Source organism: Malus domestica, chromosome 04 (assembly GCF_042453785.1).
Source record: "Malus domestica chromosome 04, GDT2T_hap1".
Taxonomy (NCBI): Eukaryota; Viridiplantae; Streptophyta; class Magnoliopsida; order Rosales; family Rosaceae; genus Malus; species Malus domestica.
The window spans coordinates 11,966,604-12,038,692 of NC_091664.1; the positions used below are offsets into that span (position 1 = coordinate 11,966,604).

General features: G+C 36.0%; 1 protein-coding gene, 2 long non-coding RNA genes and 1 other non-coding gene across 5 annotated transcripts; 2 read left to right on the forward strand and 2 right to left on the reverse strand.

The window, feature by feature from the left end:
• Positions 1-7,398: 7,398 nt before the first annotated feature.
• LOC108174075 (uncharacterized) lies at positions 7,399-8,802 on the forward strand. Its single transcript, XM_017334389.1, has 2 exons — positions 7,399-7,682; positions 7,914-8,802. Exons 1-2 carry the CDS (start codon positions 7,399-7,401, stop codon positions 8,800-8,802), a joined length of 1,173 nt encoding a protein of 390 aa, XP_017189878.1.
• Positions 8,803-29,833: 21,031 nt separating this feature from the next.
• Positions 29,834-33,369, reverse strand: LOC103444028 (uncharacterized). 2 transcript variants are annotated; one of them, XR_530578.4, is made up of 3 exons: positions 33,112-33,369; positions 31,564-31,659; positions 29,834-30,269 (listed from the first exon to the last, which is right to left on the reverse strand). It is a non-coding gene; the product is annotated as an uncharacterized lncRNA (long non-coding RNA). The 2 variants fall into 2 exon arrangements; XR_011579987.1 differs by lacking the exon at positions 31,564-31,659 and having other exon boundaries at positions 33,112-33,368.
• Positions 30,353-30,742, reverse strand: LOC139195268 (uncharacterized). Its single transcript, XR_011579988.1, has 2 exons — positions 30,683-30,742; positions 30,353-30,499 (listed from the first exon to the last, which is right to left on the reverse strand). It is a non-coding gene; the product is annotated as an uncharacterized lncRNA (long non-coding RNA).
• A 26,596-nt stretch (positions 33,370-59,965) lies between the features above and the next one.
• On the forward strand, positions 59,966-60,071 carry LOC114824674 (small nucleolar RNA R71). Its single transcript, XR_003772946.1, has one exon. It is a non-coding gene; the product is annotated as a small nucleolar RNA R71 (small nucleolar RNA).
• Positions 60,072-72,089: the final 12,018 nt, after the last annotated feature.

The window sequence follows — 72,089 nt, forward strand, 5'->3', positions numbered from 1 at the left end:
ATCTCGTCGAGAACTATGATTTCTGTTTTTGAATCACTTATTTTCGTTAAGTATTGACAAAGTTATGGACGTTGAAATGTTGCCCAAAAATTCTGGCAAGTTACCAATTTTCCCGCTGACAGCCGTCTTTCAGACCATTTTTCGGCCACCGGCGGCCACCATTTGGACTCCAAGCTGGTATACTTTTGTTCTACATTTCTCTAGCTTCGATTTGGTATATTATGGGTTGAGTTCAATTGAGAAACAAGTGAGATACGGAGTTCCAAAGATTGCCCAGGAAATCTGCAAAATCTGCAGAATCCGGTGAAGTTCCATTAAAGTCCACCACTTGATTAGAATAGTAATCGATAATCCGACCATTGGATCGTCACCAAACTTTAATACATTATAGTAAGTAATATTTGAGGACTATAGAAACTTACGGATCGGGAATCCGACGTATGGATCTTCCTAAATTGGAATTGTAAGTTCATAAAATAAAATGTTGACTACCACTTGGTTTTGGCAATTGGCGGAGATCCAACCGTTGGATCATAATGAAACTTTAGAATGTTGTTCTAGAAGTATAATGTGGATCTTTGGAAGCAACGAATCAGAAATCCATGATGCGGATCTTCCAAATTGAATTACATAGTGATGTGTTTTATGAAAATTATGTATTCTATCGGTAAGAACTCTGAAATGTGAATTGATAATTGGTCATAGGCGATGATGGTTCATGATGTCTCAATATGCGTGCTAGGGAGTCATAACGTGGACATCAGGTAAGTGGGTCTTTTCCTTTTTACCATACATTATATATATATATATATATGTGTGTGTGTGTGTGTGTGTGTGTGTGTGTGTGTGTGTGTGTGTGTGTGATTGACAATTCCACAACGTTTATAAAATTGCTTATTGCGTATAATTATTGTGAATGTTTTGAAGTACTATTGTGAACTACGAATGGCTTGATCCCTGTTTAGATGCAGCCATATAATAAATGAGACTAAATAATTGGGACAATAGCCTTGTTTGGGGAATTGAACAATGTGAGGGACATTGGTGGAAAACGTGAGAATTAACCTTATGATTTGGTAGTTAATTGTTGTTCATAAATCAATGTGTGAAGAATCAAGGAATTGAAGTAAGGAAACGTAAGTAATGTTAGTTAATTAAACTAGTGTCTAATTGGGCTTATCACCAATAATTATTCCCAAAAATAAATAGTTTGGAAATGGGACGTTACAGATTATGCATTTCTCGCCATGTTATATATATACTTGAAAATACTATGTTATAGTTGAATTTTAGTTGCATCATGACATATTCATATGTGTATTACCTAAACCTAATTATTGTGAATGCTTCAAAGTGCCAAATGATGCTGCAGACGCCTAGGTAAGCTTCCGATGAGTACATGTTGATGATAGTGATGGTAGTGAGTATGTTGATGAGATATTAATTCAGCCGTACAGGTCACGTGAAGTGACTCCGACTTATATGAGATAGGTGATGAGATGTGGATAAGTCGTACAGGTCACTATAGGCGACTCCGACTTATATGCTAACCATGATTGATGAGATATGTGATGAGATATGAATAAGTCGTACAGGTCACTAGAGGTGACTCCGACTTATGAGTTAGCATATATGTGATGATATATGATGAGATGCTAGCATATATTTATGATGAGATATGTAATGAGATGCTAGCCTATATGTGATGAGATGCTAGCATATATGTGATGAAATGCTAGCATATATTTATGATGAGATATGTGATGAGATGCTAGCATATATGTGATGATATGTGATGAAATGCTAGCATATATTTATGATGAGATATGTGATGAAATGCTCGCATATATTTATAATGAGATATGTGATGAGATGCTAGCATATATATGATGATATATGATGAGATGCTAGTATATATTTATGATGAGATGTGTGATGAGATGCTAGCATATATGAGATGAGATATTGATTCAACCGTACATGATGGGTGGATCCGGCTAACATGCCCTTTCCTATTGGTTTATTTCACCTAGGTTACTCATTCCTGTTAAGATATTTGACATAGCATAATCGTAAGACTATCATTTTGGTTATGGTTTTGATTTATAGTCAAGCCTGTTATTTTCTGGGAAATTAAAAAGGTATTGCGAGGGGCTACTATCTTTGGTAGTTGGAATTGGTTTGAAGAGTTTTGTTTCACTCACTCATATTTTCTGTTTTTGTACCCCTCCAGGTTCTAGCAGCAGAGTAGGTGGCTTCTTTTGATGGTATAATCATTATCTTACCTTACTGTACTTTACTTATGCTCTGTATCATGCGTGAAATGGGTCCAGACCCGCTCACCGCACACTCTTGTACATACAATATTTAGATTTTAATTTATTCACATTTTATACATTATCACACTTTATGGCTTCGTCACCTTCCAGGTGTCGACCAGTACGGCTCGATTCGGGGTCCTAGTGGACATTTCGGGTCGGGGTGTGTCAACTCATCATCGTACAAGAATTAGATTTAAGCATTGCTCGAATCTAATAACAATTACTAACACATTATGGGTGCGTTTGTTGCACCGGACTATCTCAGACTGGACTAGCTTCAGGGACTAAGCTGGACTGGCTTAGACTAGACTAAGCTGGACTAACTTAGTGAAGCGTTTGGTGCAGTGTCGGACTAAAAAGAAGGATAATAGCAAACTATAATATTATATTTTTTAATTCATATCTAATAATATTATATTAATTAATTCTACCTTTTTTATTCTAATAAAACTCTCCCTCTCTCTGTGGAAGCCTCATCCTTTTCTCCCTCTTTATCTCCCTCGTTCTCTCCGTCCCACTATCTCCTTCCTGCCCTCTTTTTTTCCGATTAATTGCCAAATTTTTTTTCTACAAAACGAAGAATCGAGCTTGGTTTTTCAGGTTTTTGTTCGGTGCAAGATTACAACTGGAGAGAGCTTTCCAAGTCCGTGGATTCAATCGGAGCCACAAGCCTGTGGAGCGGCGGAACCAGCCTGCAACAATGCCTGGCAAGCTGTCCGGCAACGAGTCGGGGTTTGTGGAGTCGGGGAAGTGAGAGAAGGCGATGGCTTGGATTTCTTGGATTCGTTTCCGTCAAACCCAAAATTGCAGATTTGGAGATCTTCTGAGATGAAGAAGAGGGAGGAGGAGAGAGAGAGAGTCAGAGAAAGGGACCGCAAGTTGTCGTTCAAGCCTGGGGTGAAGCGAAGCAACATGAGGTGAAGAGAAGAACAGAAGCGGGACTACAAATCCCCTCGTTTTTGGTGGCTCTCGCTAAGCCCACCTAGCGAAGGATTTAGTCAGCACGAGTCCGGCTTAATCCCATTAAACACAATCCCAATTTACACCAAACACAGGACTACTGATTCTAGCTTAGTAGTCCAGTCCAGTGAAACTTAAGCCGGCCAAACAAACGTGCCCTATATAAACTACTATAGGCCAAAAAATTTATGTTGTCGTGTAATATATATCAAGCTAACAAACAAAAGTTCAATTTTTAGAACTTCATTTAAAAAAGAATGAAAGAAATTAGCAGAACAAAAGTTATATTTTCGGCTTGTTTGGAAGTAATTTTAAAATAGCTGAAAACGCTTTTTGTGAAAATGTTTTTTAGTTCCAAAACAGACATGGCATTCGTGTCGTGTTTTCTGTGTTTGTATTGTTTTTGTGACATACACGATATCTTCACGGACTGTGTTGTGTAACACTCGTTAAAGTAAACAGGTAATATAACCGAATCCGAAATCGACCCGTTAATATTATCAGATAATATGACCCGATCCATTACCCATTAAAGAAAATATATTTTAAATCAATGAATAATGAAAATGAAAAATATAATTTGACCCAAAAAATGGAAAACATAATACTAAATTAGTATATGTATACCACATTATCACATAAATATTCAAAAAAAATATTTGTCTTTAAAGTGTTCCATACTCCAAAATAAGAGTCTAATGAAAAAACATTAGTACATTACTACAAAATATCAAATGGTCAAAGACATGCAAACTGAAGGGATGTATTTCAAGGTTGAGGAACCTTGCACATTATTTTACAATAAAACCTTTCGATTTTCATCAATCACTATGGGAAATGGCATTGGAACTTTGGCTTGATATGTTGCCTTCAATAGTTTATTATTAATTTTGTTAATTTTGCACTCAAATAAAAAACACTACTCATGAGATTTGAAGGGTTTTAAAAATCTAAAGACCATGTAATTATAGTCTAAGCGCAAAGAAAGCAATCACAAGTGTTTATATATGCTTTCATATCTTTCAGACTTGTACATTAATGGTTATGAATTTTATTCATTTTGAACTCCCTTAAAAATACTATTCATGAGGGTTTGTATGGTTTTAAAAATTTAAACGATGATATACCCATCCTCAAAGCGTAGAGGGTGGTGCGATCATGAAAGTTTGCATATTTTTTTTCACATTTTTCACAATTGTAAATTAATTATTATAATTTTTTTAATGTGTTTGGTATTTTAAATTACTTGATATTTTTATTTTTAAAGTGTTCTATAATTTTTAATCTCACTTTTTGCCTATGGCATGCTATAAAAATAAATAAATAATTAAAACTTAATTTTTTTAAATTTATATAGAATAATAATACAATAATACATATTTAATATACAATATATACATATACCATTACGGCTATTGTATTCTTATAATAAGTTTTTTAGTAGTTTAAAAAATTAAAATCATCAAAATAACTTTTTTCTTATTGTGTAGAAACGGGTTACCCGCGTGTCACCCTCCTGTAAACCTGTTAAGAACCCGTTGTTAATGGGTGCTTGTAGTATGATCCGATTAGTTATCGTGTTGACCCGAAACCCGTTATTTTCGTGTCGTTTACCTGTCATGTTAACAGGTCATGTCAGGTCTATTCCAAAAGCACTTGAAGTGCATTTTGAAAGAAGTATAATTTATGTGCGTCTTCTAGGAAGCACTACAAATGCTGATCCAAGATTCACTTCTAAAAGTACCTTCAAAAAAATTGTTTTCAATTAGTTTACAATCACTTGTCATTTGAACTAACCCAACAATCTCTCGCTATCTCTCACAAGGTCTCGCCTCGTTTTTTTTTTTTTGTTTTTCTCATTTCTGAATTTTTGGTTTTATAAAAAGAAAATATTTAAGAATTTTTCAAAAAATATTTTACGATATTTTGTTGTATATTAGGAAGTTCTATTGCATGAAATTTGAAAATCTTGTTTCTTTAAGAATTAAATATACTAGAGGTATGATTTTCTAGGGGATAGGTAATTCTCTTCGAGTCATGTATCTCAAGTTCAAAGCCTCATTCCTTTCTTTAATGTATCTTAGAGTAGTATTATTGTTTGTAATAATGGACAATTAGGTTAATATCGTTCCTTGTAACTGTTGACCCTAGAAATTATAAAGCCTACGTGGAACGCATGTCAACTGACTATAAACTATGTCCTCTTGTGAAAGTGGTCGTGCCAACTCGTAACCGAGCTTAGTGGGGGAGTAAAATGGAGGTGTTGATGGTGTCAATTGCGCTGCTGACTTCTGTACTAAAGTGATTACAACCGAGGAAGGAACACATGTCGGCTTTGGGTTCTAAAACCTGAATACAAGGTTACTAGATTACTGTAAAGTTCAATAATTAATTTGGCTTTTGTGGTGTTGAACAAGGGGTAATCTGGAAATATCTCACTTCCCCGAAGCTAATGAGATGACCTTTTGAGATGAAAAAATGGAAAAAAATTTTGTCCTTAAGACTTGGATAGATAACGAACCAACTCGTTATAGTGCTGTTAATCCAAACCAAAGGTGTTCCTGCATTGCTTGGTTTTAAGGCTCTGGTGTCGTCAAGCTAAAGAAGTGTTGTTAGCCAAGCTAAAGATGTGTTGAAGGAAGGGTTAGGATAATTAGTATCTTTCTCAAGGATGTGAGAAGAGTTTCGCATAGAGAGAGGGTTATCACGTAGAGCCTTTTAATTTGTTTGTTGAGTTGAATGGGCCGTCTTCAGTTGCAGAACCTTCTTTATTTATAGATGAATAGATGAAGCCCCTGCGATACAGAAACCTGCCAAGGCAGAGTTTTGATGGGATTGTACCCACTCCGCATCTCCTTGAATATTCTTCTTATATCCTCTTGTGGCCAAAACTTCATCTGCAACTAGTTTGGGTATTTCTACTCCAACTAGGATTATGAATTTGATCTCGTTATAGGACTAATTCATCTTTATTCAATTACGTGGGGATTCTAATCCTTGGGATAATTCATATTTATCCAAGGCTTAATCTCTGGCAATTTTAATTCATGTAGGACTTGATCGAGCCGTCTAACAGATCTCTTCAAAAGTCATTTTTTTCATAAGGACTCGGTCGTGACAGCCCTATTTGTGGGCCGAAAGCCCATTGGCCTAAAGGATGTCTATTGGGTCAAGGTTCATGATTCTCGGGTCGGCCATTCTCGGTCCAAACTGTCATTTCAAGCCCAAATAGTAACATAAAGGTCTGTTTGATAAACACCAATTAATAAGAAGGGCGCAAAACAATACCATGGGAAAAATCCAACACAAAAGACATAATATATATAGTAGATGAGTTGTGGGTGGGCATTGGAACTGGAAACTAAAACCGAACATGTACCGTTCGTCAACCTGGTCAGTTCGGTATTTTCTATTGTTCTCACGGTATCAGTACGAAACCGAACAATATGAGGATTGAATGGAACGGTATCAGTTTCGAATTTTCAAAACCGAGGAATACCAATAAGGCAAAGGGATGGAGGAAAAGAGAGGAAGCAGCATGCGAATGGGCGAGTTCACCCCTTCCAGTCTCAACCCCAGCGTCTCCTAATCTAAACTCGTTCCTCTCGATCAATCTCTTATCTCTATGTAAGTATGTAAGTTGTTGAGTTGATTAGAAAACATTACAAGGTTGTTATATGTGTTATGTCTCAGCTCATAGGCTGAGCTATTGTGTAAAAATGTGATGTGTTGATTAAGTCTCATAGGGCTTATCAATTGACAAGTGTCTTGATCTTAAGATAGGTTGTAATGGTTGGTTGAGATTGAATTGAGGTTATGTCTCTCTCTCTCTCTCATCTCCATCAGTTAAGTGTCTCTTTGAGCTCATATGCTCTGTATGGAATACAATGATAGAAGTTCAATAGTTATGCTCTGTGTGTGTTCTTCCTCCGAATTCATCTTCTAAATCTTTTCGAATATCTATCTCAAATACTGTTAGACTTATTGTGTAGTTATGTTGCTTTATTCTAACATGGCCTCAGAGCCAGGTTGGATCTAAAATTCTGGGCGTTGTTTCTACGAGTGGGTGAGCTCGGATTCACAAAAAAAGCTTACTGCAGTGATTCGAGTGTCTAACATGGCTGGATCTGGAGGAGGAGAACTCCGAGCGCCAATCTTCAATGGCGAGAATTTTGATTTCTGGCAAATCAAAATGAAGACCATCTTTCGCTCGTACGAACTGTGGAATATGGTTGAGAGTGGGTACAGAGCTCCGGTGAAGAAGGAGGAACTCACAGAGGCAGAGAGGAAGCTGCTGCGAGAGAATGTGGTTAAGGATGCTAGAGCACTGGGTATTATTCAAGGTGCCGTTTCAGATCAAATTTTTCTGAGGATTGTAACTCAGGAAAGTGTGAAGGCTGCGTGAGACATCCTGAAACAAGAGTTTGTTGGTGATAAGCAAGTAAGATTTGTGAAACTTTAAGGTTTTATGCAAGATTTTGAATATACTTGCATGAATGATAGTGAATCTCTTTCTGTGTATATTGCTAAATTGTTTGATCTGATTAATTAAATGAAGAGCTATGGTGAAGATCTGAGTAATCAAAGAATTGTTTAGAAATTGTTAATTAGTTTACCTAAGTCCTATGATAGTATTGCAGCTGTGATAGAGAATACTAAGGATTTAGACACCATAGATGCACAGGATGTTGTAGCTATTTTGAAGGGGTATGAACAAAGGTTGGATAGACATGAAGAGAGTAGTATGGAGAAAGCATTTGCTAGTTTGAAATTTCCCCGAAGTTTAATAAGTTCAATGGCCAGCCAAACAGTAACAAAATACCACAAGAATTTTAAGCCAAAAGAGAAACAATGGAGTAAAAAGGGTGATTGGAGTAATAAGGTTGGATTCACTGTGAAGAATGAGGCAAACAATACTGGGGATAAGTGTAAATTCTGTGATAGACTTCACTATGGAGAGTGTTGGGTTAAAAACAAGGTCAAGTGTCACAAGTGCAACAAAATTGGGCATATTGCAAGGTACTGTAATGCGAACAAGACTGTGCAACAGGTGAACTTTGCTAATCAGGTTGATGAAACTGGAAATCTATTTTATACAAATCATTCTGGAGAAGTGAAGAAGATAAGTGATAAATGGTACATAGATAGTGGTTGTAGTAACCATATGACATCCAGAAAAGACTTACTTGTTGATATTGACAAAGGAGTGAAAGCCAAGGTCCAAGTTGGCACTGGAGTCTTGGTTGAAGTTGAAGGGAAGGGAACACTGATCATTGAAACAATAAAGGGTCGAAGATATATAAAGGAAGTTATGCTTGTACCTGGTCTTGCAGAAAATTTGCTAAGTGTGGGACAGATGACTGAGCACGGTTACTTTCTTTTATTTGGAGATTATAAAGTGGATGTGTTCAATGATAAATCTTTACAGAACTTGGTGGTCAGTGTGAAGCAGAAAGGAAATAGATGTTTTCCTTTAATTCTTAACACAAACAAGGAGCTTGCATTGAGGACAAATGTGTAGGAGTGTGTTAGGATATGGCACAAGAGGTTTGGTCATCTTAATTTCAACAGTCTCAAATTATTACAAAGTCAAGGGATGGCTTTGGGACTGCCTGAAATCCAAGACAATGAAACTGTGTGTCAAAGTTGTGCACTGGGGAAGAATCACAAGGAACCATTTCCCAAAGAATCAATGTGGAGAGCAAAGGAACCACTTGAATTAATACACTCAGATGTGTGTGGTCCCATGCAAACATCAAGTCTAAGTGTAAATCGATACTTTATTACCTTCATAGATGATTATTCAAGAATGTGTTGGGTATATTTCTTGAGAAACAAATCAGAGGCCTTCTATGTGTTTAAGAAATTTAAAGCCATGGTTGAGCTTCAAAGTGGATACCATGTAAAGAAACTGAGAACAGATAAAGGAGGAGAGTTCAACTCAAATGATTTTGGAAAGTTTTGTGAAGATTTGGGGATAGAAAGACAGCTCACAATTGCATACTCTCCACAGCAAAATGGAGTAGCAGAAAGGAAAAACAGGATAATTGTGGAGATGGCAAAATGCATGATTCATGAGAAAGAACTTCCATACAATCTCTGGTGTGAAGCAGTAAACACATCTGTGTATCTGCTAAACAGAAGTCCTACAAAGGCAGTGAAGAACACTACACCTTTTGAGAAATTCAGTGGAAGAAAACCTGGGGTTAAACACTTGAAAGTGTTTGGTTCAGTATGTTATTCTCTTATTCCAGGGAATCTAAGGCACAAATTGGAAAAAACAAGTGTCATGGGTGTTTTTATTGGATATGGTACTTGTGAAAAGGGGTATAGGGTACTGAATCCTTTAACTCAAAAGGTCTTGTTATCCAGAGATGTAATTTTTGATGAGAATGGTAGATGGGACTGGGAGAAACACAAAGTCAAGGAAGTTTGTATTCCTTTATCTGCAGTTGAATCTTCAGATTTTGATAAAATTGATGAGATGTCTGGATCTCATGAACAAGGAGGATTTGATGGGTCTCAAATTCAAGCTGGAAGTTCTCCAGTCATTGTCTTTGGTGAATCAAGTAGTTCACTAGTCTCACTTCAGTATGATAATACTCCACTGAGGTATAGGAATCTGAGTGAGATCTATGAGAGATGCCATCTATGCATTGTTGAACCTGAGTTCTTTGATGAAGCTGCACCGGATGAAGCATGGAAAAAGGCAATGAAGGATGAAATGAATATGATTGAGAAAAATCAGACATGGGAGTTGGTGAGAAGACCTTCAAATAAGCTTGTGATTGGGGTAAAATGGGTGTATAAAACAAAGCTGAATTTGGATGGGACAGTTCAAAAGAACAAGGCTAGACTTGTTGCAAAAGGCTATGCACAAAAGCCCGGAATTGATTTTAATGAGACTTTTGCACCTGTTGCAAGATTAGACACAGTTAGAACTCTAATTGCACTGGCAGCAAAGAATAATGGAAGTTATTTCAACTAGATGTGAAATCAATTTTTTTTTAATGGTGTATTAGAAGATGAGGTATATGTTGAACAGCCAGATGGGTTTGTGGTGCAAGGAGAGGAAGAAAAGGTTTACAGACTACATAAAGCTTTGTATGGTCTAAAACAGGCACCTAGGGCCTGGTATGGTGAAATAGACTCATACCTTATGCTTTGTGGGTTTAAGAAAAGCATCAGTGAGGCAACTTTGTACACTAAGTGCAAGGGAGACACAGAATTGATCATAGTATCCATTTATGTTGATGATATTATATATACTGGAAATTGTCAAGAGTTAATGAATGTTTTCAAAACTGAGATGATGCATAAGTATGAGATGACAGATCTTGGTCTTTTACACCATTTTCTTGGTATGGGAGTGATACAAACTGAGGAGTGTATTTTCATTCATCAGAGAAACTATGCTTTATCTCTACCGAAGAAATTTGGACTCCAGAATTGCAAATCTGTGAGTACTCCTTTGGTTCCAAGTGATAAACTGAGAAAAGAAGATGGAAGTGGAGCTGCAGATGAAGCTCAATATAGACAGACTGTAGGTAGTTTGTTGTATCTCACAGCAACTAGACCTGATATAATGTATGCTGCCTGTCTATTATCTCGGTTTATGCATTGCCCCACTAACAAGCACTATGGAACAACAAAGAAAGTATTGAGATATGTTCAAGGAACTCTTGATTTTGGTTTGGAATACAAGAAAGGTGAAGGAACACTCTTAATGGGATACTGTGATAGTGATTGGAGTGGCTCAGAGGATGATATGAAAAGTACATCCGGGTATGCTTTTACTTTTGGAAATGGGATTTTCTCTTGGTCTTTAGTCAAGCAACAATGTGTTGCATTATCCACAGCCGAAGCAGAGTATATCAGTGCTTCTGAAGCAACAACACAGGCTACTTGATTGAGATTTGTTCTAGAGGATTTTGGTGAAATGCAAACAGTTGCAACACCAATGAATTGTGACAATACATCAGCCATAACGATCACTAAGAATCCCATCTTTCATCAGAAGACCAAGCATATAAATAGAAGATATCACTTCATAAAGGAAGCATTGCAGCAAGGAGTAATTGATTTGATTCACTGTCCTACGAAGGAGCAAATAGCAGATATCTTTACAAAAGCATTAACAAGAGAGTAGTTCACTTACTTGAGAGATCTTCTCGGAGTGAAATCAGTTCACAACTTAAAGGGGAGTGTTAGTATGTAAGTTGTTGAGCTGATTATAAAACATTACAAGGTTGTTATGTGTGTTATGTCTCAGCTCATAGGCTGAGCTATTGTGTAAAAATGTGATGTGTTGATTAAGTCTCATAGGGCTTATCAATTGACAAGTGTCTTGATCTTAAGATAGGTTGTAATGGTTGGTTGAGATTGAATTGAGGTTATGTCTCTCTCTCTCTCTCTCTCTCATCTCCATCAGTTAAGTGTCTCTTCGAGCTCATATGCTCTGTATGGAATACAATGATAGAAGTTCAATAGTTATGTTGTGTGCGTGTTCTTCCTCCGAATTCATCTTCTAAATCTTTTCGAATATCTCTCTCAAATACTGTTAGACTTATTGTGTAGTTGTGTTGCTTTATTCTAACACTCTCTCTACAAATGTTTGCAGTTTCGATGATCTCCTAGGCTTTGATCGAAGCACTTCTATTGCATTCCCTTAGAAGGAAAACAAAGATAAACTGCCGTCTCAGATCGACGAACTCGAGTTTTTAAACCAACGAGAAAGAGGTAGAAGGAAGAGAGAGGAATGTGTTTTGCACATCTTGTTTTTGAAAAGAACGAAAGAGAGAGGTACTAGGGATTTGGAATGGGAGAAAAGAAAGCCAACTATGCAAGTATTGGCTTTTGTAACTTATTAGGTTGATGTGGACTTGATATCAACCTTTGGATTCATCGAATGGCCAGCCATTATGAAAGCCAAAAAATAGATCGTCTTCCTCGCGAAGTTTAAACGCCATTGCCGTCGCCGTGGTCAGCCTGTGAGGTTCTCATGCGTGCATGCTTCAAGCATGAACAGAGAAACACATCCAGAGAAGAAGGGCAAAGTAATTTTATCATCAATTCTTTCTAAATATAAAAACGAGAAGAAAACGATTGATGATTCGATTTCGATTATATAATTATAAATATAGAAAATTTGCTTATGTGTTTAAATTAAGACAGGAAACCGTTCGCTTGGAAGTTGGAGGAATTCAACTTGTATAAGAAATGTAATTAATTATTTTAATACGTTCTTGTAGGGTATGTTGTCTTTCGTCACGTATATAATTTAATCTACAGCCATGTTGCTCTTGCATGCACGCTATGTGGCTACTACTACTAGTAGTAGAGAAATATATTTTCAGTAGGTGTTCGTGCATACGTGTTTTGCAAGAAATGAAGATTGGTTTCTACAATTTAAATGCTTTGATTAAATGTGAGCCCTTGGATCATAGTCCAAATGTGCATTTCAAATTCATTTAATTAAGTGATTAATTTTTCATCATGTAACTATCTCATAGGATAGATGAATGAATGGTTAGATTTTCTTTGATGTAAGAGAGAGAAACTCTCATTCTCTTTCCTATCTATTTGTAACGGTACGTAACATGCTCATCACACTTAGTGTGTGAACTGTGAATGGAATCCAAAAATTGTTAGCACCTTCCTTCTCTTCTGCCATTTTCGAGCAACCTGCAAATCTTCAGGAGTCATTCACACTGCCTCCATTGATAAACACTCAAGCTAAATATACTCTAACATGGCCTCAAAGCCAAATTCCTTCATAATCTGGGCGTGAATCTGTGAATCAAGGTAGCGGAGATACGCGAGGTGAATCAAGCTCTATTACAAAGAAATTTGAAGCTTCTGAAATTTCACTACTACAAAATTATCTATAACTGGCGGTTCAAAAACTGACAAAAAACGTATATTACTGTCGGATTTTAAGCAAAATCCGACAGAAAATGGATGCAGTGGCGGATATAATAAGCGACAGAATTGCCAGCGTCAGGAAATGAATTTTCCGACAGAAAATACTCTAAACCGACAAAACTGGTGTCGGATAAAACCGACAGAGAATATATTAATAATAAATAAATAAGAGCATTTCTGTAGGCTAAAACCGACAGAAAATACTAAAACCGCCAGAACTTCTGTCGAATATAACCGACAGAGAATTTATTAATAAGATTAAATAAAAACATTATGTCGGAGAAATCAACAGAAAATATATTAATAATAAAAAAAATATAAACCACTTTCTGCATCACAAGAACCCTTCGAAGAACATTGGAGAGGGAGAGAGACGACAGATTCAGAACAGCCCATATTCCAAAAGCCATGGATTTCTTCTACAGCTAGACAACCCTGTTTCAAAAGCCATCTACCAATAAGTGAAACTTCACACTCGAACTTTTTTTTTTTCCGCCATTTGTGTAATAATTTCGAGCTTCATTTTCCATATCAACACAGAGTTTTGCATTCAATTCATAGCTAGAGAGAGAAAGACAGAAATTGCTCAACAAATTTGTAAGATTATTAGAACCGAAATTCCCAAATCAGCAGCACTCACAAGTCTCGTAGCAGCAACAACAGCAGATCTAGAACCTGCTCAACAAATTTGTAAGAAATGGCCCTGCAAAACACAAATTCCCAAATTAGATACCTCACAACCGAAACCAAAGATTCCGACTTTACAAAAATTGCTCAACAAATTTGCAAGATTATTAGAACAAAACCCAGATGATTCATCTCGAGATATGGAATGCACAAGATTGAGCTCGAGTTTGGGGAATGAGGCCTTATACCTTTTCTTGCAGATCTAGAACCTCGATTTTTCTGCTTGTATTAGGCGGATTTGAAATCCTGCAGTCGCTCTATTCGTGTTCTTGACCATTCCGCTGATTGTTGAACCTACATTGAAAGCACACATGCACGAGGGTTTCGTCTATTTTCTAATAAAAAATGAAACTGGAAACAGAGATGTCTAAGAAAAGGAGGTTGTTTACCTTTGTGCATGTGTATCGGTTTAGATCCGTTTGTGGGTTGCTTGACTCTCTGATCTCTGAGCATATTTATGCTCAAACGCGGCGCAGACGATATTGTGGGCTTGCATCGGTGATGGTTGAGCTGGGTTTTGGATTTAAGAACCGCAGGTACAAAGAGTACTTTCTCTCGGTTTCAAGACATGTTCAACGAAGCGAGAGGCTGAGATTTGCAAAAATGAGGGTGTGGTTTGTTTTGGTTTTGGGTTGCAAGCTGAGAAGATTAGAGATGATGGATGACATATGAGGCTGAAGATTATAGAGAGAAATGAAGAGAGAGGAAGAGAGCTCTCATGGCTTTCGGCTCGAGGCTAGAGAGAAAAGGGGATAAGAGCTCAACGGCAGAAATGGGAAATGAAGGAAGGGGGAAGGGAGAAAGGCATTTATTTTGGAATCTTTTCATTATTGTCGGTTAAAACCGACAGAAACATTTTTTTAAATTAAAACCGACAGAAACATTACAAAATGGCGGCAAAAATCCCACCAAAATTTTGTCCCAAAATTTTAAATTCCCTTCCAAAATTTTAAATTATGTATTTAAATTAAATACGTTTTAAAAAATTAAATAAATAATTGTTTGGTTTAATAGATAATAACCCATGTAAAATATGCGATAAGGAAACAAAAAGATAATTGTACAATGAAAATGTCATTACACAAACTAAATATTGTCCAATCAAAAAGATAATTGTACAATGAAAATGTCATCACACAAACTAAATTGTTTGTTTAATGGAAGTATAATATTAACTCTAAGTGTTTGTTTAATCTACCGTTTTGACGCGACATGCATTGTACGAAACTTTTTTCAACGATCCAACCGTCAAACTTATTTGTACACACTTTGAGATTGCATACGTAAAAAATCGTAAAAATCAAACATTCATAGATTACGTAACGAAACCAAAGTTTTCGACGGTTATGAACGAAAAATCACAATTTAATGGTTATTTTAGCTTCGATTTTAATGATTTTTTACAGCTACACTCCTCGACCTTGTAAGAATGCAATGAATAAATTTGATCTTCAATTTAAAATATTTACACTATTGGATACCACAAAATCTTATTTTGTACTTAATGGAAGTATAACATTAATAAGTGTTTATTTAATATACCGTTTTGACGCGATACACATTCTACAAAACATTTTTCAATGATCTAACCGTCAAACTTGTTTGTACACACTTTGAGATCGCATACGTAAAAAATCACAAAAAGCAAACATTTAGATATTAGGTAACAGAACAAAAGTTTTCGACGGTTATAAACGAAACATCACAATTTAACGGTTATTTTAGCTCCGATTTTGATGATTTTTTATAGCTACACTCCTCGACCCTATAAGAATGCAATGAATAAATTTGATCTTCAATTTAAAATATTTACACTAGTGGATACCACAAAATCTTATTTTATACTTAATGGAAGTATAACATTAACTCTTAAGTGTTTATTTAATTTACCGTTTTGACGCGATACACATTCTACAAAACTTTTTTCAATGATCTAACCATCAAACTTGTTTGTACACGCTCCGAGATCGCATACCTAAAAAATGACAAAAAACAAACATTCAGAGATTAGGTAACAGAACAAAAGTTTTCGACGGTTATAAACAAAAAATCACAATTTAACGGTTATTTTAGCTCCGATTTTGATGATTTTTTACAGCTACATTCCTCAACCCTATAAGAATGCATTGAACGAATTCGATCTTCAATTTAAAATATTTACACTAGTGGATAATTTTTTATACTTAATGAAAGTATAACATTAACTCTTAAGTGTTTGTTAAATCTATCAATTTGATAGGATATGCATTCTACGAAACTAGTTTCAACGATCCAATTGTCAAATATGTTTGTATATACTCCGAGACAGCATGTGTAAAAAATCACAAAAAAAAAACATTCAGATATTAGGTAACGGGACCGTGAGTGAAAAAGAAAATATTACAAAAAAGTGCTTTTGGGTTTTTGATGTTATATAACTCGTTTGATATTTAGATGAATATTGTATGGATTTACTTGCTCAATCACATAGCAGATTTAAACGGATAACTTACATGTTTTCTTGCATAAACTTGTATGTATTGTATTTATCGAAATTCTTGAATAGAAAATCATTTTACAAGCATCAAAAATCTGAGAAATTACTTTCATAATATTCTTTGGATTTCAGTTAGATGATGTGTAATTTTGTGAGTATCTGATTAATGGTATCTTGTTATTTGTCTAATTACCTTGTTTTAACAGTTCTTGTTGGCAGGTATTAATAGTATTTTTGGAGGTGACATTTGAAGAAGAGACAGGATGGTACGATGCTCCTTTTGCTATTTTGGTTCAGTGGGTTGCTAAAATTCTTCATTGTTTGCATATTCTTAATTGAGAGACAATTTTTTTTTGTATGCGCAGGTGAAGTTCACAGCTGAGGAGCTCCGTAGGATTATGGACTACAAACACAACATTCATAATATGTATGTTATTGCGCACGTCGACCATGGTTTGTATTATATTGCACTTATTTTACACATTATTTATTTATTTATTTTTAATCAATATAACATTTTAAAATATGAAGCAAAAGAATTGGAAAATTTACAAATTGAGGGGAAGAGAAGATAAAGATTGAAGATGAAGAGAAAACGAGTAAAATGAAGATGAGGAAGAAAACGAAATCTGAAAGAACAACAAATTGAAAAGCGCTTGGCGCAAAGTGAATTTCTGTCGATTATAATCGACATAATACTAAAATAATAACCGTCAGAATACTAAAATAATAACATAATGAATTTCTGTCGGTTATAACCGCCACCAGTAACTTAAAAACAGCCATAATCTGTCAAAAATATATTTTTTTTAAAATTCAAAAATACTGTCGGTTATAACTGACAGAAGTTTTATAATATCCGCCAGTAATTATCCGATAGGAATTTATGTCGGATATAACCGACATGATTTTTCTAATATCCGACACTAATTAAATAATGTGTCGGATATAATTTATCCGACAATATTTTTCTAAATCCACCACTATCATCCGCCACCTAAAGCTAATATTGTAGTAGTGTTTCTGGGTTTCTCGATAACAAGTCTAACATGGCTGGATCAAGTGGCGTTGATCTTTGAGCACCAATTTTTAACGGAGAGAATTTTGATTTCTGGCAAATCAGAATGATTACTATATTTCGTTTTCATGAACTCTGGGATATAGTTGAGAATGGGTTCATTGATCCAATAAAGAAGGAGGAAGAGCTCATTGCAAATGAGAGTAAGCTCTTGAAGGAAAATATTGTCAAGAATGCAAAGGCTCTTGGCATTATTTAGGGAGCTGTCTTCGATCAAATCTTCTCGAGAATCGCTACATAAGAGAGGGAAAAATCAGCTTGGGTGTTAAAGCAAGAGTTCGTGGGGGATAAACAAGTAAGGTATGTGAAACTTCAAGTCTTATACTATGATTTTGAATACATTAGAATGGTTGAGCATGAATCATTATTTGCATGTATTGCTAGACTGTTTGATTCAATTAACTAGATGAAAATTTATGGTGAGGATCTGATTAATCAAAGAGTTGTGCAAAAATTATTGATTAGTTTACCTAGGTTTTATGACAACATTGCTTTTGTGATTGAGAACACTAAGGATCTAGAAACTGTTTATGCTCAAGATTTGGTTGCTATTCTAAAAGGATATGCGCATAGAATTGAGAGACACTTTGAAAATCACACAGAGAAGGCATTTGCAAGCCTTAGATTAGCTCCCAAGCAAAACAAGTTTAATGCAAATAAGAATTTCAAACCTTAGAAAAATTGGAAGACTAAAGGGTAGAAGTGGGACAATAGGTCTACATATCAACAAGGAAAAACTGCAATAGCTCATGAGATGGCTAAAAATCCTTGTAAACACTATGACACATTACATTTTGGTGATTGTTAGTTTAAGAGAAAGCCTAAATGCCATAACTTTGATAAGTTTAGGCATATTGAAAAGGATTGTCACAGCAAGACGGCTATTCAGCATGTGAACTATGCCAATCATGTTGAAGAAACTCCTACCATGTTTTATGCCTGTCGTGTTACTACTGTAAATAAGCTTGAAGATGTGTGGTATGTTGACAATGGTTGTAGCAACCATATGATTGGTAAAGAAGATCTCTTAATTGATATTGATAGAAGAGTGACTGCCAATATTGAAATGGGCACAAGGCAGCTTGTTGATGTTATTGGTAAAGGAAATCTGGTAGTTGAAATAAAATTGGGGAAAAGGTATATCAGAGAAGTGGTGTTGGTGTCTGGTTTGAAGGAAAAATCTTTTTAAGTGTGGGGCAAATGATGAAGCATGGTTATTTTCTCATTTTTGGAGGAAATAAGGTTGACATTTATGATGATTGTACTCATTCCAACTTGGTAGTGAAGATCCAATGAAAAGCAATAAAAATTTCCCCTTGAATATACATTCAGGAACCCAAATTGCAATGAGAGCCAATGTTTACCAATCTGCAGGGATTCGACATATGAGGTTGGGTCACTTTTGAAACAACTTCAGAAGCAAGAAATGGTGGTTGGTATGCCAAAATTGAAATATGTTGAAACAATCTGTGAAGATTGTGCACTTGGCTAACACAGTAGAGATGCATTTCCAAGAGAAGCTACTGGAGAGCTATTCCCTCTAAAATTGGTACACTCAGACATATGCGGTTTTATGCAAACTCCTACAAAGGCTGGAAACAAATATTTTCTCACCTTTATGGATGATTGCACTTTTCCATTTTAATAATGATCCTATTCATTATGTTTAAGAAGTTTAAAGCTACTGTAGAGTTGTAAAATGGCTACAAGCTAAAACAACTAAGAAGTGACAGAGAAGGTGAATAAGATCATTGTTCAAGTGGGCAAAGTGCATGATGATTGAGAAGAATATCCCCTGGAATTTTCGGTAGAAGCTGTTAGCAGCAGTGTGTATACTGAACAGGTGTCCTACTAATCTTGGAAAGAAAAACTCTTTTTGAAGCTTATAGTGGAAGAAAGCTTGGAATCAAGCATTTGAAGGTGTTTGGATCTCTGTATTATGCTTACATTCCACATCAACTAAGGCAAAAGTTGGATGAAACTAGTTCTAAGTGTATATTTATGGGATATGGAGGATATGAAAAGGGTTATAGGCTCTATAATTTTGAAACTGGGAAAGTGGTTATATCTAGGGATGTGATTTTTAATGAAAATGCTTGTTAGGATTGGATGTCAAAGGCTGAGAAGACTATGAAGGTGTCAATCAATGTTGATGATGTTCACGAAGTATACGAAGATGAAGGGAGTACAGTTAAACTTGAAGAAACACTGCATTCACCAAAAGAACCTCAAGATCTAAGTGGTGTTGATCTTGCTTGTTCTGTAAATAATGTCACTGGAAAAGGCATTACATGTCCACAAAAGTATTTTCACACTCTTCTCAAGTTTAGAAGTTTGAATGAAGTATATGAAAGATGTAATTTCTGCATAATTGGACCTGAGTGCTTTGAAGAAACATCAACAGATGAATCATGGCAGAAAACAATGAGTACTGAGTTGAGATGATAGATGATAGAGAATAATTGTACTTGGGAATTGGTTAACAAACCATCTGATAAACCTGTTATTGGTGTTAAATGGTTTTATCAGACAAAATTGAACTTGGATGGTTCTGTGCAAAAGAATAAGGCAAGATTAGTAGCTAAAGGCTATTCTCAAAAAGCCATGAGTTGACTTTAGTTAGACTTCTGTACTAGTTGTAAGATTAGATACTATTAAGACTGTGATTGCACTCTCAGCTCAAAAAGGTTGGAAATTGTTCTAATTAGATGTCAAGTCTTCATTTCTAAATGATGTTCTGCATAAACAAATGTATGTGGACCAACCTTTAGGGTATCAAGAAGATAAAGTCTACAAATTAAAGAAAGCATTATATGGGTTAAAGCAAGCTCCCAGAGCTTGGTACGATGAAATTGATACTTATTTCAACAAATCCGGTTTCAAAAGGAGTTTGTTGATGCACAAAATCAGTGAGACTTTGGAACAGTGTAAAGTGTCAAGTTTGTGACCTTTGCACGGTTTCTCCGGTCACCTAGTGAGGATAATATGTAAACAGAAAGAGATAAGGAAGCAAACACAAGATGTAAGTGGTTCACCTTAAGTTGGGCTATGTCCATGAGGTAAAAGAGCTCTCATTAATAGTGAAGAGTTTACACAATACATAGGTTCAAGTATAATCATCATTAGTGAATTCTAATGACGAGTTTAAGTACAATATTGGCATAGGGATTAACTTTAGGAGAATGATCTCCTTTATTCTGATGTTGACAGGTGTTGTGTTGTGATTGACCTTCTGGTTGGAGAAAAATCTTGTGTTTCGGTAGGGGTGCTCATCATGAATCTTTTAGTAGGTTTCTAAAGGTACAAAGTTGACTGGTGCTTAGAAGTTTCAGGATAAGTGAAGTATGGTACAAACAAAGTCCAAGAAGTGCTAATTGGTTACCATAATAATGATTGGTCAAGAAGTGAGGATGACATGAGAATCACTTCTGGTAATGCTTTTAGCTTTGGCTCAGCGGTATTCTTTTGGGCATCTGTCAAACAACAAAGTGTGGCTTTATCCACCGCAAAGGCTGAGTATGTTAGTGTTGTAGAAGCCATAACTCAAGCAATCTGGTTAGAGTTTGCACTAGTTGGTTTTGGTGAAGAACAAGTTGATTCTACACCATTACTTTGTGACAACACTTCAGTAATATCAATGACTAAAAATCCTCTGTTTCATTAGAAAACAATGCCCATAAGCAGAAGGTTCCACTTTATCAGAGATGCACTGCAAGATGAGACAATTGATTTGATGTACTGTAAGATAGAAAAGCAATTGGCAGACATATTCACCAAGGCATTTGCTAGGAATCGATTCGAGTATCTCAGAAATGCTCTTGGGGTGAAAGCAGCTAAACACTGAGAAATGAGTGTTGGTGCATAAGTGTTTTGCAAGAAATGAAGATTGGTTTCTACAATTTATATGCTTTGATTAAATGTGAGCCCTTGGATCATAGTCGAAGTGTGTGTGGAGCCAAAAATAATCAAGAAAATTATGGAGATGACACATTAACTTTTGGGTGAAAAGGTCAAAATTATCCTTGAGGTACACCAGGATTCCCACATGCATGCAACGGATAATAACGGCCCAATCAAGGTCAAAGGTGATCAAAATGGTATTCATTTAAAACCCTTTCCATCAATCCTCATCAAATCCTCCCCACAACGTAACTCCCAAATTATTCTTTTTGAATTTGGATTGATTAGCTAATTAATTGATTAATTACCCAATTAATTGATTAATTGCCTAATTGATTGCAATTACACTCAAATCACCACCGTAAGTGGCTGATCCCTATTTCTCCAAATCAGGCTAGCAACACCCCTATATATAGCCCCTCATTTCTTCAAAAACCTAAGTTCAATTCTATTCTAAAATTCTCCAAATTTCTCTAAACATTTTCTCTCTCAAATTCTAACTTTGGCATTGGAGGTTCTTTTCCTAAAGCCCCCCCCCCATTCATCATGGGAGCGTGAGGCTCTTGACCTTGACCTAAGGTGTTAATTGTTTTGCAGGTGCATTTTCTTCCAAGAAGAAGAAGGTGGAAATTTCCATCCACAAATTGGTGCTTTCATTGAGAACCTTGATTCAAACGCTCGAAAAAAGACTCTCGTATTCAAGGTTTTTCGTTTTCTTGTTCATTTGTAGATTTTTCGTACGTTCTCATTCCTAGAATTTTTTTTATATATAAAAAATATTTGAATCAACGTAAAAGAAAAGTACAATGACAAGAGATTCGGAAACCATGATGAATGAAAATTCCAACGTTCAAGAATTGAGACCACAACGATCCACAAGGCTTAATGCGACACCAAGTGAAGTGGCACCACCATAGGGCACCATTGCAGCAGCCACCATGGCAGTAACCACCGTGGCCACCTTTGGAAGGCCCACAACTCATGGGGATCAACAAGCTCAGGTGCCAATGGCAACCCAAGTTGCTGCCCTAGCAGCGCAAGTTTGACCTCCACACATGGCCCAAGGCCCACGGACCCAAGCCATGCCAACCCAACACCCTGTGCTATTCTAAGCTCCACGGGCCTAAGCCCAGGACCTACCGAGTCGAGCCCAGGCCTAACATGTGCCGCATCCAATCCATCCCACTCTCATGGCCCAAGCCATTCTCGTGGTGTCCCAAGCAGCCTAAACCTGTCCATGACCGGTTCAACCTTCCCAACTTCAGATTTTTGGGTCGACGATTAAACTGATGGCATTCTCACCCCATTTATCTGTGGATTTGACATTTCCTAACTCAAATCTCGTTCTCGAAGTCTATTACACTTCCGTTACTCAAGAAGACACATTTCATCCAAACTCTTCCAACCCAAATGGCAAGCAATACTTGTCTAGACAAGTCATAGAATGGATGAGCGCCCTTGCACAATAGACGACCTTGGTGAATCGGCTTTTGCAGCACACCACAAGATGCAATGTGCCCTTGACGAGGTGTCTCGAAGTAGGACAAGGGCAGATGAAGAACCTCTCCAATAGCATCCTAGTAAGCAGTCATTTGACCAGCCACAAACCGAGCATTCCGAGAGTGTACACTCTCAATTGGGCCCATGGGATAGCGTATACTCTCATCTTAGCAGGCGGAGGAGCGTGCACTCTCGGTTAAGCCGACGGGCAATCATACACTCACAGTTGGGACCACATTCTAATGATCAACATGAGAAACCTTCTAGGGGAAATGTTCATTCATGGCTAGGCCCATAAGGAGCATCTTCCACCTCACATCGAAGTAGGCAACAAGACGGACGGGGAGAAGCAATCACTCAATCCGGCTTAAGTTCAACCGACAACCTAAGAGAAATTCAATCGCATGCTAGGGATGTACCATATGCATCGTAGTTGTGGGGTAGATGAGCTGAGCATATAGAAAAGCAAGCTAGGTCAACAGGTCAAGAACGGGGGTAGCTGAGAGCTCTGCTACCCCAACAAAGGCAAATTCAGGAAAAAGTAGAAAGGTTCTTAACCGAGCAATTGCGTGACTTCCAACGTAATGAGGTCGCCGACGAGGCACTACAACGAGACATGACCAACATGAGCAAGTCACCCTTCGCGAATGAGATTGAGCAGGCAGAGCCTCTATGCAAGTTTAGCATGCCACATTTCACATCTTTCAAAGGAGATGAAGATCTGGAGAAATATTTGAAGTACTACCGAAGCACCATGGTCCTTTACCAGAACAACAATGCTCTTATGTGCAAGATATTCGCCACCACTTTACAAGGTGAAGCGCAAGATTGGTTTCACACCTTACTGCCACGATCCATCTGGAGTTTTACTGATCTTTCCTTGGTTTTCACCAAAGAATACTTGTCCTACCGCTCGATCCAGAAAATGTCTGATCATTTGTTCAATGTGAAAAAAAAATCCAAAATAGTCGCTCCGTGACTATGTAAAGAGGTTCAAAGCAGAAAAGGCTAAGATAGTCGGATGCGATGACTCGATAGCTAGTGCAGCCTTCCAAAAAGGACTCTCAGCAGACCATCCACTGTCTTGAGAATTGATTATGAAAGAAAATCTAACTCTGGTGGACTCTTTCGCTCTGGCAGAGAAGCATGCACTTTGGGATAAGGCTCGGCAAGTAAACAAGGCACCTGAGTAGCTTCAAAGAGAATTGGTAGTATCTCAGAAAAAGGAAAGCAGTACAACAATTAAAGTAAGTAGGGGCCAAACGTAGGGACCGATCCTCAACTAAAGGAGGCCCGACGATCAAAAACTACTCAAAGTTCTCGATCCCGATCAACCAAATCTTTCGCAACATCAAGAACGAGCCATGGTTCAAGCTGTCGAAATAATCAAAGAGATATATTTCCAAGTTTGATCACACTAAGTACTGCGCATTCCACTAAAGTCCCGGTCACACAACTGACGACTGCTACACTTGGAAGAATTACCTAAAAAAGCTTGTGAAGGAAGGCAAGGTCGATAGATATTTGGGCAAGCCAGCTGCGCAGCCTAGAAGGAACGCGGACGCTGACCAAGAGCCACCCAGCAAGACGATTCAGATTAATGGCATCTTCGCCGAGTTTGAGCACTTAAAAGCCACCAACAATTCAAAGAAGAGGAAGATCCGGCAGGCTCTACTAGTTTCGCAAGTCCAGGCAGTCGACACTCAACCTGGACCTATCGTTGGCTTTATCGAGCAAGATGCCTAAGGTGTCGATTTTCTGCACGACGACGCACTACTGGTATCTGTGTTGGAAGTATGCCCACAAAGCAACTCGTTTGATGTAATAGCTTTTGGAATACTTATTGTGTTAAACTGGGCTTGGCAATTCCTGACACGACCCGATAACACGACACGACATGAAATTAATAGGTGTTCAGGTCAACATGATAATGAATCGGGTCATTATCGGGTAACTCGATAAGCACCTGTTAAGATAACTGGCTGGTTTGGATACACACGTGAGTAATACGATACATGATAAGCAAAATATTAATTTTATAATTTTATAACCCTAAAAAAAACTATAATAATTATATATATCGTAAATTAAATTTAAAAAATTGGTGACCATTGGATTGGTTAAGATTTAATCTCAACCATCCATTGTAAATTAGATATATAAAAATGTCCATTTGCACCGAAGCTTGTATATGTGAATTTGTGGATATGTGAATTGGATTGTGATTTGTGGATATTAAAATTGGATTTTGAAATTGAATTGGATATGTGAATTTGAAATGGATATAGATAGCTGAAATTGAATTGGATTGTGATTTGTGGATATATAAAAGTAAATTTGAATTGGATTGTGATTTGTGGATTTGTGTTTAAGCAATAAGGGAATCCAAGGAATGTATTTAATCTAAGAGAGAAGTGATCTAAGTAAGTTAGATTAACGAGACCTTTCTCTTATGTTCATTTCTAAAACGTTCCTAGTTATAGGATTGCCAATTGGGCATTGACAATCCGCTAAGGTTAGTATGTGTTATGTTAACTCAAGCATGAGTATGACTAGTCTCAAGATAAGACAAACACGGATTCATTTTCGCTTACAAGCGCACTCTTATATTTAGGCATTTTTAGGTTTAAATTTATTCACATTTTCTACATCACTACATTTTATGGCTCTGTTACCCTCTAGGTGTCGGCCAGCACACCTCGACTCGGAGTCCAGGTGGACATTCTGGATCAGGGTGTGTCATTTGCTATACAAAGGACAGTACGATCTTGTCTTTGGCTTTGTAAATATCATCAACGTGTACAAAACTTAAAAAAAAGACACATTGAAAATGTTAATCTACAGCACGAAAAGTACATATAGTGCTTTATGTAAGTATTTCCACGTAAAGTTTAAATATTTAAAACTAATTGAAACTTTATTTTGGCGATGAGTTCCACAAATAATAATACCATCTTGCAATCTCCTTATAAAAATGCATCAAAATTACAAATGAAGTCCATAGAAGAAGTTAAAATTCCTAAAAAATTTATATGGAATTTGTAGTAGTTTTGAAGTCCTATCGAATCTTTTAGTTTTAAAATTCTAAAACTTTATCACTATGTTCTATCATCATATCAGTGAATTTTATAAGATTTTTCATGTTAAGAACATGTTGACAACTGAATTTATGTAAGGGCTTAAGATTCTACAAATTTAAAAACAATATTAAAGTGAGAAAGAATCAAATCCAAAAATGAAGAAAAAATGGAAACAGCAAACTATAAGTTGACAAAAACAAACCAGTGGTGAAAAGTTTTGATCTGCATGCTGTCTTAACATTATAAATCCACCATGGGCGCTTGTATGAAAAGCAGTTAAGGTCTTGAAAAATGAATGTAGTTGAAACCGTAATGGCATATGAGAGAGAGAGAGAGAGAGAGAGAGAGAGAGAGAGAGGGGGGGGTCTATTCTACTGTGTTGTCATCTTGCTAAAATTTATAAAAACATCATACCATCAGAATCTCAACAGATAATCATTTTTACCCATCCACAATAAATTAGAACCTTCAAGCCAAGAACTTACATTTCATTGAGGAAGTAAAGTGACTTGTGCAAATACTTTATTAGTGTCTGGTTTAGTCTATAATTCAATAGAAAGAAACATATTATTGACTCACAAAATGAAATAATTTGAATGTAAAAGATACAGCTAAACAATTAAATGCAGAATTGACAAAAGAAGCTAGTACAATTTGAAAATTAAAACTTGAAGACTATATTGTTTGGTAATTTTGAATAATTCATGTGTGCAATTTTTCAAGCTAAACTCCTTTTTTGTCATACATTTGATAAACTTGTAAGATAATTAGTCTAATCACCTAGTCTTTTTTAAGATGCTGCACAGTTCGAGTAAAATGTTAAAAACCACGAACATGTAAAATTAAAATCAAATCTGTAAGTTGTTTAACATTTTATCAATAACTGACAACATAATATAGACAAAAAAGTAAATTACTTGAAATTGCAACTGTGCTGGTAGCAAATTAAAACTGAACATGGTGTTCTTTTGTTTCTGGTATACTTTTATGAGATGTAAATAAGACTGAAGTAGTTGAAACAAACCTACATAGGAAAATAGAAAAGAGTTAAGAGTTTATAAAACCAGAATACAAATAGAAACACATTTGTTAGCTTCTTTAAACTTGATTTTAAGAGCCATGTGAAACAATTTTGTTTTTGCTTGATAAATATAGGATTTCATTTATTTTTAATAAATGAATAAATGTGTAAGCATGATTTAATAAAATTAAGAACTTTCTTGCATATTTTGTTAAGACATCTTTAAGCCCAATATTTACAGTATAGTTCTTAGCATTGTTTCTCCATTTTCTATCAAAAAATTTAAACCCTCTCTTTATGTCAATCTAGACAATGCAACATACAACTGACCATGTGTAAAAACAGGTCCTGGAAGATATAAACCAACTTGTTTCAGAGATTGACCTTGGGATTTATTAATTGTCATAGCATAACCTAGTCTAACTAGAAATTGGCGTCTTTTAAAATGAAAGGTTACTTGCTCTTTGTTGCTATAAGAGTGATTCTTGGTATGAAAACTTTGTGACCAATATTGCTTCCAACGAGAAATTTAGCATCAATAATTCTATTAAATAATTGAGTAACAACTAATTTAGTTCCATTACATAAACTTAAAGATTGATTTAAATTTCATAGTAGCATAATGGCCATTCCTATTTTTAAAACCAAATTATGTGCAGGTAAACCATTGAAGTCAAGCTTGTTTAAAAATTCAGTATGACACATTATTTCAAGGTTTTCAATATTTGCATTTGAAGAGCATAAAGAATCATAACTTAAAAACAGCTAATGCTCTCCAGGTGATAAATTAATTATATAATTATTCACATCTGAAACAGTTGTATTTCGAGGTGTTATAATAGCTTGTTTTCTTAATTACACAAAATTGTCAAAAAAAGTTCAACATTGGAGTAAGTTGCAAAAAAGATTGAATGTATAGGATTTGTAGAAGAATTGATTATTAAATATTGAGGTATTTCAATCAAAGATGTATCTCTATCATTTGAAATATCCATATTGTTTTTGTTATTCATTTGTCCATCACCTACCAATAAGCAAAGGAACTTATTTTTATTTTTATTTTTCAACGCTCAATCCCTTTTTTGACAATCTCACATTTCCTTTCAAATGAAATTTTTTGAAATGCGACCACAAATAAAAGCTATTCAACAAAGCATTTATTATATCTTCTTTACTTCCTCCAGGAATAACATGTAATATTTGTCGAAAATCTCCACCTAATAAAAGAGTTTTACCACCAAATTGAGCATTGTTATCTAAAGTATTTGATAAAATGTCTAAAAGTGATTTATCCAATACTTCAAAACAATATTTATGAGTATTGGTATCTCATCCTGTCACATCCCGGCCCAGGCCCCAACCACATCCCAGGCTCGACTTCACCGTAGCACGATATTGTCCGCTTTAGGCCCCAACCACGCCCTCATGGTTTTGTTTCTGGGAACTCACATGAGAACTTCCCAATGGGTCACCCATCATGGAATAGCTCTCGTGCGAACTCGCTTAACTTCGAAGTTCTGTTGGAACTCGAAGCCAGTGAGCTCCCAAAAGACCTCGTGCTAATTGGAGATGGGAATATACATACAAGGCTTACGAGATCCACTTCTTTGGGAGATGTGGGATGTAACAATCCACCGCCCTTAGGGTCCGAAGTCCTCGTCGGCACACCTCCTGCTTCCAATGAGTTTCCTAGTTTTCTTGCGTACCAGTCACCTTTCAGGCTATTTTTCGGCCATTTCTGGCAACCATTGGGCTTTCAAAAAGGTATAATCTTGTTCTACACTTTCTTATCTTTAATTTGATATATTATGGGTCGAATTTGGTTAAGAAATGATTGAGTTACGAAGTTTTGAAAACTGCCCAAACTTCCGGTATAAGCTCCGGGACCACTTAACGGAGTTATTTAACGGAAGAACCAAAATAATGGATGGTAGACAATCTCATAGACCATTTATATTGATTTTCAATCTCAGGAACTAAAGTTATATATTATGCAAATCTCAGAGGCCATTTTGACTAAAAAGCCTTTACACAATTCACGTTTCCAACAGCATATTGCTCAGCAGAAGACATGTTGTTGCTACATTGGTGTCCAATCTGTGAATTTTGATCAACAAATGCCACACTTCGAGACAGAACAATGTTTGCACAATTTTCCATATAATTATTCTGGACACTCTTTTGGACTGATGGTCATATTCACACGGAACATCATATTTGTTGTGAACAAAGTCTTTTTCTTGTTGTATAGAATCATTTGTTATGACATTTATACGTCTTTTTGGCATGATGAAAAACAAATTGTTATAGCAACTTAAAAACAAACAGCTACAAACCAGATTGCCTTAAAAAAAAGGGTATTAACAAAAATATAACAGACGTTGTTCTAAAAAGCGCTAGGCGGCTATCCACTGCTCCGATTAGTCCTTAAGTATTTGAAAATTAAGAAAGTGCGCTTACACCCTCTTAGGCGTCTGCCTAGCCCATTTAGACACCCGTCTAGTCCGACTAAACCCACCCAGGCACCCGCCTAGGTCATCACTCTTATTTAGACATAAAACCGATAACTTTCAATTTGCATTTTATTTTGTCAATAAAATGTAACAGACTTTTTAAATACTTAGATGACACTCATTATATGCTTGTTTGATCCCCATGTTTTCAATACGTTCTAATACTTTATAGTTTATATGTCATTTTAGTTTACAATTGATGTATCACAATGCAATTATGTGTTTTTTAAGTATAAATAGGCACTTATTTACACAATATATAATACTAAATTAACTAAATTTGTCTAGTCCGTCTAGGCGCTAGGCTCCAACCCATCGCCCGACTAGTGGATAACGTCTTTTAAAACCTTAATAGATATTTGAAAAGAAAGTGTACATCAAGCATATAATAATGATTAAAAACAATATTTTACATGTATTAAAAAAGATTAGCCTAAACATCAAACCATTAGTTAATAAACACGTTTTCTTCCTAAACTCATAAAACACATATTAAAAAATTTAAAATAGGTCTAAGCTTTTGTCTTCTTTCCTAAATATAATCATGCGTTTCCCAAATCTAAATTCAGTTTATAAATTTTCACACTAAGCTTCAAAAGTGTACTTTTTTTAACATACTCATTCAACACGCAGAGGATAGAACACATGCATCCCTACCAGTAAAGAAAATTTATAACGAAAGATAAACTAAACTTGATGCTTAAAACAAGTCTTCTTGCCGAGTCAGTAAAGCCAAATTGATACAAAAGGCAACCAACACTGCACTGTGGCAATACACTGCCAGCAACGGTTGTTTAAATTAAATTGTCCTGATCCAAACAGAAACACGAATCAGCTGAAACCGTTAAAAATACAAAATAACACTTGAATCAAATGTATAGACAAAAGCAAATGTTCAAAACAGGAAAAATTATATTAAAAATGAAAATTACGTTAAATAAGATTTCTACAATGAAATAAACACAACTGCTCTAGCAAACAACTTTATCAAGAATTTAAAAATAGAAAAGATGTTATTCATATCCATTTCACCACGTTCCTGTTACGACCGCGAAAAAAATAAAATTAATAAAATAAGAACTCAAACTATAACATAATAGACAAGTTCTATTTATAGTATTGATAAAATTTAGCATACCTAACACATGAAACCTGAAAACATCTCCTCTCGTAAATACTATATACAAAGCATTAAAATGAGCCCCTTTTTTTTTTTACTTACACGATTTGAAGATTTGTTAAGCTGCTGATGCTTGATAATTTGAAAATCTATTCTTGCCCCGTAATATGTAAACATTAAGAAAAAAACCCAAAAAATAAAAATTCAGTCTACATAAATACATATTTCAATTCCCCAACGACAAACAAAGTAGAATACAAAACTCAAAACTTAGAAGCCAAAATTGAACAAAAAATTTATACAAAAACAATTAGAAAAATTAAATCCTCAAACATTTCAAATTTGCGAAACTACAGTACACGTCTAAAGATAAATAGATATACTTCTTTTTCAATAGCACAGAAATATGAAATAGGCACATTCTTGCATAAGTTGCTATGCCACAACAACATAAAAGTCATTTAAACCACATTTTAACAGATGCAATAAAACCAAACAATCCAGACCAAGAACAATACAGAATTTATAGGTTCACTACAACAATATATAAAACATATCTTTTTATGTAAATAAATTGGTGAGTTAAAAAAATTCAAAGGGTATGTTGATTCTCAATTACTTACATTACTGTGCTAAGTATAATATAATGGATAATAAGTTATTGACATTGCTCCTCTTCTATTTTCTTAATAAATGATAAAACCTTCTATTTTCCACCTCCCTTTCATCAAAAAAGGTCGTACCCAGTGCACAAGGCTCCCGCTTTACGCAGGGTCTGGGAGAGGTGAATGTCGGCTAGCCTTACCCCCATTAAGAAAAAGAAAACATTAGATAACCATATAAGAAACAATTTACTCAAGAACCAAGAAAAAACAGTTCCTAATATCTACACATGGGCAGCTGTATTATGTTGCGCCAGAAGAAAAACTTTACCAAAAGAATTAAATCACTTAGCGAGTTTTCAACCCAAAACAAAAACATACCCAACACACATATCCTCGGTTTACAATCCCTTCTACTTTGCTTCCTGCTATCACTTGGTTCTCACCCTCCATATTCATTCCTCCATTTCCAAACACCTGTTAAATTATCCACATTTCCTCTAAAACCTGTAAACCTTTTTCCCACTCTTCAAAATCCAAACCACTTAAAATATACAAAATCAAAATTAAATAAAGATCACAATGCATTATATCACATTCACAACCACAATGTACTTAAACTAAAGATGAACTCAAAACCCTAAATAAATGTAAGTGTTTGTATTTAATTTTATTTCTAGGCTAATTTTCTTGCAGCAAAAAAAAAAAAAAACCAAACCAAACCAAAAAAATTTAACAAAACAAATGCAATATAGATACAGATCTATTAAACTAAGCTTGATTTACATTATACAAAGTCCATTCAAACAACTAAAATGGTATAAATGAAAATATTGAAAAACCAACCTCTTTCAAACACCACTGGTTCCACTCTTCTAACGTTTGATTAGTTTAACAGGAACCGAATTAATTTAAAACAAAAATAAACCTCATTAATTAAATCAACCCAGAGAAAGCCAAATTCACACTCACACATGTATAACGCAATATACACATGTACAATAAATAATTAAATAAGATACTTTGATGGCCTGTGGATTTGCAACCGTGCTTGGATTAGCATAGCACGCATAAAGGATTTTTAATGATGAGGGAGTGTTAGGATCCCAATGAGAGATGAAATCAGAATAACTAAATTTCAATTCATCTATAAATCTCAAATGACAAAAGCCACAAATTTGAAATAAAAAAAAACCACCCACATATACAACCCCAAAAAACTAACCAGAGAACCTTAACCTTGTGAATTTCGGTTTTACCCGAACCGACCTGACATTCTACAAAGACTCGATCCCATGATCTCCCTTGGAGAATCAAGGACCTTCACCAATGAGCCAAATCTCAAATTTTGATATCACAACATAGAAATGCATTTATATTCTTACTAATTATTAGTTACTCATACAAACATTTTTATTTAACCCTAGCCGCCAACCATATTTCCATTTATGCTCCTTTCACTCACCTCTCTCTCGACTCTCCTTTCACTCACCTCTCTCTCGACTCTCCTTTCAGCCATATGGTAATGCTCTGTGCAGGTTCTGTCATGCCTTCCATATTATTCTACTAATTTAAAGAGTTGGAATTTTTGGTGCAACTACTGCAGACTGGGCATTTGGAGGAAGTTTAAGGACTAAGGGTATCTTGTTTTTGAATTAGGACTCGAATTAGGGATTAACTAACTTTAGAAGAGCCTAACTTTTCTGTGTAAGAAACACCCAGATGTACAACCCAAAACACTAATCAGAAAACCCTAATTTTTCTGTGTAAGAAATTTCTTTAAATCAAACCAAAAAACTGAACATCATCATCTGAATTAAAAAAAAAAAAAAAAATCAAAACACAATCATACTATTATATATGGTTTTTGCAGGAATTAGAAGAAATTTAAAATATCTCAAACTTTCGAATTGCTTTAAACCAACTTACCTTCAATAATCTTCTACAAATCGAAACGGAATAGACAGCACACGGCGCTTTCGTGAAAACAACCAAAAAAATATGCAATGGAGGCAGACTAGTAGAAGCAAACAGAGAAAGAAAAGATCTGGAATGGGCAATGAAACAAACAGAGAAAATAGAGGCTGAGAAATGAAAGCAAACAAAGAAAATAAGGGTTGAGAAAAGTAAAGCAAATGGAAACCAAAGGAAATTTGGAGAACTCGTGGGAACGCTGTGCAAAAGAAGAAAAACAACGGGTAGCTTGGGCATCAGAAATAGAATAGGGGCATACACGTAATTTCACTGTGCAACAAAGAAAGGAACCTGAAAGCTGAGGAGCAAATGAGGGGTACATCCGCCATTTCACTGTTGATGACCAATGCTCTCTTTCACGCACTGATCGTTCTTTTCTGTTGGCTTTTAGTACATGGCAATTACTCAAATATACTCAAATATACAACACTTGTGATCTGGATTTTAATTCAACACTATTCACATAAATAAGTTAGTAATAATATGAAGAGGGTTATGAATATACACCTTTGAAATATTTACTAGATATAGTCACTATTAGTTTGTACTCAAGTGAGGCGTATTCATACTCAAATGACGCCATTGTTGTGAGTTATATATTAGTTAAAGTGTAAATAGTAGTTCATTGTCCTACATTGGTAAAGTACATATGTAATACCAATTGTAACTCCTATATATACTCCACTTTAGAGATTAATGAACATATAAGAAATTTCCATATAGTATCATATATATTTTTGGTATTTACAATGTTTAATTTAATATGGCATCAGACCAGTTCGCTCTTGGTGTCCTATGTGCTTTAATTTTGTGCCCACATTTTTCGTGATTTCCTTCGTTGAAAAAAAAAAAACAAAAAGTGAATAGTGTCGTGCTACAGTACATCGTTTGCTACAATGCATGAACAGTGATCCTCTATAGTATCATAAATAGTGCTCTGCTACAGTCCCATGAACAATGATTGTTACAGTCTGGTAAATTGTTTTCATTCCGTTGTGTATCTTTTGTGCATTTATTGTTCGTGATTTTATTCAATTGCTCAATATAATCATAGTGTTGTTATGCATCTTGGTGGAACAAATAAATGGATAATTGATACTGGGGCCATTGATCATGTGACTAGTGACCTTAGAGTGTTTGATGAGTTATGTGATTATATTCGTGATCCGTATATTACTAGTGCAAATGGAGCACCTTCCCCTGTGAAGGGTGAATGTATTATCTCTCTGACTCCAACCTTATCACTGGTCCGTGCTTTACTTGTTCCTAATGTTAAGTGCAATTTTTTGTCAGTAGGAAAACTTCTTGATACTTTATATTGTTCTGCTCACTTCTACCCTACGTATCGTTATTTTCAAGATATTCAAACTCAGAAGATAATTGGTCGTGGTAAAAGAATATGGGGTTTGTATATCTTGACTATAGAGGATACTGTTGTTTCTAGTTCAAATAATCATCAAGTTTTAAGTGCTAAAGTGGATGACAGACATCAAATTTGGTTGTGGCATCGACGATTGGGACATCCATCATTCAGTTATATGAAACATCTATTTCCTTCTTTGTTTCGCACTTGTAGTGATTCAGAGTTCAAGTGTGAAACATGTGTCATGGCTAAGAGTCATTGTGCTTCCTTTCCCGTAAGTGATTCTAAAGCTACTTTGCCATTTGATTTGATACATTCTGATGTGTGGGGTCCGACGTAAGTTACTTCTAATGGATTCCGTTGGTTTGTTACTTTTATTGATGATTGTACTCTGTTAACTTGGGTATTCTTGATGAAGAATAAGAGTGATGTTCTGTTACTTCTTCAAGAATTTTGTACAATGGTGTCTACTCAGTTTCAGACCAAAGTTAAGGTCTTCAGGTCTAATAACGGAGGAGAATATATGAATCACACTTTGACATATTTTTTTTTCGTGATCATGGTATTATTCACCAGACGACTACTCCATTTACACCCCAACAAAATGGTGTGTCCGAACGGAAGAATCGTCAAATAATGGAGGTTGCTCGCTCCTTGATGTTGGATAAATGTGTTCCTAATCATTTGTGGGGTCATGCTGTTTTGGCTGCTGTGTATTTGATCAATCGTGTTCCAAGTAGAGTTCTTGATTTTCAGACACTACTTGATGTGCTACAAAAACATGTTTCTCTTGTTTCTGTATCAAAGCTTCCTCCGAAAGTGTTTGGGTGTATTGCGTATGTCCATGTCTATTCTCATCAGCGGAGTAAACTTGATGCATGTGCTTTTCGATGTATCTTTATTGGGTATGCTAACAATAAAAAAGGTTATAAGTGTTATCATCCTCCGACTCAAAAAACTTATATTACCATGGATGTCACATTCCATGAGGAAGTTTCATATTTTGTGAAGCTTTCTTTCGACTCTCCACTTCAAGGGGAGAGGGGAGTGAAGTGCATATTCGAATAGATGGTATGGATGATGTGTTATAGGCAGAGTTGGAAACAGAACCCATTATATTGCGTGATACTGATCAGTTGGCTACAGATAATGATTAGTCACCTGTCATTCCCGGAACTATTTCTACTAACGACAGATCAGATGTGCCCAGCGAGTTGCCTGTTAGTATGTCTGATGAATTACCTTCTGATGACTGGTTGCATATTGCTGATATGTCTAACGAGTTGCCTGATGATGGTTCGTCCAGTGATGATTCTTCTAATAGTTTGGTACAAGATGGTGGCATACATGAGGTAAATTCTGATGATTCTTCTACTTATCAGTTGCTTTCACGAGCTAATCGTGGAAAACCTAAAGTACAATATGAGCCTGATATGCATGCCAAAGCCAAATATCCTATCAACAATTATATGTCTACTCATCGTTTGTCCAAACCGTATACATCTTACATATGTCAACTATCTAGTGTATCAATTCCAACAAAATTGCAAGATGCTTTGTCTGACCCAAAGTAAGTTAATGCCATGAAAGTTGAGATGGAAGCTTTGGAGAAAATTTCTAATTGGGATTTGGTTCCTTTACCAAACGGGAAGAAAGCCGTTGGATGTAGATGAGTGTTTACTATGAAGCACAAAGCAGATGGTTCTATTGACCGGTATAAAGTCAAATTAGTTGCTAAGGGTTATACTCAAACCTATAGGGTGGATTATCAAGAGACTTTTGCTCCTGTTGCCAAACTTAATATTGTGCGTGTTCTTCTGTTCTTAGCAGCAAACCAGGATTGGCCTCTGTTGTAGTTTGATGTTAAGAATGCTTTCCTTCATGGTGATCTTAAGGAGGAAGTTTATATGGATCTCCCACCTGGTATTAGAATATCTCCTAGAAAAGGTGTTGTATGCAGGTTACGAAAGGCTTTGTATGGTTTGAAACAATCTCCTAGAGCATGGTTTGGGAGGTTTGCAAGTTCAATGAAGAAGTTTTGGTATATCCAGAGTCATTCAGATCAAACTTTGTTTCTAAAGCGACAAATGGCAAGCTAACTGCATTGATTATTTATGCTGATGACATGATAGCAACTGGTGATGATCAGAAAGAGATACGACACCTTCAAAAGTACCTAGATATTGAATTTGAGATGAAAGAATTAGGTGAATTGAAGTATTTTCTTGGAATCGAGGTTGCATGATCCAAGCATGGTATTTTTCTGTCTCAACGGAAGTATGTTCTTGATTTGTTAGCTGAAACAAATATGTTAGATTGCAAACTTGTTAATACTCCAATTGAGCAGAATCATCATCTGGGCTTATTTCCAGATCAAGTTCCTACTCATAAGGAACAGTATTAGAGGCTTGTGGGGAGATTAATTTATTTGTCTCACACTCGCCCTGACATTGCTTATGCAGTTAGTGTGGTAAGTCAGTTTATGCACTCACTTAGTGAAGCTCATATGGATGCAGTAACCCGTGTTTTGAGGTACTTGAAGATAGCTCCTGGCAGAGGCTTGGTTTTCTCCAAGAATGGTCATTTGAATGTCGAAGGGTATACAGATGCAGATTGGGCAAGTTCTATCACTGATCGGCGATCTACATCTGGATACTTTACGTTTGTGGGTGGTAATTTAGTTACTTGGAGAAGCAAGAAACAAAAAGTGGTGGCTAGGTCAAGTGCAAAAGTTGAGTTTCGTGGTATGTCTCATGGTGTATGTGAGTTGTTGTGGTTGAAAAAATTGTTGAGAGATCTTGGGTTTAAACTCAAGGGCGCTATGAAACTTCATTGTGATAACAAGGCTGCTATTGAGATTGCTTATAATCCAGTGCAACATGATCGAACAAAACATGTGGAGATTGATCGTCATTTCATTAAGGAAAAATTGGATGCTGGAATTATTATGTTTCCGTTTGTGAGATCTGAAGATCAACTTGCTGATGTTCTTACTAAGGCTGTGTCTAATAGTGGGTTTTCCAACTCGCTTGACCAGTTGGGCATGCGTGACATCTTTGCACCAACTTGAGGGGGAGTGTTGCGAGTTATATATTAGTTAAAGTGTAAATAGTAGTTTATTGTTCCACATTGGTGAAGTACATATGTAATACTAATTGTAACTCCTATATATACTCCACTTTGGAGATTAATGAATATATAAGAAATTCCCATATATTATCATATATATTTTTGGTATTTACCATGTTTAGTTTAATAGCCATAAGGACTAACATTAACTAGATCGTTATAGTCGCGCCTCAGATGAATCCTAGGGCTTTGTAGTCCTTTATGTGCAGCCCCTTGTTCGAATCTCGTTCTCCCGCATGAAAGCTTTTGAACAGCAGCTAGACTCTTAAAAGCAACAAGAAAGTAAACCACATTCTCATGTATCCGGACATTCTAATGTCCCAGGAGGATTCCAGTCATTGTATTCAACTTCTGTATGGCTCGTGTATCCTATAGTATACTAAGGCTCACTCTATTTCTCCTTTCCTTTTATTTGTTTCGTTTTCTTTCCTCTTCACATCTTTCCGTCCGTTTCTCTATTTTCATTTTATTATATTCTCAACTTCCTCTCCTCTAGGGGTGGGCACCCCCCCCCCTCCCCCCTCCTCCTAACACCATTAGTATTTTTAAGAAAAAAATATACAGTTTAAAACCTTATTTCAAACATTGTCAAACATTTCCTGGATGTAAACTATCAAATATTCACTTTCACAATTGAGCAGTTTCAAAGAATCAAAGGAAGAATTAGAATAGGAAAACAAGCAAAGCTATTTCTAGGTGTGTAGAAGTGCAACAAATGTAGAAACACTGTTGTAGGTTTACAGCAAGAAACGTAGAAAACTAATGCAGAGATATTTGTGGAAGTGACGATCTTTCATTCCTTCATTTGTTGTATATATATAGATACATGTCTATCAACTATACAAAGAGTCGTAACGGGATTATAAAATACCCATCACAATCTGATAATTACAACGTAAGTGAGTAAATCAAATATGTAACAACCTAAGATAAGGTTGTTGAGTACTACGCTAACAAGGTGGATTGTAATTGTTGCTTCAGCTTTGGCTATGAGAATTACATTGCTCCTCCCCATTCTTATGCGGCAAATTAAGTTGATAAGGATTGTGCAGTTTCTTCCCAAATGCAAGTTTTAAACTTTGACTTGATCACTTCATTGGACTGCTTTGTAGCTTTACTCTTGCAATTATATTTTGCAGATTGAATGCTAAAGTTTGGTTTAACCAGAAACAATATTCATCTCGTCCAGATATTTAATAAAATGTCTTTTAAATATTTGTGGTGCGGTTCGGCTTCGGTGTAGTTTTCAATTTCAAAACCGAAACCAAATTGTTTTCTTACATTGCGGTTTGGTTTCAAACTGAAACCGTTTCAAAATTGCAAAACCAAACCATAAGCGCCCACCCTTACTCTCCTCCGTCTTCAATATTTTTTTTTTTTTTTAGTCATCAATATTGTTGCTATCCTATTAGATTAGGAATGTGATTGTGTAAATCCTAACATATCTAGGATTTTCTTATGAGATTCTACCATATCCCTAGGGTTAGATATTATCATATTAGAGTTGTAATCCTATTAGGGTAAGAAATTTACCTTCCCTACTACTATAAATAAAGGCACAATGAGGTGAGATAACACACACCTCAAAATTACATATCTCTCTCTTCTCTCTTTTGCCGCCAGCCCCTCTCCCTCTCTATCCTAAATACAGTTCAATCAAATAGGCCTACAACACGTTATCAGCACACTCTTGACGTTGCGCTAAAGAGAGTTTGATCTTCAATTAGGGGAGTGTTACGTTTTAATCATTCTTTTCATGATTAATTTATTATTTTGAATTGATCTACATGCTATTGATTCAATTTAATTTTTCTTTGTTGCATGTGATACAACGGCTCAGAGAATGATCTTCTACAAATTCAAAGGCTCAGTTGTTTTCTGCCAATCAGGTTCTTTTAAATTAAATTAAGATATTTGAAACAATCTTGAAGCATGAAAACATTCCCCATTATGTATGAACCCCCTATATTTATATTTTCCTTTCAATTATATATATTGTATATATGTTCACATATTTTGTAAATATATATACTTGTTCATGCAATACGCAATTATGCTATGTGGAATTTGTGAGTCAAAGCATCAAAATTAGTTTAGAAGCAATTAGGGTTTTACCCTAGAACTGAAAAAAAATAGAAGAGAAATTTGGGATTTATACAGCACCACCACAAGGACCACCGCGCTGGCCTGAAGCCCAGCCGTGTGGAGCACCCCTTGAGATGACATCATTTGACGTCTTAGACCTCTACCGAAGCCCTTTAGGCTTCTCTACATACTGTGGACAGCCAGGCCGAAGGCCTGGTTTGGTTTTCTACCATGGGCATGCAGCCCTGACCCATGCCAGTGCATGTTAGGCTAGTCCTTCATCTCGGCCCATGCCAGCAACTTTGCTACTGGGCTTAGTCCTTGCCACGGCCCGCAACTCCATCAACCAGCCCATAGGGTTGGGGTTGGGCTTGTCCTTGCGGCCCAAACCAAAACCCAGCTTCGGCTGAGGCTTCCTGATAGGAGCATATTTATGCGACTGAGTTAGCTTGTTCTCATGCATTTATGTTGTTATTCCTTAGTAGTTTTAGTGTTTAAAGTCATTTTTGTGCAATTTCAGGTTCTAAGGACAAAGTATGCAAAAATGTGCATTTTGGAGCCTTTTGGAGCAATTTTGGGCTTGGAATAATTATCACATGCTTGGAACTAAAAGAATGGACGAAATTGAAGACCTAAAGATGAGGATTCCTACTTGAAGTAGGAAAGTTAAGCCAATGTTTCCTATTTTGGTTTGATCTTTCCTAAATCCTAAATGTCCCTAAGTTCTAGCAACATTGAAGGTTTCCTATGCATTTTAGGACACAAATTAAGGGTTCCTTGTACCATAACAAACCTTTGTCGTGCACTCCATCCATGTTTAATTCTTGCATCAATCATCACTTCACTTTCACCTTTGAATCATTTCAACACCACTCCATTTTACCCATGCTTTGCATCATTACTTCACTTTCACCTTTAAATCATTTCAACACCATTCCATTTTACCCATGCTTTGCATCATTACTTCACTTTCACCTTTGAATCATTTCAACACCACTCCATTTTACCCATGCTTTGCATCATTACTTCACTTTCACCTTTAAATCATTTCAACACCACTCCATTTTACCCAGTTTACCCATGCTTTGCATCATTACTTCACTTTCACCTTTGAATCATTTCAACACCACTCCATTTTACCTATGCTTTGCTTTGCCTTGCACTTCCTCTATAAAAGGAAGTGTGTGTAACATAAATTGAGTTCATACTTGGTTAGATCATTCACTCTCATTTCAACACAACCTTCATCCAAACACATCCATTCATCTTCACATCCATTCCTCAATACAAACAAACCTTCAAACACTCACCAACACCTTATGCCATAGCAAAGGAATGGAAGGAAAGTGCTTGGACGTGCTTGCTGTCCAACTTGGATCGTTGGAGCATTTAGGTGTTTTCTTTCTTTTATTTCTAATGTTTAAATTCATTTTCTTTCGTTTTGTTGTAAATATGAGTGGCTAAACCCTTCTTGGCTAGGGGTGATTTCAAAGCCATGATTATATGTGCAATATAATTTGATAAATTCCAGTTATGAACTCTTGAATCGTGAATGCAATTGGCTTAACTATTTGATTGATATCTTATTTGTATTTGTTAATTAAGGGTCGACACTTAATTGGCATGCATAAATCCGTTGCTAGATTATAAGGAAGTTTCACATAATCATTACAAACTTATATTCACATGTAGTGAAGGTCGCTTATAAACGATCGCGTTAAGTTCAATTCTTAGCATGAGTGACATGATGTCATAGTTGTAAGTGCTTTGTCAATGCTTATGATTTTCATTAAACGTAATGATCTTTGATTGTATCTCTATTATGATGTCATGTAGGGAACTTTAGAAGAATGTTTTGGATTGTCGAATGATGTCATCCAATCCAATAAAACAAGGAAAATCTAAGAGTTAACTAGTGATGTCACGGTTAATTTGGAGCATTGTCGTTCATAATTCAATGAAGTAGTAACTGGAAATCGAGTTATTTGCATACATGTCATGTGTGGAGAAAAAGCCTCTAGCTATCCCATCCATCATCTTATTTCTCACATTCGTTTTACAATCCTTCTAGTTTTTCATACTTGTTTGTTTGTTTCAACTTCATCCAAATCAAAACCCCCCTTTTAGTTTCTTGTTTCAAAGTGTTTCAAATCTGTTTTAGTTTGTGTTTTTAAGTGTTTTGATTTAAGTAAAAGTCAATTTTCGTCCAAAGTCATTCCTAGTGTCTAGTTTAAGTTTATTTGGTTGTTTTAAGCTGTTTTGAGTATTTTAAGTTGGCTTTGAGTCTTGTGAGTCTTGTTAAGTGTTTTTAAGTTAAGTTTTATGTTTTTGATCAGTTTAGAGATTATTAGCAAGCCCTCCTAATCCCCGGTCCAGAACGATCCCTACTTATAATTGTACTACAATTGTCAAAAGATGGTTAAATTTGTGTGTTAAGATAATTTTCGCACCACTTCCTCACATCACCCGCAAGCCAGTCTTGGGCTGGGCTTGTCCCATACATTGGTCTCAGCCTAAAACGCCAGCAGCCTTGCTACTAAGCTTCTCTGTCTCTCGGCCCGTGGCCTGCAACCATGTGTGGGTTGCTTTGTGACCACCCAGAAGCCCATATACCTTTAGGGCTTTGCCTTACTCACGGCACCCAAGCCTAAATGCTATTGGGCTATGGTTTTTCGAATCCAATGCTATTTTTGACATTTTAAATAATTTTAACCCGAGCGTTATTATTATTATTTGGTTCTACGATTGACCATGTATGGTCTGATCTATTGAATTAATTAAAGTGACTAGCAGTCCATTAATCTGACAATTAATCCAAAATTATTGGTCTGAAGCCCACTTTCAGCAATTAACGACTCAATAAAGTATTTCGTTTCTTTGAATCATTGACTCACTTTCGTAGTCTCCGAAGCACTCACACTTGAGTTCTTGAAGTAACCCAAATCCACTACACTTAGTTGTATATTGTACTATGTGTTCTCACAAGTACCTTCTTTTATGAACCGGAAGTTCATAACTAAACTCGAACCTGTAGTTTCGAATTTAGTGCCTTTGAAACTCAAAGTTTTCATAAAACAATACACCCATGAAAACCCAACATTTTTTATGTAAACCATGTCCTAAAACCTGAATGTTCTAACTTTGATGCTTTTGGATATATTATTTTCTATAGCACCAATCTCAATCTTGTTCCATCCATTCAATGGATCGTCGAACTGTAACAAGTTCGATTTCATTGATTGGACGTTTCTTGACCGAAACCACTTTAGGTGGGTACAAGACGTGAATCTCCACTTAACTATCAAGAAGCTGAGAAACCATTGTAGCCAACAATGGCATGGAAAAGCTGAATAAGCCATTGCCATGATCTTCATTTGAAGACTTATGCCTGAAGCATTACAAACAAAAGTACCCCTCAAACGAGGATTCCATGGCTATTAGGCTCGTTCCTACAAACCGTCTAATTATGAAAGATATTGCCTGAAACACACCATGATTACGTCCATGAATGAGTACGATTCTGAAATTTATAAATCCGATCGAATTTTGACTGAAGAATACTTTTTCTCATCCTTCTATGTTTCTAACTCACTCCTGAAGCAGCAGTGTAGAAAACAGAAGTTTACCAAATTATCAGATCTGATTATTACCACAAACGTGAGAGAAAGATATAAAACTAGCTTCAACTGGAGTCTACTGAACGGTATAGACCCAGTTTGGCTGGAGTTCACCAAATGGCTCAACCCAGTTCGGTCAAAGCCTACCGAATGGTGATGCCCTGCTTTAGTAGGGATGCACCGAAGGGCATGCTCTACTTCTGTAGATATGCACAAAATGGTATTGCTCTACTTCGGTAAAGGCCTACAGAACAGACCCCTCCAACTTCGGTTAGAGCTTACCGAACCCAAGTTTAGGTCTATCTCTCTCACGATCCAATTTTGAGTTTGTTTTTACAACATATGGTATAATCAGGGCTTGTCAAGGTGTGGCATCATGCCCGAAGCATGATCCTTGGCACCTAAGACTTAAAACTTCAAGAATATGGGATAATATTCCCAAACCTTAACCTTACAAAATCTACTTCCGTCTTGATGGAATAGATCATTGGTTATGCACCTGTTTATGCCCCTACCAATATTGTTAAGGAGTACCATTCTAGTAGTCAATATGTGAGACTAATTTTACTCCACCAAACACCATTGGAAAAGCAGGATTTTGACATGGATGGCCTTGTTGGCCGAATCCCCTTTGTAAACCATTTACTTTATGAACATTTTTCTATGTTCTTGGATTCACATTTGGTGTTTGTTTTAGTTATGGATAATCTTATTGATATTGTCCTCGAATATGAGTTAATTGAATCATGTTTCTGGTATACATGTGACTGAATTAACACGTAATTAGGTACGAATGTGGGAAAGTTAGTTGTCTGGATGAATGCAATACTACGCATACTAACTTTATATCTAAATCACATCTCTAGCAACGACTTCAGGTCTATCGAACCTGATTAAGAGCATTGGCATGCTCCTTATTGTATGAATGGTACTAAATTATCATTTAAGAGACCTTATATTCTCATCGTTCCAGAAGAATGTGGTTGGGTGTTTAAGGATATTTTAGATGACAACAATCATAAATGAAACCACTGAAGAAAATAAAGTTGCATATCTTTGCACCACCTCAAAAAATGAGCCTAAAGCTTTGCTTTAGGGCCAATGGGCTATCTCTTAACTGGGAACATGCCGCATGTGGCAGGCCTAGAGTCTGGTGATTAAGCAGTTTACTTGTTTTGGCACGACCATTTGAGAACAATGATGCTCCAACGTATCTCCTTACCGAAGTAAAGATCTTGTGCTTGCAAGCACATTTTGCCAAGCCTGCTTGTTGTGGGAATTGATTTTCTAAATCATTCCTAGCAAAGATACGAAACAACCCCTCGTTTCATAGTGGATTCAAGGGAATATATGTGGACTAATCCAACCAAAATGCGAACCATATAAATACTTATGGTTTTGGTTGATGAATCGACAAACTGGTCACATGGTTATCCACATGCATTGCTGCTAAACTCATGGCCGATTCTAAAGGTTCACCACCCTACTTTTCCCATAAAGTCTAGGAGACTGGATAATGTCGGAGAGTTTATATTGATGGTTTTTTGATAAAATATTGCACGTTTTTTGGGTTTATAATTGAACATTGAGTTCCCATGTTCACCTTAAAACAGCCTCGCATAGTGATCATAAAGCACAATTTAAACGATCGCCCGGACCTTGGTGAACACAACAAATTTTTGGTTTCTGCCTAGGGCTATGCAATCTTGTACGCAGCTATGTTGGTCCACCTTGAGGCTCATTGCCACCCAACCTATTTGACGTTACAGTTGGTTACTAGGTACGGACTTGAAATTTCGTATTTACGCATTTGGGTGTGCATTCCATGTGCCAAGTTGTGCCACCACAACATACCAACATGGGTCCTCAAATATGGATGTGAATCTTTGTCGATTACGATTCTCATTCGCACAAGCTCTCTTAGAGCCCTTGCAATCAATTTCTTTATCATTCATTTATGGATTATCACTTCAATAAGATAGTCCGCCGTTAAAAGGATATAAGAACGTCAACATTCCTATAGAACAACGATAATTTGCGTGGACATTGCCCACTATGTCTCATCTTGATCCCCATACCGCACAAGTGTGATAAGTAAGTGCGATGAATTCTAGCTTTCTGAATGTTGCTTCAAACATATTCCTATGATCTAGCTAAAGTGACGAGATCATATACCAGCTGTAAACATACCTGCAAAGATAGACGTACTTAACGAACATCGAGTCAACATCCCTGAAGGGTGTGCCACCCTTAAAGGACGGTTTGGCCACCCTATTGGATGACCCGGTACACCGGTGGATAGCCAATCAATTTGTCTTGGCCTGAAGCACGATCGATCACTCGATTTATAGGATTCGCTTCCTTAGAAGAGGAAGGTCACAACACAACAATGAATCCATACTCGATCGTTGTCTCAAATCATTTCCATTTCATGAGATTAATCCGGATTGCTCCTAAGACTTGAAGTTCTTGGTCCAGTATACTAGTTTGGATGAGATAATGGAATTGGAATAAGATTATCATCGATGATGTTTTCACTTATATGGTAGCTACCGACATAAATGAAAAGCAACAATATCGAACTGTGTTCCATTGATTAGTGACAACGTAGAACTCATTGGACAACTGAAATTACAATCCACGTTAAATTCCTTACCAAAGTGTGTTTGGACCTATCGGTCCTACACTGCCCAAGGTAATCCTGCTGTGTTACAAGTGGGGAAGGAAGCGTAATGAGATGAATGAAATAATGCGATATGATGCACGTCTTACGGCGTAAGGTTTATCTCAAACGTCCTGTGATTGACTGCAACATTATGAAATATGGTTAGTATTTATCCATGGGGATATAGATACAGAGATTTACATGTAAGTTCCTGAAGAATTATATGGACTGGTTCAAATAGTTTCAAACCACGGAACAACCTTTCAATTGGTTTGAGGCGTTCACTTATGGATTGAAGCAATCCGACAGATGTGGTATACCCATTTAAGTGATTATTTGATCAGCTAGGGATATGCAGTATGCTCTTGCGTGTTAAACTATGAAGTCGTATTTCGAATTGCTAGAGTTACAGTTTATGTCAATGCCATGAATCTCACTAAGACTTTAGAAGAGCTTGAGAAAATTGCCTCTCACCTGAAGACAGAATTTGAGATGAAAGATCTTGGGAAAACTTGTTTATGCCTTGACCTGAAGTTCAAGTGTTGTTCTGATGGTACTTTGGTCTACCAGTCAAACTACACCTCGAACGTGTTACCCTTTGAGTATACTTATGATCTTCCATATGTTATATGCAAATGAGACCCTTGAAAATGTTATGGAATCTGGAGTTCCATATCTGAGTTCAACTTTGTGCTTATTGTACTTAGCTCATTGCAATTATATAGGACATCTCCTTCGTTGTTAATCTATTGGTAAATATACAACACCGCGCCTACACGCAACCACTATATTGGTATTAAAGACTTACCCTGAAGGTACTATGGATTTGGACAAATTCTAATGCATCTCGAGTGATCCAACCACCTTAATCCTCAGAATTATGTTTGCCTTGTTTGTTATGTTGACGATGGTTACTTATCAAACCCGCACAAGGCAAATCCCTGAATGGTTATGTTTTTACCATTAGGGATATAGCAATATCTTCGAGGTCCACGATATGACCATAGTTGCGAAATCTTCGAATCGTTCCAATACTCACATTACTTCACTATGCCACACGTGAGACATGGTTGAGAGCTCTTGTTGAGCATATTAGAAATACTTGCTATTTTCATCCATCGTTAAGTCCTAATGACGATCCTTGAAGACTGTGCTACATGTATCAACCTGACCAAGACATGATGCATCAATAAAGTCAACGCCAAGACATATTGCGTCTACATCTACATCAACAAAGCATCAGGAGATTGAAGTCATGCAAGCCGATCCCAGACAACCTTGCCAACATCTACATGATGTCACTGCCGAAGTCAACCTTCCATAAGCTTGTCAGAGGAATTGGTATGCCTAAGTATTCATATGTAATGCTTGTAGTTCTCATTTGGAAGTTCTGTCAAACTCAGGGGGAGTATCTAGAAGTATACTCACTTGATCTTAATATACTCTTTTTCCTACGATTAGGAGCATTTTCCCACTGGGTTTTAGCTACCTAACTAGGTCTTGACAAGAGACCCGTCCTGGGCTAGTCATATATCTTGTGAGCTCTTCTACTTGTGTCCAGAAGACGTATAGTTTTGACTTAATGCAACTTCTCACTTTTCTTCTTAGTCTATGGGTTTTTTTCTCATCTTGGGTTTTACCATAGCGAGGATTTATGAGTTTTACCTTTTATGCATTCTTCCGTTGTTTTGAGATTAGCATTCACTCATTGTGCCGATGACTTCATCAATTATACTTACTTTATCGCTAAAGACCTGATGCACCATTTAGTTGAGTATTTACACACTTAAGGGGGAGTGTTGTGGTCCTATTAAAATAGGAATGTGATTGTATAAATAAAGACACAATGGGGTGAGATAACACACATCTCAGAATTACATATCTCTTTTTTCTCTCTATTGCCACCGACCTCTTTCCCTTTCTGTCCTAAATACAGTTCAGTAAAATAGACCTACAACAAATATCATTTTTTATCTTTAATGTTTATTCTCATGTTCGACTCTTTTTTCCTTTTCTCAGTTGCTTCCTTTCAACTCCTTTCTTTTTTAGGAAAACTAACGAAAAATCAAAAAAAACTTTAGTTTTAATGAAAAATGACAAATAAAGGTGTAGTAAATAGTGTGGAGCAAAAAATAATCAAGGAAATTATGGAGGTGACATGTGAACTTTTGAGTGAAAAAGACAAAAGTACCCTTGAAGGCGCATCGGGATTCCCACGCTCATGCAATGGACAATGATGACTCAATCAAGGTCAAGGGTGATCAAAATGGTATTTATTCAAAACCCTTTCATCACTCCTCATCAAATCCTCACCCACAAGGTAACTGCCAATTATTCTTTCCAAATTGGGATTAATTACTAAATTAATTGATTAATTACCAAATTTAACATAATATCTTGCAGTTATATTCAAAATACCATCATAAGTGGCCGATCCTTATTTCTTCAAATAGGGCCGGCCACACCCCTATATATAGCCCCATCTTCACACCAAAATGCAAATTCATTCTCTCCTAAAAAATTCAAAAACATATTTTCTCTCAAATTCTAACTTTGGCATCGGAGATTCTTCCGCCAACCGTACAGGTCACGTAGGTGACTTCAACTAATATGTCATTTTATATTGATTCATTTCATTTGGCTTACTTATGCATTGTGGAGATGATTGAGATGGCATACATGTGGTTTTGCTACTCTCAAGCATGGTTCTTATATACGTACGTAGTATTATTTTCTGGGAAATGATACGGGTTTTACGGTAAGGGGTTTTTACTTTTTGAAAGATAAATTGTTTTGAAAAAGCTTTGTTTTTGCCCACTCACACTTTCTGTTTTGCGCCCCTCCAGGTTCTAGATAAAAGTTCTTGCTGGTGGCTCACGAGGACTCCACGGCTGTTCTGACAGACATCCATCAGTGTAGGGTTTCTTTTATGATATGTATATTTAGTAATTAGACTTCTGGACTTCATTATGATACCTACGCTCTGGTTGTTGTGTGTATCTACACTTTAAACACTTCCACTCGCACTAATATGCTAGTCTATTGTAAATTAGTTAGTTGGTTTTTAGTTATTCGTATTTTTATATCACGTTCACTTCCGCACAGCGCATATGGCTACGTCACCCTGACGTGATATCTAGCATGCCTTGATTGGGGTCGGGGTGTGTCACCTAAACTTTCAATTTTTATACCAAAAAAAAAACTTTCAATTTTTATATTTTACCACCTGGACTCTCATAATTGTTGTAATCTACCATATACATTACTTTCTAGCAATTTTGCCAATAAAATATATCACTAGGGATATTGTTGACACACCCCGACCCAGAATGTCCACTTGGACTCCAAATCGAGCTATGTTGGTTGACACAAGAAGGTGACGAAGCCATAAAGTGTAGTGATGTGGAAAATGTAAATAAATTTAACCCTAAAAGTGCTTAAATATAAGAGTGCGCTTGTGAGTAGGAATGAAACCATTTCACACGTAATGTCAAAGCACAAGTAAAGTATAGTAAAATTAGAATAAGAATTATACAAGCAGGAGTAGTCTACAATATCAACGTTTGCCTAAAATCCTTGTCGACACAAACACTGCCACTAAATCTTGGAGGGGCGAAAAACAAGGGTGAGTGGGCCTAAAAATAAATCTTTGTAAAAACATTTTCAAAAACGTATAACCCCTCGTTGCAAATATTCCACAATATTTTGTAAATAAACACCTAACATCTAGTAATCACAATATCTCGCCTCAACAAACATCATATTGCGTGCTCATCAATATATGCTAACATGAGTTCATGCAGAGATATTTTAACATGAACAGGATTGGGTGTAAAGAAATGATTATGCTCTAGTACTACAATCACGTGAAGACTAGCACTACGCGCATCATATACAAGTCTTAATTGCCAATAGCAATCTAGGACAAGACTGACACCTACAATGGATCCAAAGTGAGCGTACGGTGCAATGTGAACATACACGTGAAGACTAGCCCGAGCCCAGGTGAGTACTAACACAAGTGTAGCACACGATTTGCAGATAACGTAAATATGATCATACAATGGTAAATCGATAATTCTAGTTGATATAATACCATTCAATAAAATATCAATCATGACCGTAAATAAATCCCATAATAATTCACATACCTGTGCATCCCAAAGGATTTAGCATCATTTCGATAATTCTTATAAATGTTAATCTAATCTAGGCATAACATAGAAAATTATTTATCAAATATATAAATGGAAACTTAATAAATATATAATATTTATAAGCAAAGGCCCACTTACAAATCATGTCGTCGTGTCGAACCCGCCTTGCGAGCATCGAAGATCCTTGTGATGCGTTTCATCTAGAAACAAAATCATTTAAGTAAATATATGACATACTTATGTAAATTCGCATATTTGTACAAAATACGGCTAATAAAGGAGCTATTTAAAATGGTCAAATTTTGGAAAACAAACGGCAGATTCGAGTTCGGCACATTGAGAAACCTAAGGAGGGACATCGGGCTCCTCTACGCTCCGCCATACACGCCGCCACAAGTTAGCTGTACTGGCAGCCACGCGCCGGCCTCACGTGCCCACACGTACAATAGTACTCCTCTTCCTTGTGAAGATAAGGCTTGGACAGATTTCAGGGTTGACTTTCAAAGCTAATTTCTAGCTCGATACTTAACCATTTTCAGAGTTCTACCTATGCATTTGAAGTTTGTAATGAGGAAAGTATGATCATACCATAACAGGGTCAAAACATGGTCGGAGACGGCCCAAAAAGGCCTAAAAGTGGCTGGTCAGTCACTAGAAAAACTAGGAAAATTCCTCCCAACACGTTTTTCTGCACCAAACTTCCTTCAAATCAAGCATAAAAGTTATAAACAACACTAGATCATGATTAAAAGAAGAATTTGAGAGATTTTGAAGTTTACCAATGTCAGGGATGGTGGCAGCACTAAAGCATAAAAATATCTCTCATAACGTGAATTTACCCAAACGCCCTTCACGCTCCATAATTCGTAAAATCTTTTGTAACTCCGAATTCAGTTCTGCTTATACCCACGCGTTCGTATCATGGAGTACATCGAGAATACTGTAAAATAATAGCTCATACAGGTTACAAAATTAAGGACAGGTTGTTACAATCTACCCACCTTAAAAAAAAATTCGTCCCCAAATTTTGAAATAAGTTACTATACATAAAAATACTCAAAGATAGAAAGAAAATATATAAAGAAGAAATCAAGCTAAAGCGGTTGCATAAAAGGGAATGTCATTCCGTCGCGATCGGATTACAATGATTCCTTTTTCATGCCTCCAACTTAGACTTCCTTCTCCTTCATCACAACATTATAATATAATACCTTTATAAAAACATAAAATAAAAAATAGATATATAATAACATAACGCCAAAATACGTATATAATAACGTAAAATTAAAATAGTTCTATTGAAATCAAAACTGTACATAGAAAAATGATTTTCACCTATGCACTCCGAGAATATACGTGTAGTATCTTTGGGTCAAGCACAAACAATAAATAAAATACTAACATAGATGGGCCTACTTGCCCATTTGCTTAATGAACCCAATGAATAAGTTATCGATATTACAGTCTGCAGCCCAAAATATCGACCACTCACTTGTTGTCCCAATAAGCAAATAATAAATTCTTGAGAGTGCAATATTACCATCTTGCCCCTCATTGGGAAGTACACATAAATCATCCGATTAACGCCTCATCGCGTTCACATACTACCCTCTCGAGCGACATCGTCAATAGTACATGATTTCCTACCTCGAAATCTTGATCATTCGAATACTTGTTTGCAAAATCTTCCGTCAATCATGTACTATGTATAAAATCTCTATACAACACCTCAAACAGTACCATACCCAAACCGGAATAATAATCGTCATTATAAGCAACTCTAACAAAGATAAGCGTCCGTTACAACCATGCTAAAACTATAGAACGAATAAACACAACAAATCCACTAAGGCCTGGATAGTTTGTTCAGACTGGCCATTAGTCTGAAGGTGAAATGTGGTACATGACAAAACTTAGTACACATGGCCTTTAGAAGGCTTCCCAACACTGGAAAGTAAAACACATGATGTGTATTTAAACTAACTTAAATAATAGATTAATTTAAACCAAATTAAACTCGTAAGCACACGAATTAATTGTAGAAATATTTGAAAATATGAGGTCAATCCCACAGGGATTGCTTTTAATATCAATTCAACCAATTGATTACATGAAACTTAACTAAGAAACGAATGATCGATTAATTGATTATGAAAAATAATTAAAACTCCAACTTAAAATTAAACCAAGAATATGAATAACCAAAAATACACAACGAATGTAAGTTTAAAAGAAATTAATGTGATGAAAGCCTAAGGTCATGAATCCACCAATAACAATCATATCCCCTTTTCTTCAAGCTGATTACTATCCAATTACCATGCCAATATTTAAGGTTGTTCTTTCTAAGATGTGAATTAATCCTTGGTCAGGCATCAACTCATGTATCTATATGTGACAATTATATCCTATTGGTTAGGCATACAGTTAAACACATAAAAACCCATTAAGCACTGAAGAATAATGTCAACCAAGTAGGACTAGTTTGATATTGGTCATCCTCACTAGTTTGTCTACTCTCCTTAATCTTAGTTCCAATAAACCTAATTAATATTGGTCATCCTCTTAGATTTATCTAGTTATCTAGAAACAAGTTCACAATGATGGCCAAACACAGGAACATTCAAAACTAGAATAGAGTAAGCACAAAGACTAAGAACTAAACATGGCATGTAATCAAATAATAATCAACAAGATACTTCAGAAATAATCATGTCATGGCTTCATCATAAACATTAGAAAAGTAGTTTAGTTACACATAGTTAGAATAAAAATCACAAAAGAAGTCATGGAAGAAGATAAAACCCAGAAAAGTATGGTAAGAGCACACTAAACTGTCCTCCTTCATTTTGGATGACTTTTTTTTGTGTGTATTTCGTTCCCCCTTTAGATAGCCTAAGGCCCTCTATTTATTCTAGTAAAACCCTCAAAAGTCTGATAAAAACTATCCTAAAAGAAAACAAATTCCTAAATAATTAATGACACAAACTAGGAAAGAATCCTTCTTGACTTGGGAAACACGTCATCTGTCTTGCACGCCAGTTTTAGGGTCGATTTATCTTCTCCACAATTCTGTAAAAATATGGTAAACGTAGCTTGATCTCTTATCTTTCCAAGAATATATTGCACGCCACTAGGAAAAATCGGGAAAGCATCCAAATCTTCATTCTCCCACAGCTGCGCAGTTATGACGGGCAAGTTACTCATGTGGGATTGATTTGTAAAACTGGAACGTTTGGCTACATGGAAAATGATGAAATGTGGATTAAATGATCTTCCACCTCTTAACTTCCTTCTCCAATTGGGCTTGCATGAAAACTCCTCCGAAAAGTCGGATTATCACCAAAAACGTCCTGTATGCGCAGATTGGCTGAAATAGAGAAAAGGAAAGTAATAAGGCTCTTTTAAGACCAATTCCTTAACAAAAATTAGAGATAATTAACATGAAAATGTGATCAATAATGCACCTATCAAATACCCCCAAACTAAACTTTTGCTAGTCCTCGAGCAAAACAAAAGTAAAAGACAAGGAAAACAATAGACCTTCCATAAATTAGTCTCAAAGCAATCTAAAGACGGTCACCAAACTTAAGAGAATTAAACATTTTTCAAAATCAAATTAACCAAACCTTACACAACATTCTCAAGTGTAGTGAGTGAGATAACCAATATTAATACAACTTACTCAACCCGGATAGGTATATGCGAACCAAAGCTTCCACTTCAAATCCTCTATCATGAATATCACTCACAAAGAAATCACACATTAAAGGGTAGAGTGTTTCACTGAAATCATGATATGCAATATAAAACCCCATAAGCTTGCTCCTCATATAAACTCTCCACTAATGTAAGTCAATGCAACACCAAAGATCAAAGGTCATTACAAGGGTTGTAACGTTAGGCTAGGGTATGGGCTATTAAAGAAAGGATATGGAAAAACTAAAGCTTAAGAGATACCAAAGTATCATCATAATGTACTTTCGGTCCTCTTTTGAAACTTGATTTTCTATTATTGTCATCCAAGACTCATGATGTAGAGATGGAACAATTTCAAACTTTTATTTCCTCATTTCTTTGATAGTTTTTTTTTTTTTTGAACAGTAACAAACAATAAAATAACAAAATAATACTACACATGGTATCTCGGTACACGCCACATCTCTGATGTAGAAGCCAACCCTTATCTTCCTATAGGGTATGGCTAAAATAGGTTAAATAGGTAGGGATGAATGTGGGTGATGAAATGCTTAAGTGTTTGGCTTCAAAAGGGTAACTAGGGATAATATAACATAAAAGGTTGGTTAGAAAGGCTCAAACGATCCAAACATGGCCTTAATCATCTCCCTAGTGTTGCATGGCTTAGGATTTTGCCTCAAGAGATATTCCAGCAACTTCTAGAGAATGATAAAGCAGTCATGAAACTCACAAGAAAGAATATGCAAGAGGCTCAAAATCTCACAAGGGTTCAATAAGTTTTCACTAAAAATCCACATATAATTCTCTAAGTAAGAGATAATCATACTAACATTGGTTATTGGAGTGAAATAAACTTGAGAATGATCATGTAAGAATCTGATTAACCATATAAAACAATTGAATTTTCACATAAGAAGAACAAATTCAAATAAGTTTGTGACCTAGAAGAAAGCAACTTATTATCATTGACTTGTGGAAGGTCTAACTAGAAGAAAACGACTCAAGAAAAATCAAATCTTTTTGGATTTTTGGCACTTTTTATTTTTTATATATTTTTTTGATAACATTAAGACTTGAATAGAAGAACGGAAAACATAACAAATAAACACAAAGAAACATATGCCAACAGAAATTGCAAACAGCAAGTTGCAATATGACAGTACCACAGGTAGTTTTGACCTTTAAACAGAGATATGATCATAACTTTTGAAAGAAAAATCCGATTTTCATGGTCTTTATATGGCTGGAAAGAAGACGAACAATTGAAGAAGACGGTGTGAGCAAAATCTTCAAATTCCTTTCCAATTAAAACAGTTTTACGCAAAAATAAACAGCATGAACACTAAACAAAAACAGAGAATGAAATCCTCCCCCAAACTTGAATCAAACATTGTCCTCAATGTGTAAAACAAAGAAAACAGAACAAATAACACACTTAAAGAGAAGGTATGAAAACTTCCCTGGATTTTTAGTGAAGCATTCATGAGCACCGTTGAACTTGAGATGCCATGCCTTGCAACGTACTCCCCCCAAACTGGATCATTGCAGACCACCGTTCCTGAAATCATGAAGGAAATTAAAAACTAACTCTAACAAAAAATAAACTAAAATGAAAAACTACGAAAACAAAGGAAAAGTTTAGAAAGCTTGGGTTGCCTCCCAAGAAGCACTTCTTTATAGTCATGAGCTAGACTATGTCAGACATCTAAGGAGTGACAGATGATGGGGCCTTAAAGTACGCAACTTCTTTGATGTCTCGTAAAGTCGCATCCCAGTAGTGCTTGAGACAGCGCCCATTAACCTTGAACAACTCTCCATTTTGCAAATTCTTTTTTTCAATGGCTTCATAAGGCATAACTTGAGTCACTTCGAAGGGACCAATCCACTAAGAACTCAGTTTGCCTGAAAAAAGACGAAGTCTGGAGTTGTAGAGCAAGACCTTCTAACCAGGTACAAACTCCTTTTGAATAATAGCTTTGTCATGAAACTTTTTGGTGCGTTCCTTGTAGATTTTGGCGTTTTCGTAGGCCTCGTTTCGCCATTCTTCAAGCTCATTCAACTGAAGCTTTCTCTTCTCTCCTACAGCTTGGTAATCAAAGTTCAACCTTTTGATAGCCCAATAAGCTCTGTCCTCCAATTCGACGGGAAGATGACAAGCCTTGCCATACACCAAACAGAAAGGAGACATTCCAATAGGCGTTTTATACATTGTCCTATATGCCCACAATGCATCGCCGAGCTTGAGAGACCAGTCTTTGCGCGATGCATTTACCATTATTTCTAAAATCTTCTTGATCTCTCGATTTGAAATCTTAACTTACCCACTTGTTTGTGGATGATACGGAGTAGCAACACGATGATTAATGTTGTATTTCACCATGAGGGCAACAAGGGCTTTGTTGGTAAAGTGTGGACTGCCATCACTAATAATTACTCTAGGTGTGCCAAACCTTGGAAAAATGGTACCTTGGAGAAAACGCAACACCACTTTATGATAATTAGTTGGTGAGGCAATTGCTTCTACCCACTTGGATACGTAGTCTACAACAACAAGGATGTATTGGCTATTGAAAGAAGAGGGAAGAGGACCCATAAAATCGATTCCCCATACATCAAAAAGCTCCACAACCAATAAACTCTACTGCGGCATCTCGTTTCTCTTTGATATGTTGCCTAACCGTTGACACCTATCACAAGTAGAGCAAAACAAATATGCATCCTTGAAGAGTGTAGGCCAAAAAAATTCACTTTGTAGAACCTTGGAAGTTGTCTTACTTGGTCCAGTGTCCTCCACATGCATAACTATGGCAAAATTTCATAATGCTTTCTTGTTCAATAGCGGGCGCACATCGTCTTATCACTTGATCTGAGCAATATTTGTAGAGATATGGTTCGTCCCAAAAATAAAACTTCACTGTAGAGAGAAACTTTTTTCTTTGTTGAGTGCTCACATCAGGGGGTAAGACTCCACGAACAAGGTAATTGGAAATGTCTGCATACCAAGGGACAACATCCTTAATGGCAAAAAGTTGTTCATCCGAAAAACTTTCATCTAAAGGCAAAACGTCATCTTCTTCATCGTGGACATGTGGAAGGCGAGATAAGTGATCTGCTACTACATTCTCAACTCCTTTCTTGTCTCTAATGTCCAAATCAAATTCTTGTAGAAGCAGCACCCACCGAATAAGTCGAGGTTTTGCATTCTTTTTTGCCAATAGGTACTTGAGTGCTCCATGATCAGTGTATACAATCACTTTTGAGCCAATGAGATATGATCGAAACTTCTTGAAAGCAAATACTACAGCGAGCATTTCTTTCTCTGTGGTGGTGTAGTTCAATTGCGCATCATTCAAAGTTTGACTTGAGTAGTAGATGACATGAGGAAGCTTCTCTTCTCTCCTACAACTTGGTAATCAAAGTTCAACCTTTTGATAGCCCAATAAGCTCTATCCTCCAATTCGACGGGAAGATGACAAGCCTTGCCATAAACCAAACAGAAAGGAGACATTCCAATAGGCGTTTTATACACTGTCCTATATGCCCACAATGCATCGCCGACCATATCAGAGAAATCATCCATAAAGACTTCAATAATTCTTTCAACCATATCAGAAAAAATACTTATCATGCACCATTGAAATGTTGTTGGAGCATTGCATAAATCGAATGGCATGCGTGTATATGCAAAGGTTCCATAAGGGCATGTGAAAGTTGTCTTCTCTTGGTCCTCCGAAGCAATTGCAATTTGATTATAACATGAGTAAACATCAAGAAAACAATAATGTGAGTGGCCTGCTAACATTTCAAGCATTTGATCAATAAAAGGTGAAGGAAAGTGATCTTTGTGAGTGGAAGAGTTCAATTTGTGATAATCAATGCACACTCTCCACCCAGTTGTTTCCCTCATTGGCACTAATTCATTGTCTTCATTCTTAACCACTATGATTCCAGATTTCTTTGGAACTACTTGAATCGAACAAACCCACTTGCTATTCGAAATCACACCAACGTCTAAGAGCTTCAAAATTTCTTTGCGCATAACCTACTTCATGTTGGGATTTTAATCTTCACTCTGCTTTTATGGTTGACTTGGAATTCTCCTCCAAAAATATTCGGTGCATACACATGGTTGGGCTTATGCCTTTGATATTCGCAATAGTCCATCTGAAAATTGTTATATACTCTTTTAACACATGCAACAGCTGCTATTCTTCATAATTACTTAGGTCAGTTGCAATGATGACTAAAAGCGTCTTGGATTCGCCAAGGAAAGCATACTTTAAGTGTTCAGGCAGCAACTTGAGTTCTAATGCAAGAGCTTGCTCAATGGATGGCAATATATGAGGTAACGCTGGTCCTAGAGGCTTCTATGCTTGTTGCCATTTTGGTGAATGAATGGGGGACGAATTTAAGGCTACAGTTACATCCATGGCTGCCTCTCCTTCCATATTTAACTCTGGATACTCAATGCATTTCTTCAACAAATCTGCCGAGACATTCTCCAAGAAGTTGGCATTGACAATGGGAGCAATAAGCTCGATGCTGTTGCACTCTTCTACGCCCGCTAGTAACTTAAGTGCTTCAAACATCTTCATTTCTATAGATTCTCCTTGAACTTGCAGCTTGAGTGTGCCTGCTTTGACATCAATTAAAGTTCCAGTGGTTGCAAGGAAAGGATGACCAAGTAAAATAGGAATGTTTTGGTCTTCCTTCATATCAAGCACAAGGAAATCTGCTGGTAAGATGAATTGATCTACATTGATCAAAACGTCCTTAACAAGGCCCTTGGGATAAATCATTGATTGATCAGCCAATTGTAAAGAGACGGATGTTCTTCGTAGTTCTCCAATACCTAGCTGCTCATAAATAGAAAATGGCATGAGATTAACACTGGAACCAAGATCTAAGAAAGCTTTATTAAATTTAAAATCACCAATAACACATGGGATAATGAAACTCCCTGGATCTTGTAATTTTGGAGGCATCTTCATGATCAAAACCTCGCTGCAACAATTTGTAAGCTCGCTCTTCTCATGGTCTATGAATTTTCTCTTATTCATGCAAAGACCATTCAAAAACTTCACATACAATGGAATTTGCGCTATAGCATCAAGTAATAGAATGTTGATTTGAACCTTTTTAAATTACTCTAATATATCTAACATATGTTGTCCTTTCTTTGCCTCTGAAATCTTCACGGGAAAGACATAGGAGGATCATAATTCTTTAAATTTGGAGCAGGAGTAGGAGCAGCGAGTGGTGAAGAAGGTAATGGAATTGCTTCATTGGCATTCTCTTCGTATTCCTTCAGAGCAATTTCTTCTCTTTTATCATAAGGTTTACCATTCCTTAATATTCTAATGGCATAACTTGCTTCTTGCCTCGTGGATTAGCTTCTGTTGACTTGAAAAACGTCCCGGTTTTCTTTCACTCATTGCCGCAACGATTTGACTGACTTGTGCTTCCAATTTGTCGATGGCTTGACTATTTACTTGCAGCCCTTGTTGGAGAGCTTGCAAAAATTGAGAGGTGATTTGTTGATATTGTGTATTAGCTTAAACCATCTGCGCTAAAGCTTCTTCCTAAGAAGGTTTCTTGGTTTCTATGGAAACTGCTCCTTGTTGCCATGGCTTGGATCCTTGGTTGAAATTATTCTTCCAAGCTAAATTAGGATGCTCTCTCCACCCTGGATTATAAGTATTTGAGGGGGTCATTTCTTTGACACTTAAACGTGTTGACTTGATTAACTTTTTCAACTTTTGGACAAATACGACTTTGAGGACAAAGATGATTAGGATGGGTCTGAGTAGCACAAATCCCACATGGTTCTACATTCTTGGATAACATAGTCACCACTGCATCTAATTTCTTTGATAGTGCAGCCACCTCATTAGATGAACTTACTTCATATGCAGAATTCCGAGTTAACTCTCTACTATCCCATTGAGATGAATTTGCAACAACATTCTCAATGATAATAGTAGTTTGCTCTGGTTCTTTACCCAATATAATACCATCAGCTGCAGCATCCAATCTATGCTAACATTCATCACTCAAGTGTTGGTAGAAGTATAAAATTAATTGCCATGGTAAGAACTGATGGTGTGGACAACTAATTATCAAAGCTTTAAATCTCTGCCATGCTTGAAAAGTGGTTCTCCCTTGTTCTGCCTAAAGTGAAATATGTGATCCCTCAACCTTTGAGTTCTAGACTGAGTGTAAAACTTTTGAATGAACTTACTAGAAAGTTAAGTCCAAGAGGTAATTGATCTGGCTGGCAGAGTCTTGAACCAAGTTCTAGCATCACCCGTGAGAGAGAAAGGGAAAAGCTTTAGGTGAATGAACTCATCGGAGACGCCTTTAATGTTCTATGTCCCACAAATATCCCGAAAGTTATCTACATGCTCACTAGCATCTTGATTCTCATCACCATAAAACTTGGGCAACATGTTAATGACATAATATTTGATCTCATAAGAAGAAGTAGCATCAAGTTCAGGATAAACTATGCATGATTGTCGAGAAGAAAATTGTGGCATAGAGAAATCTTGAATGGTTCAAGGCACACCACCGTTAATGCCTTTCTCAGCCATCTCTTCATGTTCTCTCTTCTCCTTAGCCTTCTCTTCTCTTCGTTCTCTTTGTTCCTTGCGAATTTTCCTAAGCTTTTGTTCAATCTCTGGTTTGAATTCCACAAGCTGATTTTCTAAGGAACGAGTATCGATCATTCACATACAAGGAATCAAAGAATGATTTCAGTAATATGCTTGTAGATGTGTCGCAGAGAACCTGGTGAGAATTAATATGAGCAAAGATTGATTTAAGTGAACAAAAAGAAAATATAAACCAGAGAAGTACAATTCCTAATGACTCACAGATTCCCCCACAAACAAAAGACTCCAACTAGCTAAAGGAAAATGAAAAGACTCGGACAAACTTTTATGCAACCAACGATTTTTATATCTATAATTTTTTTTCTTTTTAATGAAAATAACAACAAGATAAAGAACAGAAACAAATGTAAAACCAAAATAAGATAAATAAAAAAATCAATGAAGTAAAGTGTAATCAACAAGCTGAGTTGGGATGAAGGGGCAATCCTCGGCAACGGCATCAAAAACTTGATGTGTATTTAAACTAACCTAAATAATAGATTAATTTAAACCAAATTAAACTCGCAAGCGCACAAATCAATTGTAGAAATATTTGCAAATACAAGGTTGATCCCACAAGGATTGCTTTTAATACCAATTCAACCAGTTGATTACGTGAAACTTAACTAAGAAACAAATGATCGATTAATTGATTATGAAAAATAATTAAAACTCCAACTTAAAATTAAACCAAGAATATGAATAACCAAAAACACACATCGAATGTAAGATATGAATTACCATGCCAATATTAAAGGTTGTTCTTTCTAAGATAACAATCATATCCCTTTTTCTTCAAGCCGATTACTATCCAATTACCATGCCAATATTAAAGGTTGTTCTTTCTAAGATATGAATTAATCCTTGGTCAGGCATCAACTCGTGTATCTATACGTGACAACTATATCCTATTGGTTAGGCATACAGTTAAACACATAAAACCCCATTAAGCACTAAAGAATAATATCAGCCAAGTAAGACTAGTTTGATATTGGTCATCCTCACTAGTTTGTCTACTCTCCTTAATCTTAGTTCCAATAAACCTAATTGATATTGGTCATCCTCTTAGATTTATCTAGTTATCTAGAAACAAGTTTACAATGATGGCCAGTCACAAGAACATTCGAAACTAGAATAGATGAAGCACAAAGATTAAGAACCAAACATGGCCTGTAATCGAATAATAATCAACAAGATACTTCGGAAATAATCATGTCATGACTTCATCATAAACCTTGGAAAAGTAGTTTAGTTACACATAGTCATAATAAAAATCACAAAAGAAGTCATGGAAGAAGATAAAACCCGGAAAAGAATGGTAAAAGCACATTAAACTATCCTCCTTCACTTTGGACGACTTTTTTGTGTGTATTTCGTTACCCCTTTAAATAGCTTAAGGCCCTCTATTTATTTTAGTAAAACCCTCAAAAGTCTGATAAAAACTATTCTAAAAGAAAACAAACTCCTAAATAATTAATGACACAAACTAGGAAAGAATCATTCTTGACTTGGGAAACACATCATCTGTCTTGCACACCAGTTGTAAGGTCGATTTATCTTCTGGGAAATTCTGTAAAAATATGGGAAACATAGCTTGATCTCTTATCTTTCCAAGCATATATTGCACGCTGCTAGGAAAAATCGTGAAAGCATCCAAATCTTCATTCTCCCACAGCTGCACAGTTCTGACGGGAAGGTTACTCATGCGGGATTGATTTGAAAAACTGGAACGTTTGGCTATATGGAAAATTATGAAATTTAGACACAATGATCTTCCACCTCTTAGCTTCCTTTTCCAACTGGGCTTGTATCAAAACTCCTCCAGAAAGTTGAATTATCACCAAAACGTCATGCATGCACAGATTGGCTGAAACAAAGAAAAGGAAAGTAATAAGGCTCTTTTAAGACCAATTCCTTAACAAAACTTAGGGATAATTAATATGAAAATGTGATAAATAATGCACCTATCAACGCACATCATGATGAAATAAAATAATGATAGCTTGATGCCATATAGCTGAACATTGTGATTCATACATGCCTCACCAAGCAGATTCATTATGAATTTTTCTCTCGGTTTTAGCAAAACACTATGTTGAGAAGGCTAAAATAATACTCAAGAATTTGAGGGTCAAAGTAAGTCCATCAAATCTATAGTACAAAATAACTAGATTGAACGCATAACATCTCTTTACAATGGTAGCTTCCAAGATACACTACTACAAAAGGGCCTTATAGTGTCAGTAGATGGTGTCGGTTTAATATAATATAGTGGCGGATTAGACAGTTGCGACACTTATTGAACATGACGTCGGATTTACTGTCGCTTATAAGCGTCATAAACATTTAATGTCGCTTTTAAACCGACGTAAACATTTAGTGTCACTTTAAAACTGACATACATTTTAACAATTTTTAAATACTAGTGTCGCTTTAAGTAAAACAGTGTCGCTTTAAATATAACAGTGTCGCTTTTAAGCGACATAAAATATGAGTGTCGCTTATAACCAACACTTAATTATTTTTTAAAATATTTTGAAACCCAATGTCGCTTTAAATTAGTTTTTTAAAAATATTTTGAAACCCAGTGTCAGTTTTAAGCTACAGATTGATTACTCTCCCCCGTGTTTTCTTGTTCCTTTCTTGCGTTTTTCCTATTCGTTCTTCTAATTGACAAACCCCTCCCCGTGTGTTCTCTCTTGCATCTTTCTTATTTGTTCTTCCAACTTCATTTATTCCTTCTTCAGAGCAGTAAGTTTTTCTTGCTTGTAATATATTTATTTTCTCCTCTTATGTTTAATTTTTATTTACAATTTATTTTTTGTAGGGAATTTATTTAAGCTAGTTGAGTACATAAAGAATTGATCGATGATGGAATTCTTCCATAATTCAGGTTTTTATCACTAAATTCTTTAATTTTTAAATTGTATGATACACAAGTTTATTTATTTAAAAATTCTAATTTAAGTACTTAGATAAATTTCTACTATTTTTTTTTAAATTAATAAATATTTAGTCAAATTAATTAATTTCGTCACTTGAATTGTTATGAGAAAATGGAAATGAATAATATTTATAAGCATTTATGTTAAATTAACAATATTAAATATAACATGAACTTGTAATATTTAGTAATATAAGAATATATTATGTTAAATTAATTTGTTTTGCATTCTAATTGTTATTTTAATTTGTTTTTGTTGTTATTTTGATAACTTTTGGTTGTCATTTACTAGAATAGATTAGATGAGCATAATTTTGTTAACTTTTTGTTGTTATTTTAATTTGTTTTTACTATAATAGGTGTTGAAAATTAAAAAATTGCAATTGTGGTAGAGTTCGAGGGTTGAAAGATAGGGATTGAAAGATTGTAGGCATCTTAGTGTCAACGTAATATTTTGCCCTCGTAAAGTGGTAAAACATGGACAAGAGTTGGTTGATGATACCCCGAAATGGAGACTTTTTCTAGGTTGCTTGAATAGGTGGATCAAGATTTGTGGCCAAGTTGTAAGGAGTTTAAGAAATTGGAAGCAGTTGTAAGACTGTATCAGATCAAGTGTTTAGCGGGAATGCCAGACGAGATCTTCACCACTTTATTGGAGTTAATTAAAAGAATGTTGCATGAAGGGGATTGTTTGCCTGAATCCTGTTGTGAAGCCTTTCTCAAAAGTTTAAACCTTGCCAATGGAACTCAAAGTTTGCATGTTATTCCTTTTACGAAATCCTCAATTTTCATCGATCTTCATGGCATAAGATTTTGTGGTATCCACTTCTGTAAAAAATCATCAAAATCGGAGTTAAAATAACCGTTAAATCGTGATTTTTTATTTATAACCGTCAAAAAGTTTTGTCTCCTTACTTGATCTCTGAATGTTTGTTTTTTTGCAATTTTTGGCGTCTGCAATCTCGAAGCATATATAAAAAAGTTTGACGGTTTGATCATTGAAATTAATTTTGTAGAATGCGTATCCCATCAAAATGATAGATTCACTAACACTTAGAGTTTATTTATATTTTCATTAAGTATAACATAAGAATTTGTGGTATCCACTAGGATAAATATTTTAAATTTAAGATCGAGCTCATTCATTGTATTCATATAGGGTCAAGGAGTGTAGCTGTAAAAAATAATCAAAATCAGAGTTAAAATCACCGTTAAATCATGATTTTTCGTTTATAACCGTTGAAAAGTTTTGTCCCGTTACTTAATCTTTGAATGTTTGTTTTTTCCGATTTTTGGCATATGCAATCTTGAAGCATATATAAACAATTTTGATGGTTGGATCGTTGAAATTAGTTTCGTAGAATGCGTATCCCATCAAAACGATAGATTCATTAACACTTGAGAGTTTATTTATACTTTCATTAAGAATAACATAAGATTTGTATGGTATCCACTAATGTAAATATTTTAAATTGAAGATCGAATTCATTCATTGTATTCATATAGGGTCAAGGAGTGTAGCTGTAAAAAATCATCAAAATCGAAGTTAAAATAACCGTTAAATCGTGATTTTTTGTTTGTAACCGTCAAAAAGTTTTGTCCCGTTACTTGATCTCTGAATGTTTGTTTTTGTGATTTTTGGCATATGCGATCTCAAAGCATATATAAACAAGTTTAACGGTTGGATCAATGCAATTAGTTTCATAGAATGCATATCCCATCAAAATGATAGATTCACTAACTCTTAGAGTTTATTTATACTTTCATTAAGTATAACATAAGACTTTGTGGTATCCACTAGTGTAAATATTTTAAATTGAAGATCGAGCTCATTCATTGTATTCATGTAGGGTCAAGGAGTGTATCTGTTAAAAATCATCAAAATCAGAGTTAAAATCACCGTTAAATCATGATTTTTCTTTTATAACCGTTGAAAAGTTTTGTCCTATTACTTGATCTCTGAATGTTTGTTTTTTGAGATTTTTTGCTGATGTGATCTTGAAGCATATACAAACAAGTTTGATGGTTGGATCGTTGAAATTAGTTTCGTAGTATTCGTATCCCATTAAGTTCAATGGTGTGTGTATATATATATTTATAAAGTAGAATTAAATTTATTTATTTTGTATGTATAACACTTAAGAAATTGAATGGTATGTATATTTAAGCTGATCCAATGGTCACCAATTTTTTAAATTTAATTTAATAATATATATATATATATATAATTATTATAGTTTTTAGGGGTATAAAATTGTTACATTAATATATAATTATTATAGTATTTTTTAGGGTTATAAAATTATAAAATTAATATATATAAAATTATAGTATTTGAAATATTAGGCAGGAAATTTCCTGCTTGTTTGCAGACTTAGTGTCGGTTTTAACCGACGCTAGTGTTATTAAAGCGACACTATGTGAATTTCAAAAAGTGTCAGAAATTAGCGTCGGTTAAAGCGACGCTAGTTTCATTAAAGCGAAGCGAGTTTCATTAAATCGACGCTATATGAATTTCAAAAAGTGTGTCAGAAGTTGGCGTCGGTTTAAACTGACGCTAGTTTCATTAAAGCGACGCTATGTCAATTCAAAAAGTGTGTCAGAAGTTGGCGTCGGTTTAAAGCGACGCTAGTTTCGTTAAAGCGACGCGACGCTAGTTTCGTTAAAGCGACGCGAGTTTCATTAAAGCGACGATATGTGAATTTCAAAAAGTGTGTCAGAAGTTGGCGTCGGTTTAAACCGACGTTAGTTTTATTAAAGCGACACCAGTTTCATTAAAGCGACGCTATGTGAATTTCAAAAACTGTGTCAGAAAAGTACCCATATTTAAACCCCTCTCTTTCCCATTTCAACCGTGCTTTCATTTCTCCCCCAATTTCAGACTTTCTTCTTCTCCTTCCCCATTTCATTTGTGCGTCCCTTTCTTCCTCCTTTTCAGTTTTTCCTCAACTCCTTCCCCATTTGCTTTGGATCACCAGTTTGAAGATTAACATTCTGAGGAACTCCAATTCGAGGAGGAAGAGCTTGAAGGTGGTTCATTTTTAAATTATTATGATTATTAATTTTAGTTTCTATTTTGTATTCTAACTAGTTTTATGCTTAAATTTAAAATTTATTTTTGTTTCTTGGTTTTTAATTGTTTTTATGTATTTATGCATGTTGGATTTGAAGAGCAAGGACACTAGAAATCGCAGATCCATAATTTTTGAAAGGTATAAAACCTGAGTTTAATCTATAGAGATTAGAGCCCTAATGTTGAAGTAGTAAAGTATTGGAGCATTGATCTGATGGCTAGCATGGCAGCATGGAGTTGCCAGCATTATATATGGCAGTATGGAGCTACAAAATATGTGGTCTTCGACAAAGGCAAGTACAAGAAAACATCATGGCAGCTGCTAGTATTATATGCAAGCATGGAGCTCTCATTAGTATTATATGTAATTGTTAGTTTTTTTATCTTCATCTTGTAACCGGTTCTCTAATGGCTCCTATATATGTGTTATTTGTACTTCCTTATTTATATGAAATAGAATACATTTAACAAGCAATTCTACACCCAAAAGACCCAAGTTGAATTCTTGAATAAATTGAATCTGTGAAGTTTGCATCTCATTTACCATCTGTGTAGGAATGCATGATAATTATTTTATTTATCGAGATGTTGGGTAATGTAGGTTAGGACCGACAATAGATTGAGTATTTTATTTGTTAGCTGCTAGTTGACGTCAGTTATGACCGCCATCATGTCAAAACATCACGTCGCTTTAAATCGACGTAAGACTGGATATTTTATAATTTAATTGCTAATTTGCGTCGCTTTAAACCGACGTTAGTGTCAGTGTCAGTGTTGCTTTAAATCGACGTTAGTACCAGTGTCGCTTTAAACTGACGCTGCGTAGTAGCGGATTAAGCGTACAAACCGACATTGAAGCCCTTTCGCGACGCTAGCATTAGTGCCGCTATTCCAATCCGACATTGCATTGTTTTATGTCGGAGTTTTGCTAAATTTCCGACAAAAATTGGGTTTCTTGTCGGTTTTTGCTTCGTCAGTGATAGGGTATATTGTAGTAGTGATATTCAATCACCAACGACAAAGATTCATTTAGCATAGTGTTTGTTGGGTGATTGAGGAATTAATGGTCACTACTAAAATTTCAATATCCGAGCAACTCTCCTAGATGGTCTGTCTTCTTCAGAAATAATACAAAAATGAAGTAAGGTAGACACGTGTCTAAAGTTGATTGGAATGTCTTTCAACACAAGAGGTGAATAAGGGATCCCGGTAAAAGTAGATGTTGATTGAAACACCAAAAAATATGATAAATTCAAGGATGAGAAGTTTTACTACGTGGTCTAAAATGTAGTCCTTAAGGGGACCAATGGAAAATGGGCTGACTTATCAAGTTGGTCAATAATCACCAAATCATCATCTTAATTTCCACTTGTACAAGATACCTCGTACTTGGAGCTTATGGTGATATTTCCCCATTTCCATTCAGATATAGGAAGTGATCATAACCACTCGAACGATTTCTTGATCATTTGTAAGTAATGTCAAATCAATACTCGTGAATTCCAAATGAAATAGGATAGGATAGGCTGAAAGCGTTCAAGGGTATATATGTCTTTTATTGTGGTAAACAGTAATTATGTTTGCACAACCGAGGTAATACACGATAGTGCAATCGTAAATGTTGATTTGGTTTTTTCCATTGCCATTGTCAGAAATTTAGTTTCTTTCAAACATGATGGTAACCGTTGACTCTAGGTCATGAATAAGATGGTTCACTTCATACGGTTTCAACCGTTGGGAAAACATAAGTGATACTCCGTCATGTTGCATCTACACGCAACCAATAAATCCAGAGAAAACGTCATATTGGATTTCGAAATTATCAATGTTATCGAAAAGTGTACGAACAAGGATAGGAAATAGACAACACCTCAGTTGTCAAAACTTTAATGATATTTCACATCTTAACTAAATTGATTTTCCTCGGCCAATTTGGAAGGAAAATGCCACTACTGAAAAGTCGCTAACAAACTACCGATAAAATTGACAAAGCCAAGGATATTACATGTTTCACAACAATTTGTGGGAATATCCAATTTTCTACATTTGTAACCTTTTTAGAAATTGACAAGAATGTCGTCTGCTGAGATCACGCCTCCTAAGAAGAGTACCAATCAACGGTGTACTCTACTTCTGCTTCGGTGGTATCCCAGGTAAAATTTTGAGAAATGACGCCGAAGATGGGCATCATCGAAACCTATAACAGTACTTTCTTTCTCTACGACATGTGCTAATAGGTCTTCACAGCTTTCTCGATACTCAAATTACTCCTACAGCGGGAAATTAACTCGTGTTTCAAATCTAATATTTGTTTATGGATGTGACCACAAGAATGACTGGTCGAGAATGTTCTGGTTACCTAGATACAAGGCTTGCTCGTAAGTTTCCAAGATCATAATTTCTTCGGCCCAGGTTGTCATTGTTAATCATTCTAACAGTCGTGCCGTTAATTAACGCATTTATAATATTTTGGTATTGTTCGCTACCCTGAAATTGTGAACCGACGTTCTGGCACAAAGGTAACACTCCCAGATACTAGCATGTGTCTGGTATCAGAAATTATATCACTTGAATACTGGTTGACGGCATCTAGATATCGGACAGTATCGTTAATGAGTAGCGCCACCATATGATGGTTACAAGTTAGAGCCCGGTCAGGTGGATTGTTTCAGATGATTGGTAAGGAATTGATCCTAAGAGTTGGTTTCGTTGGTTCTAGGGGAAATTGATTGATGCTCTGGAATTTCTGCTACCTGATGGTATAACAACTCATACTCTCATGCCTATACTCATCGAAATGACGAGTACATCCTCGAAAAGAATTCTAGGAACTAGTGTTGGTTGAAATGTCTTAAGGCCCAAAAAGGAATTTGCTAATAAACTACATTAGAATGGACTTAAATGGAAATCAATCTTCCTCCTGAAGATCCGGAACTATCACCACGTTTGAAAAATTAGTATTGTAGGGGACCAAAGGTGATTGTCCCCTAGATGTTCTTCGGTTGAATGGTTCCACTTTAGCACCACATTGTCATTCAAGACATTTCCAGAGATTTCGATGATAAGTAAAACTTTGTAGGAATTCTAATAGGTGGTATACTAACGGATACTACCAAAGAATCAAAACTAATTGTGGTTTCCTATCTTGAAAGGTTTGGTAATGATGGCTGGAGAATAGTGATGGGGATTGATTGGAAATTCTCTAGTGATGCACAATTATTGATACATTAGCCCGACTTTAGGGTCAACAATTCATTCAGAATTGGGATTTTCCTTGGCAGGGAGGTTCTTTGTCTAAGTCTAGGGGCAGTTGCCAAAATGTTCTTCTAGAAGGTCGATAAGTCGTCTAAGTAACCCATAACTAAAAAACCTAATACATTTTTCATGCTCGACGAGGTGGCAAGATTCGAAAATTAGGCTTAAGAACAAAAAATGCTTACATCACGCGTGTGATGAACGCAATACTACCCAAAACTTATGCTCTGATACCAAACTCACCCCCACCTGGGATGTCCACTTGGACTCTAAATCGAGCTTTGCTGGCCGACACCAGAAAGGTGACAAAGCCATAAAATGTAGAGAAGTGGAAACTGTGAATAAATTTAACCCTAAAAGTGCCTAAATATAAAAGTGCGATTGTGAGCGGGAATGAACTCATTTCACACGTGATGTCAGAGCACAAGTAATGTACAGTAAAATTAGAATAAAAATTATACCATCAGGAGTAGCCTACGATATCAGCGTTTTCTTGAAACCCTCGTCGACATGAACACTGCCACTAAATCCTAGACAGGCGAAAAACAAGGGTGAGTGGGCCTAAAAATAAAGCTTTGTAAAAACCTTTTCGAAAACATATAACCTTCGCCGTAAAAGAGGTATAGTCTCTATCTATGTATACTACATATAGTGTGAAATACTTACCGTAAACAGTAATATCTCAAGAATGCAATATTTCAAAGTATTTCGTAAATAAACACCTAACATCTAGTAATCACAATATCTCACCTAAACAAACATATCATATTGAGTGCTCATCGACATATCTTGATACACGAGTTCATGCAGAGATATTCTGACATGAACAATACTGGGTGTAAAAAAATGATTTATGCTCTAATACTACAATCACTTGAAGACTGGTGCTATGGGCATCACATACGAGTCCTAATTGCCTATAGCAATGTAGAACAAGACTAACATCTACAATGGATCCAAAGTGAGTGTACGGTGCGATGTAAACATACATGTGAAGACTGTCCCTGGCCCGAGCGAGTACTAACACCACATGATGAGCAGATAACGTAAATATGATCATACAATTGTAAATCGGTAATTCTAATCGACATAATATTATTCAATAAAATATCAATCATGACCGTAAATAAATCCCATAATAATTCGCATACATGTGCATTCCGTAGAATTTAGCATAATTTCATAATTTTCATCATTCGGCTAATTCTTATAAATATTAATCTAATACAAGCATAACGTAGAAAATACTTTATCCCCATTAATCTAATCCGCCGCACACTTTGCCACAAGGTGGTTGCATTGGCAGGCACGCACCGGCCTCATGTGCCTGCACGTACAACAGTTCTCGTCTTCCTTGCGAAGACAAGGCTTGGACAGATTTATGGGCCGACTTTCAAAGCTAATTTCTAGCTCGATACTTCACCATTTTCAGAGTTCTACATATGGATTTGAAGTTTGTAATGAGGAGAGTATGATCATGCCATCAAGGGGTTAAAACATGGTCGGAGACAGCTGATAAAAGGGCCTAAAAAAACTGGGGAAATTCTTCCCAACACGTTTTTCTGCACCAATCTTCCTCCAAATCGAGCATATAAGTTATAAACAGCCCTAGATCATGATTAAAATAAGAATTTGAGGGATTTCAAAGTTTACCAACGTTAAGGGTGGTGGCAGCCTCGTCGGATTCGTAGAGGAACAGCAACTCCCGCCGTCTGGGTTTGAGTTCAACGCCAGTGTTTTTTGGGTTTGAAAATATGAAGAGGAGAAGAATTGAGATAGGTGATCTGGTGTTGGTTATTCGTGGATCACCACGACGGCGGTGATGTGATTCCAGGCCTCTCGGCCGTACTATGTTTGCAGGGGTGAAAACATGACAGGTCGAGGGAGCTAGGTGCAGGACGAGTGATAGAGAGAATTGAGGTGGAGGCAAGTGACAAAGAAAGATGAGGTGGTGGTATGAAGTTAGCCGGAATGGCGAAGGTGTGGTGATGGCTTCGGTTTGCATAGAAGAAGAGTTTTAGTGAGAGATATAGTTTGAGAATGAGAGAGAGAGAGAGAGAGAGAGAGAGAGAGAGAGAGAGAGATCCAGAAAAGAGGGGGACACGAGAGTGAGGGGAGGAGTGGTGTGAGCCCCACTTGGACGGGTTGTTACATTTTCGTCATTAACTTCGGATGGTACTTGTGTAAAATCTCCTAAATTTTAATGTGGAGTATATTGAATACATATAAAGTGCTAATAAAAAACCCTAAATAAATTAAAATTTTTGTTTGGTTAACCGTTAACATGTGACAA

Excerpts from the sequence above, each read along its gene's own strand:
- LOC108174075 (XM_017334389.1), top strand. The coding sequence starts at position 7,399 with ATGGCTGGATCTGGAGGAGGAGAACTCCGAGCGCCAATCTTCAATGGC. Across the intron at positions 7,683-7,913 it reads CAGGAAAGTGTGAAGGCTGC|TATTGCAGCTGTGATAGAGA; the intron begins GTGAGACATCCT and ends GTCCTATGATAG.